The 72,089-nt window shown below is 43.3% G+C and overlaps 1 protein-coding gene across 1 annotated transcript; it reads left to right on the top strand.

Annotated features, from left to right (window-relative positions):
• Positions 1–33,211: 33,211 nt before the first annotated feature.
• Positions 33,212–68,127, top strand: apln (apelin). The gene is made up of 3 exons (XM_014211820.2): positions 33,212–33,814; positions 52,251–52,426; positions 63,716–68,127. The coding sequence occupies exons 1-2, from the start codon at positions 33,748–33,750 to the stop codon at positions 52,418–52,420; spliced, it is 237 nt and encodes a 78-aa protein (XP_014067295.1). The 5' UTR covers positions 33,212–33,747; the 3' UTR covers positions 52,421–52,426; positions 63,716–68,127.
• The last annotated feature ends 3,962 nt before the right edge of the window (positions 68,128–72,089 follow it).

Here is a 72,089-nt window from a genome sequence, read left to right as displayed (position 1 = left end):
TGTTCATTAGGGCACATGATAACAAATGTTTAAAAACATTTACAATGTCACGTCCTGACCCTAGTAAGATGTCATTTTCTATAGTAGAGTAGGACACGGCGTGACAGGGGGTGTTTTGGGTTGTTCTATGTTTTCTATTTCTATGTTTAAGTTCTAGTTTTTCTATTTCTATGTGGGGATTGTTTGGGTTGATCTCTAATTGGAGGCAGCTGATCCTCGTTGCCTCTGATTAGAGATCATATTTAAGTAGGGGTTTTTCTCTTTCTGTTTTGTGGGTTATTTTCTTTTGAGTAGTGTGTTTTCCTCTCTGCGTCACGGTTTGTTGTTTTTTGTGTATTCAACTATTTTTCGTGTATTGCATTTAGTTTCACAATAAATATAATATGTGGAACTACGAACATGCTGCATTTTGGTCCGATCCTTCAAACAGCCGTGACATACAATTTTAAATCCAGTTAGTCCCTCCTTGTTTTAGACTGATTTCTTTAGTTTGATGCCTAATGGACACAGGGCTCCTCTGGAAACACGTTCTCTCTGCTCTCTGGCAGGTGGCCAGGGCCCCCTTTTTCCACAGGCAGGCAAACTTCACATCTGGAGGCTCCGGCTGCAGCTGGGGCGGCCTGGATGGAAAGGGCAGATGGAAAGGTGCTTTGTGGCCTGGTGGAAGTCCTCATTGTCCTCTGTCCAGCCTTTACTCAAAGGTTCCTATTGGAGGTCATTAATACTCTGGCCATCTCAAGGTTTTCGTGTCACTTCTGATCAGACGTGCTCACATGTGTGCACGCACATATGAAAGCACGCACAAAGGTTATTATAGTTTTGTGTTTTTATATTTGTTTTTATTTCATTCAGTTTTAAGATTTTATTTGAAAGTAAGTTAGGTTCAGTTAGTTTTCAGAACCACTTTATTCGTTTTTATTTAGCTTAAGTTTTCTAAACACATTTCTATTTTGATTTTATATTATATACTGCTCAAAAAATAAAGGGAACACTTAAACAACACATCCTAGATCTGAATGAAAGAAATAATCTTATTAAATACTTTTTTCTTTACATAGATGAATGTGCTGACAACAAAATCACACAAAAATAATCAATGGAAATCCAATTTATCAACCCATGGAGGTCTGGATTTGGAGTCACACTCAAAATTAAAGTGGAAAACCACACTACAGGCTGATCCAACTTTGATGTAATGTCCTTAAAACAAGTCAAAATGAGGCTCAGTAGTGTGTGTGTGGCCTCCACGTGCCTGTATGACCTCCCTACAACGCCTGGGCATGCTCCTGATGAGGTGGCGGATGGTCTCCTGAGGGATCTCCTCCCAGACCTGGACTAAAGCATCCGCCAACTCCTGGACAGTCTGTGGTGCAACGTGGCGTTGGTGGATGGAGCGAGACATGATGTCCCAGATGTGCTCAATTGGATTCAGGTCTGGGGAACGGGCGGGCCAGTCCATAGCATCAATGCCTTCCTCTTGCAGGAACTGCTGACACACACCAGCCACATGAGGTCTAGCATTGTCTTGCATTAGGAGGAACCCAGGGCCAACCGCACCAGCATATGGTTTCACAAGGGGTCTGAGGATCTCATCTCGGTACCTAATGGCAGTCAGGCTACCTCTGGCGAGCACATGGAGGGCTGTGCGGCCCCCCAAAGAAATGCCACCCCACACCATGACTGACCCACCGCCAAACCGGTCATGCTGGAGGATGTTGCAGGCAGCAGAACGTTCTCCACGGCGTCTCCAGACTCTGTCACGTCTGTCACATGTGCTCAGTGTGAACCTGCTTTCATCTGTGAAGAGCACAGCCAGTGGCGAATTTGCCAATCTTGGTGTTCTCTGGCAAATCCCAAACGTCCTGCACGGTGTTGGGCTGTAAGCACAACCCCCACCTGTGGACGTCGGGCCCTCATACCACCCTCATGGAGTCTGTTTCTGACCGTTTGAGCAGACACATGCACATTTGTGGCCTGCTGTTGGTCATTTTGCAGGGCTCTGGCAGTGCTTCTCCTGCTCCTCCTTGCACAAAGGCGGAGGTAGCGGTCCTGCTGCTGGGTTGTTGCCCTCCTACGGCCTCTTCCACTACTCCTGATGTACTGGCCTGTCTCCTGGTAGTGCCTCCATGCTCTGGACACTACGCTGACAGACACAGCAAACCTTCTTGCCACAGCTCGCATTGATGTGACATCCTGGATGAGCTGCACTACCTGAGCCACTTGTGTGGGTTGTAGACTCCGTCTCATGCTACCACTAGAGTGACAGCACCACCGGCATTCAAAAGTGACCAAAACATCAGCCAGGAAGCATAGGAACTGAGAAGTGGTCTGTGGTCCCCACCTGCAGAACCACTCCTTTATTGGGGGTGTCTTGCTAATTGCCTATAATTTCCACCTGTTGTCTATTCCATTTGCATAACAGCATGTGAAATTTATTGTCAATCAGTGTTGCTTCCTAAGTGGACAGTTTGATTTCACAGAAGTGTGATTGACTTGGAGTTACATTGTGTTGTTTAAGTGTTCCCTTTATTTTTTTTAACAGTGTATATACATTGAACAAACATATAAACCCATGTAAGATCCCAGAAATGTTCCAAATGCCCAAAAAGCTTATTTCTCTAAAATGTTGTGGACAAATCTGTTGACATCACGGTTAGTGAACATTTCTCCTTTGCCAAGATAATCCATCCACCTGACAGGTGTGGCATATCAAGAAGCTGATTAAACAGCATGATCATTGCATCGGTGCACTGTGTGCCGGGGACAATAAAAGGCCACACTAAAATGTGCGGTTTTGTCACACAACACAATGCCACCGATGTCTCAAGTTTCAAGGGAGCGTACAATTTGAATGCAGGAATGTCCAACAGAGCTGTTTGAAGAGAATTGAATGTTCATTTCTCCTCCATAAGCCGCCTCCAACATCGGTTTAGAGAATTTGTCAGTACATCCAGCCGGCCTCACAACCGCAGACCACGTGTAACCACGCCAGCCCAGGACCTCCACATCCAGCTTTTTCACCTGCAGGATTGTCTGATGGGGAGGGGGTGTATTTCTGTCTGCAATAAAGCCCTTTTGTGAGGAAAAAGTCATTCTGATTGGCTGGGCCTGGCTCCTCAGTGGGTGGATCTCACTACCAAGTGGGTGGTCCTATACCCTCCCGTGGCTGCTCCCCTACCCTGTCATGTGAAATCCATAGATTAGGGCCTAATTAATTTATTTCAATTGATTGATTTCCTTATATGAACTGTAACTCAGTACAATATTGAAATTGTTGCAAGTTGCGTTTATATTTTTGATCAGTATGATTTCAGTTTTAGTGTTAGTCTTAAGGACAGAACGTTGCCGATGGGAAGATCTCAATTGAATACTCCTTGTGTCCTCATCTCCTTCTCAAAACCCATTAGATGAGAAAACCAGAGGTCCCTCCCCTTTGACCTTCTCCTCCTTTAAATTTTGAGAAGGCGACGAGGAGAGAGGACGCGAGAAGTATGCAGTTGAGATTTTCCCATAGGCTACTTTCTGTCCCTAACACAAACAATGAAACTGATGTCTGGGAGGCTAGGAGACATTTATGTTTAGTTTTGATGTTTTTGGGGATGTTATTTCTTGCCACTCTGGGACAGTAACGCATAAGGTGATGGCTCAGGTTATAGGTTAGGTTGGGTTTAAAGGTAGTGAGATGACAGGAGATGTCGTAGACGCAAGAAGTAAACCGTAGTAGTGGGTCAATTTCCGCAATAACCAGCAGTGTTGAAGCGCAAGGCTAAACTTCTCTGCTGTTTTGGTCCTGTAGCTACCACGCTGTAGCAGCATGAAGCGCACCTGTGCACATGCACAGATGCTCTGTGTGACTGTGGGCGCATTCGACATTGCAGCTGACATTAAAGGAAGGTTGAGACTGACTGATCTACAAATCACCTTGCATCATTAAAGACTACTCAATATTATTTGTAGATCAGTCAGTCAAAATTGTATCATGGTTTTGATACTATCGGACATGGCCTGTGTGAGAGCAAAATCTTGCATCGTGCTCATCTCAATGGGCACGTTCGAGTAGATCACTCGTGTCAAGTCGGTGACCATTGTTGGTCATCGCCTTTCAAAGTGTGTCGCATTCTGGGGATAAAAAATATCCTGACATGTCAACTGCATGAACTTCACACAATTCGTGATCAAAGGTCATTAAGTTTTGACTGCAAGTTTCTGCAGTTGCTCTTCACCAACTTCATCCTACAGCCATCGCCTGCATTGTGGGAGGGTCTATTGTCATCCAATCATTAGGGTGTTTTTGTTTGCGAATGTGACCAAAGACATGACTGAAACAGCAACCAATTTGCAGAGATTTATGTGTTCAATGGACATATATAAATAAATGTGACATTTGTGGCTCTCTCGCTAATTGATTGTACAATGTACATGTCATGGTTCCACCTGTCACCAGAGGGTGGCAGAGACCGTCCAAGAGACATTAATGACACTCAGGTGTGTCCTATTTACTCATTATGTTTTCCCTGTTAAAAGAGGCGTGTTTTCTGTTGTCCTTTGCAGAAGCTTGAGTTGTTTCCTGAGTTGTTTCCTGAGTTGTTTCCTGAGTTGTTTCCTGAGTTGTTTCCTGAGTTGTGAGGTGGTAGTAGTAGTTTTTACAAGTGTACTGTGATCCTGCGGCTTCTGGTTCTCAGTAAAGTATGATTCCTCATCTGGTCTCTTCTCTGCACCTGGGTCCAACCTTACCACAACACACAATATTATATTAAGATTTTAGTTTGAGTGTGTGTGATATGGGCTTCAGATACATGTTTATTTTGACATTATAAAGAACCTTTTCTAAACAATGGCAACACTAGTATGTTGATCTGAACTTCCGGCTGTCACAGATGCACATCCCCCGACTTCACTCCTCGACTTTCTGTTAGTCTGTTGCTTTAGCCTTACCACTCAAATGCGCCCAATATCTGAGGTGCTGCTCATGGCAACGTTATCTTGCTGAGTCTACCTTTAAATGATAAAGTCAATCTCAATATGACCTGACAGAATCAGAAGATTGAAAACCCATTTAAATCTCCCCAAGATAAATAGTTTCAGTCTAGTTTTTCAAACAGTTTTGCTTAATTTCAGTTTACTAAATCATTTTTTCATGTTTAGTTTTAGTTTAACCTTGGCACGCACACAAGCACACACGCAGGTACACACACACACAATCTTTCTATCTCTGCTGGTTCCATGGAAACAGAGAGGTGTTGTGTTAGGATGGAGGCAGCCATGCATAAGGGGTCCGCTGGATGTTTTCACTACTGGCACCACGAGAGTCAGTGAGTCAGTGAGTGGTAACCGCACCAGCTCAATCACACTGAATGACTAAGACTGTCTGTGTAATTAATCTGTTTTGTTTCATCATGTACATGGGATGGTCTGTAAATTCTGCAAAAACATTTTTAAAGATAAAAAAGGTAGGATAACGTGAGAAACTATTTTATTTATGAGTAGAAAAAAAACTGATCTTAGCTAGCTAACAGTACACTTCAAATGAAACCACTTTCTGTCAAAATTAGAAACATGTAATATCTGTAAATGTAGCTAGCTAGACTATCTTACCCGTGGTCTGAAATTGGAGTAGATAGCCAGAGCAAATTTATCAACTAGTACGTCTATCAACAGTTGCAGTGACATTCTATTGAAATGGATGCTTGCATGGAGTCTTTTGTTAAGACATGTAGCTAGGTAAACAATGGACCATAATCACAACTCATGACGTTACTACCCTGCATGAATCTGCTGGTAGCTAGCCAACCAGGTTCTATGGCTATAACTAGTTAAGCAAATCTGTCTGAGATACAAGGAATAAGATCATACATAGCGTTAGCTAGTGACCGAGCCAGCTAACATTAGCTAGCTAACAGTACACTTGAAATGAAACCACTTTCTGTCAAAATTAGAAACGTGTAATATCTGAAAATGTAGCTAGCTAGACTATCTTACCGGTATACATCATGGTTGGATGCGTCTCCTGTCATGCCATGCATGATTGCCCTTAGTTTGACGATGTAATCCAGGTGTTTTCTCCATCTCCTTAGCTATCACACTCTAATTCCACTGATTTCAAAACTCTGTCCTCCAGAAAGTGGAGAGCATACACATAATGTTAGCTAGCGAGCCAGCCAGCTAACGTTAGCTAGCTAACAGTACACTTTAACTTGACATTAGGTTTATGCAGTTTTACTATGTGATACATAAAAAAAAAGCAGCGTTTGACACGATTACCTACACATACTAGGTAAATAAAAGTGAAATAAATAAAATAAATAAACTTGCACATCTTTTACTACAGTGTAATGCTAAATTGTAATTATTTTGCCTCCATGGCCTATTTATTGCGTTACCTCCCAACTCTTCTACATTTGCACACTGTACATAGATTTTTCTATTGTGTTATTGACTGTACATTTGTTTGTAACTCTGTGTTGTTTGTCACACTGCTTTGCTTTATCTTGGCCAGGTCGCAGTTGTAAATGAGAACTTGTTCTCAACTGGCCTACCTGGTTAGATAAAGGTGAAATAAAATAAAATTACTGACCAGCTCCAATAGACAGACGCATGCTATATGGCAGACCAATCCAAACTCATCTATCGGCATATCCAACCAACTCATTATCTCAGCCAATCATGGATAGCGGGAAGGTTGTTTCCTGAATCGGGTCACATATTTGTATTGGCTGATATATATTGTACGGTATTTGTATTCCCTAACACCTCGTAAAAATAAGTGCTAAATAGGAACTTTCTGAGAATGCAGGTTATCATGGTTTCCCAGAGGTAGACCCAACTCTATCTAATGTAGTCAAACTAGGCTCGTAATTTAACAATTTTATTCGTATTTACAAGGCACATGAAAGTTCACATGTTCGAGAAGGCATTGCTGGCCAAAAAATTTTGATCAAAAACAAAACAGCTCTCCTGTGAATTCGTGACTTGCGACATACGCCTAGTTTCCTGAATCGGGTCAGATATTTGTATTGGCTGATATATATTGTACGGTATTCGTATTCCCTAACACCTCGTAAAAATAAGTGCTAAATAGGAACTTTCTGGGAATGCAGGTTATCATGGTTTCCCAGAGGTAGACCCAACTCTATCTAATGTACTCCTTTCCACAGTAGACAAACCAAAAATCTGTCCAAATCTATGTAGCCCTTTCCTGTAGTCAAATGATCAAATTAATAAATATTATACTTTTTTAACACCAAAAATCCATTGTTTCTATGTCAAACGATTATGTTATATTTCATTTTTCTGTGATGTATAAAGTGTAATATTGGGATGCAACCTCAAAAATTGAATACATTTCAAATCTATATATGACATGCTACAGGTGTCTTCTTTTTTTTAAGGCCATAACCATGTGTGTGAGGCGTATACTTTTGTTTCATAGTAGATTTGTTTAAGATTACCAAGAAACACTCTGTGTGACCCTGATTTAGCCCACTGCAGTAAAAGAGCATAGCATAATACAGTAAGATGACGAAAGATTAATCAAAATGTCACTGAAACTACTGTATAGCTCCCTCATTGAACAAAATGTGGATGTGAAATAATCTAAAATGAGGTACAATATTCCGAGAATCCAGTCTGAACAAGAGCAACTATGTCATGCTGCTTCCCACAAATAGCTCTCTCTGTGTTTTAGTGGAGATAGCATTAGCCTAAGTGCTCTACTAAATACCAGCAATAAGAGCCGATCAGGTGGAATGTAAATGTAAAATCTGGAACTTTTGGCTAATGGCATATTGAACACATTTGTGATAATCCAACCACTTTTTAGGACGACGCAGTTAAATAATTTAATTTTGCAATTGCGAGGCCTAATCAATATCCAACAACACAGGTGCCTGAATGGATGAACTGGCTTTTTAAATGGATTCCTCTGTAGTCCTCTAGTTCTACAGGAGATGCAGATACTCTCAAGGGAGCTTGGTCCTAGCCGTCAAAAAGTGATGATGACTCCAACAGCTGTCCTTCGTATGCTTCTAAAACTATTCTAAAACCCTCGTCCTGTATGAGTGCACACATACACGACAGCCTCTCATCCTGCCTTCCTGCTCCCCGCTTGTTTTAGGTCTGTCTGCTTCAGGAAGAACACTGTAATCTTGCCTCAATGTCAAATGTGGCACATCCACTCTCCCTTGTCCCCCAGAGAACATGCTCCTTGTCTTTGGGAATCATGTATCAAGTCAAAACAGCGGGGGAACTCGAAATAACATATGGGTTGAAAGTGCCTGGGACCCTTTGAAAACGCAGATTGACACAAAAAAAAGATGACGGCCGCCCCCTCTGGTCTACAAAAAACCATAGCTGCTCTGTGGCCCATGAACCCTGAGATAATTGGTCTGGTTTGCAGGGGCTAGAATCCTACTTTAATACCAAATGTTCATCATCACATGTGTGGGTAATGCCTCACTACCTCCTACATGTCAGTATTTAGAAGAGAAAACCTTATCTTAACTAGCCTTCTCAATTGGCTTGACACTACACCATGCAAATGACTGCACGTACTGTGTATTACTGTATTGCGTCAAAGCTTTATGGCCTGCTGACTTTACTATTACTTTTAACCAGAACTGCTGGTAGTTGATGGAAAAGTCAGTGACAGTATATTCTTGTCAGTTGTTATTCTCCCCCCCCCCCTCTTTGGTTTGGTTGTAGGAACAGATTATGTTCAGGAAGTTTAGTCAACACTTTAATGCCAGCCATAAATCAGCCACTCGGTGGATTATTGAACAGAATCCGATGGAGCAGGCTGTTGGTGCTGTTCCAACTCCTACGAACAAAGGGGTTCCTCTCTTCTAGCTTCTGCCAAATGCATCGCACTTGTTAAACTTGGCTTGAGGGTGGTCTTCTTTGGTTTTCTGTATTTAGCGCTGTAACTACACTTTTGGCTCTCTGCCTTTGAAATTATTTTCCTTCCTCAGTCTCGCCTCTATCCTCTTTTCTAATTTGTTGGTCACAGTTAGAAATCATCCAACTGAGACTTGTCAGTAATTGAAGTCTCTGCAGTGCCTCTGCTGCACTATAGTGCACAGAACAACACTTGTTGACAGCTGCCTGAAATAGACCCTGAAAAACACCTCCTCGCTCCCAAGAACAGACAAATAATGAGACGAGTGTCCTAAGCATGTTAGATTTCAGTTTTTCCAAGGACGAGGCAGACATGAGGAGAAAAACTGGGAATGGGCTACTCGCTATAGACAAATTGCATCAAGGTGAGGATGAATAAACTCAGTCAGTCAAGTTGCCGGCTGACACCAATTTAAGTCCGGAATGTGGCCATAATCCAATTTGGAGCCATCAACATACTTTTCTGATATCCTCTGCTGTACTGAAATATTGACTGAGCTGCACTTGAGTAGTAAAGGGCATTAAACGGTGATACTCCTTCCCCTTTGAGGATTATGTGCTTACTTGATAGCCTACTGGGCACCAGAGTGAGTGCAGGAAAAAAGTGTTAATTGCAAAAATGTATTCTCTGCCAACTCAGCAGTATAGCAAGTCCCCCCACTTCTCCACTAAGGTCTCGCCCCTCGGCTAACAAAAAGCGAGCAATCGGCAAGGTTTCGTGGCGAAGAAAGGATAAAAAAGAATTTCCCTCAAACAGCTTTTCCAACATATATATTGTTCTGCCTCTTAAGATTTGTCCCAATCTCTGGAAAGTTTAATGCACTGCGTCAACTAGGAAAACGAAAACCAGATCCCACTAGTGCAGTTCCGTCTCTCTAGAGTGTGAGTATACATTCTGACCTGAAGCCGAGCTTCTGGAGCCAAGAGCGTATACATTATGACATCCAGACCCACACTGCTAAAGTGGATCAGAGCCAGTTGCGATCATTTCCTGATCGGGAGCCAAAAATGCTGGCCCCCCTCTCACACCTGGCAATGCACGCTGGGAGCCTGACGGGCAGGCACATGGTGACAGTGATGAATGACTGGGTGATGGAACACAGAGGCTGGGTGACCCCCCCATCCACTCCAAACAGTACAGCCGACCCCTAGGAGGAGAGAATATATTACACTCAGAGCCTATGGCCTTGGAAAAATTTCAATATGATGAAGCAACATTTGAGAGGGAGATGTTGGGCCTCACTCAGTTTGCCACAGTGGACAGATTTCCTCTCATTATCAAGGGAGCCTGAATATGATACTGTATCCCCTCAGCAAGCCAAACAAAAATTATACTACTCGCAAAATTCAAGGTATATTAGGTCCCAGTGTGGCCCAAGCTGCAATGAGCTCACACAGTTCCTTGTCTGTAATCATTGCTGGGGAAGGAAGCTGATGACGTGAGTGTCCTGTCGAAAGGGCAAGCTCTTCCTAATTAAAACAAGAAGAGTGACGACTCGGTTCATCCTTGGTGAGTTATCGCTCTCCAGGCCTCTCTGCTCCTCGGTGACTCAGCTCTCTACATCTTCCTCCAAGATAGCAGAGCCAGGGCAGCAGACTTCGTGACAAGAGCATGCCACAGTTTCACGGTGTCACACCACCCTATATGAACCACTGTCGACTACAGCTTGTTATGAAACAACCATTATCCAATGTTCAAAACCAAGGCACTGTAATGGGCACAAACATAGGGGCTGGAACAAAAAACTCCCCTGTAGATTATAGATTTAGTCTTCAATTAAGGACTCGAAGCAGGCTGAGGGAGTGAGTGACACTGATTTTTGAGGTGCTTTGGGGAACGTGCCTTTAGAGCCCAAATGGCCATAATTCAGGGCTATTTAAGGGTTTCCCCTTGGCCTAATCTTTAATGAGTCTGTGTATATTTAAACAAGAGGTTCAGCCAAGTCACTCAAATGCAAGTCCACTGCTGCAGCACTGACATTAATCCTGAGGGTAATGTGACCCTTCCTGTGGCTATTGAAATCTAAAGCCTATTGGCACTCCCTAACAGATTTTGAATTAAGCAACCATAGCCATTGGGAGCATATTCATATTTCACCCAAAACTGTCTCCATTGACTCACTTCATACTTCACCTGATCCCTTCTCATCGCATGTTTCGGTCTGATAATTTAGATTGCTGTTGCCTCCTTTTAGCCTGCTACTATGATAAATCCATAGGTGAGGACGTTCGCTAGCAAGCTATCAATGTGAATCATATCTAAGAAGCGACCTGAGAGTAGGGAAAGAAGAAGAAACGCTAATGTGCATTCTGACTGACTGACAGCCAACTTATTTGCCCGCTGCAAGTTTTGAGGACAGGACACAGACACAGTCACACACACTTCCGTGCATTGCTCCAAATCTGGTCTATAAACCTACAGGGAGATAGGTATATTTCCAAACATCTACTTAGGCATAATGAAACAGTTACGTTTATTCTGATCACAAGTATCAACTGTCAATTTATGGATTCAATTAGAAGTATAGCCAGATTTACCTAGGTTGTCACACCCCTGATAACAACACAGTAGATTAATCTGATACTTTGGCTAAAGGGGACACCCAACAGCGTGTACTTTAGCACTTAGAGGTTCTAGTGTTAGTTGCCTAAATCTTGCACTATCCCTTTAAGGCTTCTTGTAGTCACTGACTGATGTAATGTAATAGATACCCCTAATTTAACATGAAACCAGCAAAAATGGGAATTGACAAGTTATCAACCAACGCACCACTACCAGATCCCACATAGGTCTACATTGTTTCCCACATAGGTCTTGCAATATTTCTATCCTTTTATTTGTAATGATACAGGACATGACTGATTTCTCTACACCTGAAATACATTGTCATTCAATTATTTCATCCAAATGATATATACCCAGATGTATTTATTAGTGTTACCAATTCTTAATTTTATTTAACTAAGCAAGTCGGTTCAGAACAAATTCTTATTTACAATGACGGCCTACACCGGCCAAACCTGGGCCAATTGTGCGCCGCCCTATGGGACTCCCAATCACAGCCGGTTGTGATACAGCCTGGATTCAAACCAGGATGTTTGTAGTGACGCCTATAGCACTGAGAAGCAGTGCCTTAGACCACTGCGCCACTCTGGGCTAAATATATTGGGGCTAAACCCCGATTGGACATTTCAAAGACATCCATGACATTTCCTACATCCTGAATTATGCTGAAACTATCTGTAAACTTCCTGAAATAATAGTTGGCTGCATAGAGATTAAAAATCAACTGCCCCTAAAAACAACTTCAAATTTTGAAAGAGCCATTGTGGCATCGATAACAGTCCGAAATTTTCTACAAAGTGTAAATAGGATCATTTTGGTCATAAAGTTTCATCCAAAAGGATCGCAATGCCTGTGGTAAATTTCTGTTAACTTTGGATATCCCTGTGGGGTTAGTTAGGGACCATTGGTAAATTACACAATGTACATATGACAATATGTTAAAATTCCAATAGTTCAACAATTTAATGACTTAACCTTAAACTAACTATAAATTGTAGAAATTCATATACAAATATTGAAAGCATTTAATTAGAAAACTAAAAGGTGTGCAACATGAAAATGTTGCCTCATTTACATTGTGTAATTTATTGAAGGCCCCTAACTATCCCCGGAGATAGGCTATCCAAAGTCAAATTAATTTTGCCACGATCTCACACTAGCCGGCTGAATCTAACTGGCAAAATTATTTGGCCAATTCTTCCCACATGCAAACACACACACGAGACATCCACATCAAAACACACCCCGAAACCAACTCATGTTTGAATTAATTTCTAAATTAACCAAATCTAAATCAGAAGGCAAAATCTGAAGGTGCAGTCGTCCTTTAATGTTAAATTTCCTGGCCTCACGAGTGGCACGGTGGTCCAAGGCACTACCTCACAGTGCTAGCTGTGCAACTAGAAATTCTGGGTTTGAGTCCAGGCTCTGTCGCAGCCGGCCGCAACCAGGAGACCCATGGGGTGACACACAATTGGCCCAGCGTCGTCCAGGTAAGGGGAGGGTTTGGCCGGCAGGCATGTCCTTGACCCATCGTGCACTAGCGACTCCTGTGGCGGGCCCGGCACAGTGCACATTGACACGGTCGCCAGGTGTATGGTGTTTCCTCTGACACATTTGTGCAGCTGGCTTCCAGGTTAAGTGAGCATTGTGTCAAGAAGCAGTGCGGCTTGGTTGGGTTGTGTTTTGGAGGACGCACGGCTCTCAACCTTTGCCTCTCCTGAGTCTGTATGGGAGTTGCAGCGATGAGACAAGACTGTAACTACCAATTGGATACCATGAAAAATAAATACAAAAAAGTTCAATAAAAATGACATTTCCTGTTTGCAATTTGGCACCTTTTCTTCATCAACAAGTAGATGAAGATACTACAGAATATGGGAAAGCTATGGAATACAGTTAATAATGTGCAAAACATAATCTTTATCACGTATAAATTATGGTATTTTCTTATCTGGTCCCAACTTCCATTTCACTTTACATATAACACTAAAAGGGTACAATTTACTAACTAGTATAAAATGAATATAAAGAATATATGTCACGTTCTGACCAGTAAAGGGGTCATTTGTTATTGTAGTTTGGTCAGGACGTGGCAGGGGGGTATTTGTTTTATGTGGTTCGGGGTGTGTGTTTATGTAGAGGGGTATTTGGTTAGAGTATTCCGAGGTTTTGGGTTATGTTCTATGTGTCATATTCTAGGTTCTATCTATGTTGTGTACTTCTTTGTGTTGGCCTGGTATGGCTCTCAATCAGGGACAGCTGTACATCGTTGTTGCTGATTGAGAGTCATACTAGATAGCCTGTTTTCACCTGTCCCTTTGTGGGAAGTTGTGATTGCATAGCTGTGTTTAGCCTGTAATCCTGTTCGTTCGTACGTTTTTCTTGTTTTGTTTTCTTAAGTGTTCTAAATAAATATATAATGAGCACTCAACCCGCTGCGCTTTGGTCCACTTACTACGACGACCGTTACAGAACTTCCCACCAACAACGGACCAAGCAGCGGGGAAAGGAGCAACAGAGGAATTATGTGGACTATTCGGAAGGATGGACATGGGCGGAAATGAGGAAGAGCATATCCAGGGCTATGGAGGAGTTAAGGGAGCCTGAGAGGCAGCACACGGGTAGTTTGGCTGGGCCAGGGTTACGCCCCAAGCCAACTCCCCGTGCTTATCGGAAGCAGCCTGTTATTGGTCAGGTCCGGTGCTATGGGGTGATACGCACGGCGTCGAGGCCAAGCATTCACAGGCCGGTGTGCGTGGTACCAGCGCCCCGCATTTGCCAGGGGGAAGCGGGCATCCAGCCAGTAAGGGTGGTGCCAGTACTGCGCTCGAGACCGCCAGTGCGCCTTCACGGCCCAGTGTATCCTGTTCCCGCTCCTCGCACTAGCCCTGAGGTGCGTGTATCCAGTCTGGCATCTCCAGTACCAGCCCCACGCACCAGGCTTCCAGTGCGTCAGCCCAATCCAACTCGTCCTGTTCCTGCTCCCCGCACTAGCCCTGAGGTGCGTGTATCCAGTCTGGCATCTCCAGTACCAGCCCCACGCACCAGGCTTCCAGTGCGTCAGCCCAGTCCAACTCGTCCTGTTCCTGCTCCTCGCACTAGCCTTGGGGTGTGTGTCTCCAGTCTGGTACCTCCACTACCAGCCCCACGCATCAGGCTTTCAGTGCGCAGTCCCCGTCCGGAGCTTCCGACGACAGTACCCCGTCCGGAGCTTCCGACGACAGTACCCCGTCCAGAGCTTCCGACGACAGTACCCCGTCCAGAGCTTCCGACGACAGTACCCCGTCCAGAGCTTCCGACGACAGTACCCCGTCCAGAGCTTCCGACGACAGTACCCCGTCCAGAGCTTCCGGCGACAGTACCCCATCCAGAGTGTCTGACGACAGTGCCCCGTCTAGAGATGGCCCACAGTCCGGAACCGAGTGAGACGGCCTACAGTCCGGAGCTCCCAGAAATGTCCGTCTGCCCGAGGTCTACAGCGATGCGCTTCAGCCAGAGGCATTCAGCGGGGGTGGACAGGTTAGGTGGGGGACTAAGGCCAGAGCCTGAGCCACCTCCACAGTAGGAGGATTGGGGAGGGGGGGGGTGTAGCACGGGAACCGTCGGTGACGGTAGCCACCCTCCCTTCCCTCCCTTTAGTTTGGGGGGTTTATTTTTGTGTTTATTTTTATTTTTTGTGTGAGGTGCATCGGGGTCTGCACCTTTGGGGGCGGGGTTACTGTCATGTTCTGACCAGTAAAGGGGTAATTTGTTATTGTAGTTTGGTCAGGACGTGGCAGGGGGGTATTTGTTTTATGTGGTTCGGGGGGTGTGTTTATGTAGAGGGGTATTTGGTTAGAGTATTCCGGGGGTTTTGGGTTATGTTCTATGTGTCGTATTCTAGGTTCTATCTATGTTGTGTACTTCTTTGTGTTGGCCTGGTATGGCTCTCAATCAGGAACAGCTGTACATCGTTGTTGCTGATTGAGAGTCATACTTAGATAGCCTGTTTTCACCTGTCCCTTTGTGGGAAGTTGTGATTGCATAGCTGTGTTTAGCCTGTAATCCTGTTCGTTCGTACGTTTTTCTTGTTTTGTTTTCTTAAGTGTTCTAAATAAATATATAATGAGCACTCAACCCGCTGCGCTTTGGTCCACTTACTATGACGACCGTTACAATATACCATTCTTTAAAAAACATCTTACATAAATCGCCTTGAGCATGATACAGGGGGATTATCATGTCGTTTTAGAAGTCATACTGACAGAGCTAACTTGATAAAGAACCATGGCAACAAATGATGACAGGACCAGTCATTTATGCAGGGGAGCAATCATTGTTCTCCCCACATATAACATAATTTTGACGATAACGGCGCTCTAACAGAAAGGCAGATTGCTCTGAGATTCAGGATATAAATCAGAATATTAAGATCAATGTTTAGTTTACATGTAATCCGTTATGTTACCAGCAAAAGTATTGAAATCCAATTACAGATACTTTTTAAAACTAGATGATTACTTCTAGGATTACTTTAAAATTCAGAAAGTATGTTTGAAAAAAGTATTTCTGTTTCCTCAATGACATTCAAATCAGCATTGAAAAAGGCAGAGGTTTAAAGGAAAACTACACCCAAAAACAATCTCAAGATGTATAACTTTCACAATACAGAAATACAGCTGGTATGATGCATTTTGCATCATATGATGCTGCATTTTCTTTTTTTTTACATACAACTACTTAATGCCTCATGATTTTAGTTCAACTATCACACCCCGTGAAAACCCCAAATTCTGTATAGGTTTGTTTTGTCCAATGTTTGTAAACATTGTAAATTAAGCAAACACTGTATAGCCTCAAAACATGTTTTAAACAATACTTTTAATAGATAGAGCATCCATTTTTACCAAAACAGAGGAGGGGTGGCTCTTAAGGGGAAAGTCATCTAAAAAGTAACTGAAAGTAATCCGATTATGTTACTGAGTTTAAGTAATCCAAAAGTTACGTTACTGATAACAATTTTGGACAGGTAACTGTAACAGATTATGTTTAGAAAGTAACTTACCCAACCCTGCCAGAAGCAGTGTCCACTAGAAACATTAGGATTTTATATTCAACATTTTTCATTAATTCTTGAGATTAATAATATTTTCGACCCAAAATGTCTTTCAAATAATTCTGTCACCCCTTTTTTAAAATTTTTGCCTGAAAGGACATACCCAATCTAACTGCCTGTACCTCAGGCCCAGAAGCAAGGATATACATTTTCTTGGTACCATTTTAAAGGAAACACTTTGAAGTTTGTGGAAATGTGAAAGGAATGTTGGAGAATATAACACATTAGATCTGCTAAAAGTTAATACAAAGAAAAAGCCAACTTTTTTTTTGTACCATTATCTTTGAAATGCAAGAGAAAGGCCATAATGTATTATTCCAGCCCAGGTGCAATTTAGATATTGGGCCACTAGATGGCAGCAGTGTATGTGCAAAGTTTTAGGTCTGATCCAATGAACCATTGTATTTCTGTTCAAAATGTTGTGTCAAGTCTGCCCAAATGTGCCTAATTTGTTTATTAATAACTTTTCATGTTCAAAACTGTGCACTCTTGGTATTCTTTCACTGTAATAGCTACTGTAAATTGGACAGTGCAGTTAGATTAACAAGAATTTAAGCTTTCTGCCAATATCAGATATGTTTATGTCCTGGGAAATGTTCTTGTTACTTACAACCTCATGCTAATCACATTAGCCTATGTTAACTCAACCGTCCCACAGGGGACCCACCAATTCTGAAGAAGTTCAAGAAAATTAAACCTTTAAGACAGTTAAACCTCTATTTGATATGCATCTACAGCCAGGTGCGTAACTTGCAGGAGACAGGGGGGACAATTTTACCTCCTCAATAATATACCATGATGAATTTGATAGATTGGAAATTATTTTCCAACTGTACCTTCTGGCACTCTGCGGCTTTACAGTACACAATACTACTCAATTCCTTATTTTACGATTGGATCTCCCGACCGCAAATTATGCTTTGGTTTGACCCGATCCTCAAAGGCCTGCACAAGGCTTGTAAGGAGAACAATGCAATAGCTCCTAAAGAAGTACAGTCACACTTGACATGGTAAATTCATAAGCAAGAATAATAATTATATATGATATTTTTCAAATGGAGTAAGTTTCTATTGCCAAGTGATGCGATCTTGCATGTGAGCGCTTCCACTAGGCAAAAACTGGTTGAATCAGCATTGTTTCCACGTCATTTTAATTTAACCTAAATCAAATGACATGGTGACATTTGTTGTTGATTTCACGTTGAATTCCCGTTAGTTGACAACTCAACCAAATGTAAATCAAAACTATACTGAACAAAATTATAAACGCAACATGTAAAGTGTTGGTCTCATGTTTCATGAGCTGAAATAAAAGATCCAGAAATTTTCCATACGCACAAAAAGTTTATTTCTCAAAAATTGTGTGCACGAATGTGTTTACATCCCTAAAAGTGAGCGTTTCTTCTTTGCCAAAATAATCCATCCACCTGACAGGTGTAGCATATCAAGAAGCTGATTAAACAGCATGGTCATTACACAGGTGCATCTTGTGCTGGGGACAATCAAAAGCCACTCTAAAATCTGCTGTTTCGTTGCACAACACAATGTCACAGATGTCAAAAATGTTGAGGGAGCATGCAATTAGCATGCTGACTGCGGGAATGTCCACCAGAGCTGTTGCCAGAGAATTGAATGTTCATTTCTCTACCATAAGCCAACTCCAACGTGTTTTTAGAGAATTTGGCAGTACGTCCTACTGGCCTCACAACCACAGACCATGTGTAACCACGCCAACTCAGGACCTCGACATCTGCGTTCTTCACCTGCAGGATCATCTGAGGGTGGGTGCTGAGGTTTATTTCTGCCTGTAATAAAGCCCCTTTGTGGGGAAAAACTAATTCTGATTGACTGGTATGGCTCCCCAGTGGGTGAGCCTGGCTCCCCAGTGGATGAGCCTATGCCCTCCCTGGCCCACCCATGGCTGCGCCCCGGCCTAGTCATGTGATATCCATAAATTAGGGCCTATTGAATTTATTTCAATTGACTGATTTCCTTAAATGAACTGCAACTCAGTAAAATCTTAGAAATTGCTGAATCTTGCATTTATATTTTTGTTCACTCTATATGAACTGACGTCTGTGCCCAGCGGGCTATTTCTCAAAACAAGTGATAATTGGTAATGGTTATATTGGGCTAGATATACATAGAATGTTCCCCCATGATGAAAGGGGGTCATGGCTGAAAAGGTTGGGCAAGTACTGATTTATGCAAAAATACAGATGGGCAACCCCGTGCTTCAACCTATTTATTTATAGCCACTATGCTATCTGTTGGGCTACAGGTAATAATATACAGGTAATAATGCTTATCGCTAAATAACACACCATCCTGATAATATGGACCAGTATGTTGTTAGGCTAGGGGACATAATATTTTAATGATGTCACCTTCATTATATTTTCATACATTTTGGAGTAGAAAAGTCACCAGGGCTGCATTCAGTATGAAAAAAACATAATGCAACGTTCAATTAAACGGAAACGGTGCTGTTCTGAGCGACCAGTTGAAAAGCGGGCAGGGATTGGGTTGTGGGTTGAAAACGCACCATTGCCCTTCAAATATGTCACTCATTGCTTCAAGCCACACCCACCAAATGGAGAAAAGGTAGACTACCTCAAAGTCTGTTCAAGAACATTGAAGAACGTTTTGGGGAAACGTGTCGTTCAGTACAAGCCATTACACAAACGTAGCAAACGTTAATTTGAACTGAACCTTCACCAGAACTGACTTTCTCACATTTGATCGACAAAACAATTGCCAAGCATGGTTACTTTCTGAACTGTTAGAGTTAGACCAACAGTTTAAAGTAATACAGAAATGATTGGTATTTCAGTTGTGGTTGGGATATATTGACCAAACTATCAGGAAAGTGTGGGATGTATTTTCCCTTTAGAATTCAACAGAAACAACCACATCTATTTCTTTTTTTTTAATTGCCCACCTAGAAGAGTATTGACCCCTCCAATATGCAACATTATGCTGCATCCATTTAGTCACATTTTGCTACCTTTGAAAAAAAATATTGGTTGCACTGTGGCGAGCTGCACATTCTACCCGGGCACCTCAATCAAAACATCCTATTTGTTAGGCGGATAAAATCATGAAACAGGAAAGTGCATTATCCTCATGATCGCCGCTGTGCCTGCCTGTTTTGCTGAGGCCAGCTGCTGTAATGATGAGAAGAGCCTCAGACGATCTCTCTCCACCCTCGTGCATCCAAATGATTGTATAACATTTCAAAATGTAATTGTGCGTAACAAACACAACTAGTTGTCCATATTTAAGAGAAGACGTTCTCAGCTTTCTGCAGGTATCATTCTTTTCCTCAACTGTCATTATTGAGCTTTTACAGTTTTACAATCAAGATATCTGATATGGCTTTAAAATACGAAGAGAGCAAAATACGCATCGGCCAATCTCGAGGGCTCTAGGCTTCATTGCAAAGTTTTTTTTAGGACATTACATTTACTGTTGGATGAATACATGGCTACTAGCAGTGGGTATTATATTTAGAGTTAGCAATCTAGTTAATATGTTTTGAGTTTCCACTTCCTCAGGTGGTGAATGTGTACGAACTGAATTAGGCCTTTATATGTTATTAACGCACATGAAGATGAAGGCAAATTCATCTCTGTTGAACCAAAAAAAAACAGACAATTCTGGAGCTCTATTTTCACGGGAAAATTGAACAAAAATATCTTAATTGTCAACCCAAAATTCATAACAATCACATTTGGAATAATGCATTCCTGCTTGGACATGTTAGATGTAACAACATATTTATTGAATGCCATCTCAGTAGCCTATTACACTTCTTAGTTAAGCATTGTGAAAGACTTTATAAGGACTTTATCAGATGATTACTCAAAATGTTTCTATTGTGTGACGCTGCAAATGGTTTTCGGGGAGGTGCCGTGCCACCAAATCATGGGCTGGTGCCATCAACTGAAAAGGTTAGTGGCACCAGTGCTACCAGGGCAATATTTTAGTCTGAAGCCCTGATCTGCAGTATGAATCTGTAGCCCTATACCTGTATCCTACATCACTGTAGTGTTGTACAGTACATGCATTGGATTGTTGTCCAGTTGTCCAATTTTGCTGCCTTAACTCTGGGGTTTGAAGACATACTCAATGAAGACATCGTGGTTTTTTATTTTATATTAATTTAGAAAAAGGTCAATTGCTGTAATTGAATCCCTTTTAGGCACTGTAAATAGTCATACAACACAATAGCTGTTCAAAGTTTGACTTGTGTAATATCTAACTATTGGCAAATTCTATAGAGATCCTCTTTTGTGTGTCACAAACAAGAAAGACATTCTCTGTCACGATTGGGTTGTCTGAGCTCGGCATTATCAGTGGCAAATGTAACATTGCTAATTTGTCATGTTACTACAAATGCCCAGGATTCAGAGAGCTAATAGTGACAGAGAATTTTGACTTGCACACCTGATGGTTAAGATGTCTGACAGCCCCCTCTTTGCTGTTAGCTATCGCGGTAATAAAGACACGTTGACTCATCAATTCTCAAACGATAATAAGGATATATGCCAAAGGAGACGTGTGGGGAGATTGATCTTATTGTAATATAAACATACAGTACATGCCTGTAATTCAATACATAAGAAATTACAACTACAGCTATGTTGTTGACATATTCTACATTGACACCTCCATGCTCTTCCCATGTGTATACATTCTTTCCTCTGGTTAGAGGCCTCCAGAAAAAAGGAGTAAAACATATTTTCCCCTCAAATTGCCAAAGATGTCATATTCCACAACAAGAGATTATGGTGAGAATACCAGAGACCAATAAATGAACAACCTGCTGAAATTTACACCCAAAAGCATCACCAAATGCATACAGAAGCACATTCATAGCAGATTTTTGTTTTCTTTACAGTATAAATATCTTGTATTGTCTTGCCTGTTGTCAAGCATACAGCTATTTACAACTGTGGTGAAACCAGCCAAACTTCTCCTGAAGATAGTCAAGCTTGTCATAGCTGGGTATAAACATGACATTTGAACCCACATAATTTCAGATATACAGTAGTTTATCCAAGTATGTAATGTTGTGTGCAATCTTCCACAGCCAAATAAATCAGTCCATTTACCAACAGCAAACCACAGGGAGGTTTCTCTTGGAGATTTCCTACACTGTGCCATGGTGAACAAACATCTGTCGAGGAGCACTCAAGCCTATTTCTTTCATGTACAACAAACAAACCATTCCAGAAAACCACCGAGGCACAGGCTGCAGCTGGCAGCCAAGGGAGATTAAGTGTGAAAATGGACAAGACAAGCAAAGCAACAGCATCAGAAAAAAAGAGAAAGAAGATAAAACAGTTTTTCACATACACTCCGGGAAAGAAATTCTGAAGGGAGAGTTTTCGAGAAAACTGTCAAGTGATGCTTGAGGAAGAGAGCCTCCCTTTTGATGGGAGAGGGTACTTCTCAATACGAACAAAATCTATGCGTATTTTAAAGTAACACTTATAGAAAGCATTCCAGGCTCATCTGAACTACACCCTCCCACAGTACGAAGTAGTGTCCTGACAGTGAACAAGCACTAAGGGGTCTGCCTGTTCATTTGATCACAGACACATCCAGCCTCGCAGGGCCAGATACTTCACTACCTATACCTGCTCACTCAACTATGTTGGCAGTAGCCAGAGTGATGACCCACTACCTAAACCTGCTCACTCAACTATGTTGGCAGTAGCCAGAGTGATGACCCACTTCCTATACCTGCTCACTCAACTATGTTGGCAGTAGCCAGAATTATGGGAAAGGAATGTGCCTCCATGCTGGAGCCCTTGCCAGGCACACACGGGGCTGCTTTGCCAGCAAATACAGCTGTTTCCCTGGATAGACTTCAACACAGTTTGCAGCCCGGGGGATAACGTCATCCTCCCACACTATTCGACACCCTTCTGGAACTGGCTGGGGCTGTCAGAGGGCTGTGGGGGCGAGACAGACCTGGAACACCTTTCTCAGTGAAAGACCCCGGGGCCAACGAAACCGCACCCAATGACACAGAGTACAGTATGAGCCACATGACCATGGAGGAACATGTCCACCAATGACCCAATCATGCACTGTTCTACAGCCCCAGCCCTTAAGTTACAGTCAAGAGTCAGTTACAGTGTTCTTGACCTAGGCTACGTAATGACTGTCCATTTATTTTCTCAATTCATCAGTTGTAAACTGTAATTCAAGGTATAGTGAATTTGGGGGACTCCACACCCTAGGCACTCCAGCCATGTTCCTCTTCCATGGTTTGTAACCAGCGGGTTATGCCACATGGGCAGGGTAGGGTTCTGAGCCATGTTTCCTATTGGGTGGTGAGAGGTTGTGTGTTGTGTTGGCACGAGTGAAATTAAACATGAACCCGATGGCTGTAACATGAGGCAGTGGCATTCGGGATGTGCTGTGAGCCCAGATCCAAAACACCCTGGGCTTTAAGTAACAGCCTTGTCATCGGTTTCACTCTCACAACAACTGATTAGTCCTCTAACGTCAGTGGTTACAGAGATAGGCTGCCATCTCATGTGTGTCAACATGGTTTTGGATTGTAAGTGTCTTTGAATATCGCCCTCTCAAGGAATTGACTTAACAACAATAGTTTTCATTTCCCCATAGTTTTCCTGATCGGCCTCATACTCTGATGAAATTGCTGAAATCGAAATTGCTAGCCTCCAGTTTGTGCTCATTCGATTTTAGATCCTTGTGCTTTTTCTCCTCCAAGGATGAGTTTTTGGCTTTCTGTCTCAAAAACGTAGCAAATTTAGCGAGCAGGCATTTCGGCATACCTCACAGCAAAACGACTCCACACAGAGTCTCTCAAGCTGGAAGTCGGTGATTGCGTAATCTATTGGGAGGCTGGAATTCCCAGTACAGTAACCATAAATGTTTTTCTCATAATTGCTTTGGATGGTGGCCTGGAGCCTTTGAATGAAAGTATATTTTATAATAAATTGTCTGATTCATCTGGTAATATTTATGCACTTCAAATCAGATTTTTGGCAGTTGATTTCACTAAACAACAACAAATATTTGAATAATTGACCACTGGTCAATGTCCCAAATGTGTTAATTGTCCACTTTTATCATGAGATTAGAACAGTCAGGTCTGAGGGTTTGGTGGGAAACGTTGTGCTATTAGATATTGCTCCTTGTGCTGACATGGGGTTCAAGAAAATGTGTACTTATGCCCACTTAGATTTATGATTTGTGTTCGCTAATAGACAAAAAGTATGTGAAATACAATTCCTGCCGTCGAAAGTCTAGTTGCTACGTAACTGAGAAGGGTCATACACGCTGTTCTTTCACCAGAGAAGTCCATTTATCAAGTGCCGCCAACGTGCCAAACACACAAAGGACAACACATCCTTCGCTGGCTACATTTCCCTTTTCTGTCTCTTTCTCTGCTATTTTATTATTTTGAACTCCATTGCAAAGGTTTCTTTAAAACCTTAACAACTACTCACAAAACCAAGAAACAACCCTATTTCTTCTTTGTGAAAAGGACATGGACTTTATTAGAGAACTGATATGTATCTTTAACTGTGAAGAAGTTATTTAGGTCTAGTGTTTTCCTTTCTCTAGGGGCCCTATCCTACCTTTTCTACCAAACCAAACACGCTTTCAACTATTAGACTAAAGTTCTTAAACAAATGTAGCTGCTTTACATATTCTATTGAATTTAACTGCCATGTGGAAAATGTTCAGGTTTTTCCATCTGTATTTCGTTGAGGTACAAAGTAAACTTTTCTTAATGGGTCCCTGAGCCCATGTTGAGAAATGCCTTGAAACTATACTGCCGGAGGCAGGTGAAGACCAGAGTGGCACAACACAAAAATAAATGATTCATGATTGGGATATCTGAAGTTCCAAGTTGGCCATGAAACATAGGTCATCACTGGAGTTGCCTTATCATGCCCGTTTCTCTTTCAGTTGATAACAATACACAGCTGGGGGGAAAAGTGTCACAAGACCTATTGGCTTTGACTTTATATGTGACAGAATATAAATTATTTTTTATTACACGCCATATAGCAGAGAAAATGGTAAATTGTGAATTGTGATATTATTCTTCCCAAACGTGAGCAAAGATAATTATTTCAAGAAAAAGTGACAGAACATCAAAGACAAATTTCACAAAGGCATAAGAGACAAAAAACATTGGGTTCAAAACACTGCCGGTCTGCTGTGGCTTTATTTTCCACTAACTCAAGTCGAAAAGGAAAAGTTTCCCATTTCATCCTACTGCTCCTTCTACCTCACGCCAAACTCAGACGAGAATCTCTGACCATGACACAGGGGGCACTCAAAGAAGCACAATGGCAAACCATCAACGAGCGTCCAAGAGGAGGGCAGTTTCAGCAGAAAGGAGGTAGTGAAAAAAAGAGACCTCTTCTTAAGTCGGCATACCCCGTAACAGCACTCGCTAAACCCTTCTCTTTATTGACCCTTCTCCCTCTCTCTGCTTTTGTTCACCTTGGCCTGATTGCATCAGCACCAGAATAACCTCTGAGAGAATGGTTGCAATTTTCCTGTGAAAGTCTCTCTGCATTTGCAAAACATAGAAAAGAGAACGTTGGCTAATGATGAAATTTACAACACGACTCATTACAGCGGTAATGAGGACAGGAAAAGGATAATTTAAAAAAGGGCCAAATCACCTCACAATAACATGCTGGTTTTTATAATTACTTTTTGAGTGATTTTAAGGCTGCCCACTGAGCATAAACTGGTTGAATCCACGTTGTTTCCATGCCATTTCAACAAAAAAAATGTATTGTGATGACGAATCAACATGGTAATGGATTGGATTTACAAAAAGTCATAAACTTAAAGGAAATCGGGAATTGTTGTCTTTTTTCACCCAACTTTTACTCTAAATCCAATGAGATGGTTACATTTTTCGCTGATTTCCCTTTGAATTGACGTTAGTTGACAACTCAATCACATGTAAATCAAAACTAGAGGTTGAACTGACGTCTGTGCCCAGTGGGTGCTGTTCAACAGGTAATTCTGCCAGCCTTAGATTACCATCTTTTGGGACATGTTAGCCGAGTTTCATGCTCAGAACTGCGTTTATCCTTGAACTTTTCCGAACTAATATCAGAAAGGAAGAAAAAAAATGTAAACAGGAAAAACTTCCAGTGAAAGGTTGAGTGTGTAGAGAGCGTCGAGAGACAGCAATCTTCAAGCTCTTATTAACTGATGGAGGCTCGGGCTTTGTGCACTTTCAAAAACCCATTCAGCAACACCTTACGCCTGTCTGCCTAGTCTTTCCTCCCCCATTCCTCTTATCTCTCATCTGTCACGTCGCATCTCTTCGTCTCTCAATGTGTCAGAGAGACCAAGCCAGAACACGCTTGGTCCAAACCCCCAGCACTTTAAATCCCAGGATCCACAAGAAACAAGCAGTCCGTTTCCAAACTGCGTGCCACTGCGCTCAACTGATAGAAATCCCGATAAGCACAACAATATTGGAGGGGAAGAGAGCACGATCCGCTTTGGCTACTTCACACCAACCGTTTAATTTGTTTTGACTCCATTTGATCTCCTGCTACAATAAAGGAACTGTGGATGATCAACATATCTTCTCTCCAGAAAGAGAAAATATTCTAAGCATGAAGTGCACTTGAAGTGCATGGAGGCAGGTGAAAAGCTGGCAGCCTTTCACACTCCACGAGGACATACAGCCATACCCACAAGTACAGCAAAGTCAGGAGTGAGGATCAAACTCTAAGCTTTAGATGATTTCTCCGGCACCCTGATCACTTCCACAGGGCATTCAACACTGCCACTGAGACGCACAGTACCGTAGGTGACGTCAGGGGCAGCGCTCATCTTACCTGTCACCCGGAGAGAGAAAAAACTCAGAAGATCTAAGGTTTGATTAGAGGCAATGTGAAATCATTCAAAAGCCAGCCTTTGTTTGTTGTTTTAAGATATCTATAGAGAATCTCAATCTGACAGGCTTATGAGGGCGTGGAGCGGTTTTAAATACATTCCCTTAGGGTTTGATCATGTCCCAGCTGCAGGATAGAGCAACACATGCACAGTACACGCGTGCTCGTCGACCAATGCTTACAGTAGGCTTCTATGATGTAAGTGCATAGGTAAAAGAGACGATTCCTGCAGGTGCAACATCACAGGAGACGAACTCTCGTCCCTTTACCACAAATCAGCAGAGGCGGAAGTCACCTAACATAAATATTATGATTTATTAAACTACCTGAAAGGCTCATAGCGGTGCATAGTGGTGCACAGTTTCCCAGTGATCATTTCCATTCCCTCTGTCGACGCGGCCCTAAACTGTCAATTCCCATATCGGAGACTCAATTACTGCTCTGGGACTGGATAGCCTGGATTATGGAGACAGCAGCTGTGGAGTCACACAACACTGGAGCAAATGGTCATAGGGGATAATTGTCCCAGGGCGGCTGAAAGTGTGTGTTAGAAATTGGGTAGTGAGGGGATATGTGAAACAAGCCCCATGTTATACCTTATACGTGATGGGATGAATGGCAAATATTCCCATCAGTCAGTAGAAAAGCAAGAGTGATCATTCATTATTTGGATGTTGGAAAAGAAGGCCATTATCTTGTGACATTTGCACCCGTCTGCTTCCTACGTCAACACTACTGAGGATGTTGTATGAATTTGTTACAATGGGAAGGGGAAGAGGAGGAACAGGAAGAAGAAAAAGATTAGGATGGAGAGTTGATATGTATTGTTGGGATTGGGGAATTGGTGGGAATACAGAAAGGTTTGGGGACACGTTGAGTAACTGTGTACGTGAAGTCTGTGATTACTCGTAAGGGCTTTGTGTGTATTTGTTCATGACCCCCCCAGACTTACAAGATAAAACCCAGACATCTTGCCAGATAGAGACAAAAAGAGAGCATCTCACCCATTTTTCATTCCGTTAGCACAGCAGACTAAACAATTTCAAGACACCTCTGCCTGTTGCCTGTTGTTCCAAGAAACCCTTCATACTACTGCAGCAGTGCTACTGTATACTGAAGAGTGACCTTATGGAAGAAATGGTACTGTGATTGTTCAGAGGCGAGATGACTGAGTGAGAATCAAAGACAGGGCAGCAATTTTCTGCCAATCTTCCATCCAGGGCCTCGGGGAGCAGAGCACATTTCTCAGTTGAATTTCAGAGCCACCAATAATGTTACAATTAAAGCCAGAGAAGTTAATCCACAGGCCCTGTGATTCTTGACATTTGTGATATGAAGCACTGGGCCGCCTGAGGGGAGTATTGTGTTTGTTTAAAGCATCTGTGAAGAAGTGGAGAGCTCTGGCTCGGCTCCCTCAGATCCCTTTCATAAGACACAGACTTAAACAAGTCTTAATGAAGATGTCACAGTTCCCCCTTCTCATTACTTAACACAAGAGAACCACATCTTACTTACTGTCTTACTAACAACTTGCATACAGTAGCAGGCTTTGTGCCTATGGTTGGTGAATGAGACTCCACCTTACTCAGTCTCGATATGTTCTCCATTTTACAGTTGGCCGATTATGACGGAGGCCTGGGGAATAGTGCCGGATGGTCAGGTATTCTCACCTCTGCACAACAACAATAACAAAAACAACAACAGCCCTCCGCTTCTGCTCATTCAATCATCGGGACAATTAAAACAAACATCCGCCCACTTAAGGTCAGACATCTTTTCGAGACAGGAGGTCGGCCGTTGGCATATTCAGACTTTCAGATTCTTAATTTAGAGTCAGATAGTAAACAGGAAACACAATCTTGAATCAAGAAAATAATGCCGGAATTATTCCACATAGATTGGGGACCTAGTTGTATCTGTACATTAAAGGGAACCTGTTGATTTTTTTCACAGTAATGATGGATAGGAATGGAAAAACATGCTTTAGGAGAGAAGCACCTAATTCCTCCACTCCTTCCGATTACACACGTCACTGGAATTATGGAATACAAGTTTAACTATTAATAATACAATCAGGAAAGCCTAGTCATTTACAGACCACAAGGGCATCACCAGTGTCGTCATTGCTGACCAAATCCAGGCATAGATGGAATTCTTTTTATCAGACGGGTTTCCTGTTAACTTCCGAGTGCTTCCTGTGTCAGGGCAGATGTGGTTGTATTGCGGTTCTGTGACTCACTCCACTCCCGGGAGGTGCCCATCTGGCAGATCCCCACTGGTCCATCAGGAAGACCTCCATTGGCCCATCAGGAAGACCTCCACTGGCCCATCAGGAAGACCGTTACTGGCCTACACTCACGTCACCACAACAGACCGCATCCTGAGACTGCATTTTGGGGAAATCTCCAAGCTTTACTTCAACTTTACTTCCCACCAATTCCCCAATCCCAACAATACATATCAACTCTCCATCATAAGCTTTACTTCAACATTATAACCTTTTCTTCCCACAAAGATAATTAAAGATAATACGATGCAAATGTTTTTATCTTTATTGCCAAGTTTGTGTCAACTCATACATTCTTATCTTAATAACTCGGGACGTTTTAACGATTTGTAAATCCACAAGCAGTCAATTTCCGCAGCCAGATGCACCTGGATCCCAGCAAGTATGCACAAGCTCACTCAATATGAACAGACAAATCCCTACTGATATTCGGCAGTAAAAAAAATGCATCTTAATACAGTCATCCCAAAATGCATAGAAATGAGTCCTAAAACACGGAACATGTAAAAATTGGAGTATGATGGAATGTGGGAATTAAACGCCCAAACCCAGACTGAGCAGGGAATATGCTATTTCTCAAAATGTCAGTCATTGTGCAACTTCAGGAAAAAACATGTTTTCTGGTAAAGTGGTAATGAGAGCACCTGTATGGGATAATGCATGCCTTGGACTGATTCTTCAAATTAATTAACTCAAAAACAAAACCATTTTTTAAATTAATTAAGGCAACAACAACAAACAAAAAAAGGCTGATGGGCAAATATCTTTAGGCTTGGCCTCAGTCATCAGCCAGCCCCGAGGCGAGAGGGTTACTTCACATAAAGTGAAGGTTTCAAGTGCTGTATGTAAAAATGGAAGGTGCTCCTGTTATTGGCTCTCAAGTGGGTGGCGCGGACATGCTGGCCCCTGGGACACAGGGGCTTCAAGAGACAAAGGCTGGGCTATGTGAGGTTTAGGGTGGGGCCTTGGGGGCCGTTCTCAGGTCTCTACAGCAGTAAAGTCCGTTTTTTGTGACAGCACATAGAAAAGGTATCGTGGTTGTGACCAAGGGCACACCATCCATCATGTGTCACTGTTCCCCTTTAGTGACTCTCTAGCCCTGTAGGCCAGCCTCAGTTAGCTTATGAGAACCACCATATATCAACTTACATATTATAGCAAACATGGTTTGTGTTTGAATGATTAAAAGGTAAAATAATGAGTTACGGTTTCCAATTTATGAAATATTTTCTATGTAGTGTTAACCATTTCCCTGTTTGATCACTAACATTTATTGTTCAGTCATATTTTGACTGCAGCTTCTGTATTCTGCTGAAAAGGGTGGACCTAAGCAAATCTGCAAAACCAATGTGAAGGGTTGGGTAAGGGGGACATTTTGTAGATATTTCTGATCAGAACAAATATGTTTTTTCCCCCAAAAATATACATACCCTTTTTGGAAATCAACCAGCTGTATTTGTATTTATTATGGATCCTCATTAACTGGTGCCAAGGCAGCAGGTACTGTTCCTGGGGTCCAGCAAAATTTTAAAAGCATTACAATAAATTCACAACAGATTTCACAACACATTATGTGTGTGCCCTCAGGCCCCTAATTTACTACCACATACTGTATCTATAACACAAATCCATGTGTACGTGTGTGTATAGTGCATATGTTATCGTGTGTGTGTGTGTGTATGTCAAGGGTGGCAGGCAAGCCTGGAGGAGTGGGCCCACTCCAGGACCGAGGAGTGGACAGTGTCAGGAACAAACATCCAGTTATCTGGGCCCCCCTGGGTTCGGCTGGGAACGCTGCTCCTCGCGGACCTACTTCCCTATTCCCCAGCTGAGTGCCATTGCCAGGCACGAGGTGGGAAGGATGGTCTCGGGGCCCGAGGGTGTAGCCACAGGGCTATAGCGGTGTGACAGAGCATCCGGCTTGATATTCTTGGATCCCGGTCGGTAGGAGAGGGAGAAGTTAAGCTGGGTGAAAAGCAGGGCCCACCTAGCTTGCCTGGAATTGAGACACTTGGCGGTGCGGAGATATTCCAGGTTCTTGTGATCCGTCCACACAATGAACGAATGTTCCGCCCCCTCGAACCAGTGTCTCCACTCCTCCAACTCCATCTTCACCATGAGAAGATCACGATTCCCCACATTGTAATTCCTCTCCGTGGCATTGAGGCGATGAGAGAAGAAGGCGCAGGGATGTAACTTGAGGTCCAGGGCAAAACAGGACAGGACAGCCCCCACTGACATCCGAATCATCGGCCCCCTCCACGAACTGACGGGACGGGTCAGGATGAACCAATATGGGAGCTGTGGTGAAGTGGTGCTTGAGGTCCCGGAACACCCGGTCAGCAGCTGGGGACCACGTGAACAGAACCTTGGGAGAGGTGAGTGCAGACAGGGAGGAAGCCAGGGTGCTGTGGCCCCAGATAAAGCGGCGATAAAAGTTGGCAAATCCCAGGAAACATTGCATTGCACTCTGGACATAGGCTAGGGCCAATCCACCACTGCTCTCACCTTCCCGGGATCCATCTGTACTTTCCCTGCAGCGATGATGTAACCAAGGAATGGGATGGAATTCTCCGCTTACAAGAAAATCTGGTTCTCCAGGAGGTGCTGGAGGACCTGTCGGATGTGGAGCACGTGTTCTTGGGCTGAGTGAGAGAAAACGAGGATGTCGTCAAGGTAGACGAAGACGAACCGGTTCAACATGTCGCGGAGAATGTCATTGAACAGGGCCTGTAACACTGCTGATGCTTTGGTAAGGCCAAATGGCATGACCAGATATTTGTAGTGACAGCTGGCCGTGTTGAAGTCTTCCACACATACCTCTTCTGTATCTGCACCAGGTGGTAGGCGTATCTGCACCAAGAACCGCTACCCGGTACCACGTATCTGCACCAGGTGGTAGGCGTTCCACAGGTCCAACTTCGAGAAAACGGTAGCCCCCTGGAGCGGCTCGAGGGCCGAGGCGATGAGTGGTACCGGGTAGCGGTTCTTCACTGTGATGTCATTGAGGCCCGGAGTTTTGTCCTTCTTCTCCACAAAGAAGAACCCTGCGCCGGCAGGGGAGGCAGAAGGACAGATACACCCTGCAGTCAAGGCTCAGGAGAAGACCCAGATGCAGACAGTTTTGAAGTAACAAATGTTTATTTCCAAAACAAAGAACAGGTCAAGGGCAGGCAGAGGTCAGTAGTCCAGAGCAGAGTCCGAAAGGTACAGAACGGCAGGCAGGGTCAGGGTCAAGGCAGGCAGAGGTCACTAATCCAGGGTGGTGTGACAAGGGACAGAACGACAGGCAGGGTCAAGGCAGGCAGAATGGTGAAAAAACGGGAAAGCTCGAAAACAGGAACTAGAGACAGAAAGGAGCACGGGAAAAAACGCTGGTAGGCTTGACAAAACAAAATGAACTGGCAACAAACAAACAGAGAACACAGGTATAAAATCACTGGGGATAATGAGGAAGATGGGTGACACCTGGAGGGGGGTGGAGACAAGCACAAAGACAGGTGAATACAGATCAGGGTGTGACAGTGTATGCATGTGTCTGTGCCTATGTTTGTGTTGCTTCACAGTCCCCATTGTTCCTTAAAGTGCATTGTTATCAGTTTTTTAAATCTCATTTTACTGCTTGCATGAGTTACTTAATGTGGGAAACAGTTACATGTAGTCATGGCTCCATGTAGTACTGTGTGCCTCCCATAGTCTGTTCTGGACTTGGGGAGTGTGAAGAGACCTCTGGTGGCATGTCTTGTGAGGTACTTATTGCTCCAATGGCGATAGTGAAACAGGTTGCATTCAACATGATGTGACACACTATTCCTCCTATCTATGGACAAAGCTGATAAGAGTACTTGTTACAGTTGTAGTGGTCGCACGGATAGTTCTCACAATTCAGTACCAGAAATGCAACCTTTCCTGTTTACTGTCTAATAAACAAATGAAAAAACAAGTGCATTTATTTCAGAGCCTTACAGGGAGGGTCGCTTTCTGGTTGCTTTGTTCACCAAAGAATAAAACACTGGAAACGAAACCAAACAAATTACTCAGAGTCAGTGAAACAAACAACTCAAGAGATTGGATCAAGCCAATGAGTCTGCTAAGTTTTTCCTAAGGGTGCTCCCAATGTCGCGGACACTGACTTGAAATACCGCAAAACATTTAACGCCATGACCTAAGTCTCTAAGGACTGGAGTTTTAGACAGAGAATAATGGAAGGGAGCTACATTTAAAGACTACTTTATCAACAAGAGCATGTGGTTGGTTATTATGATAAACCTGGACACCCCCCACGCTCCTACTTCCCTACCCCCGCCTGCCTTTCCTTCCCTCTCTTTCTTTAGTGGGAGGGTCGATGTGTGTGTGTGGGGGGGGGGGGCAACATTGTGGGTGGGGTGGCCCCCTTTTCCAGGACCCACAGAGTCAATGATACATAAGCCACATGACCGACTGGGCTCCTGTTATCCAAGGCAAACAGAGGACTTGCACACACACACACACACACACAGCCAGACAGACCTGCTTCAAACTGCACGCTGACTCCCAGCACATTCACAGCTCTACTGAACTTGGCATTGGCTGCTGTGTTCTCTGAGAAGGAAAGAAAAGCTGCGCACCTCCGTGGGAGAGCTCATAAAAAGACGTGCCTTCAGTCTTGGAGTGGCGTTGTCACACACTGATATACAAATACGCATTTAGACACACACGCATACAGAAATACACACACGCACCAGGCAGGCAGGCAGCCAGACACACACTCCCAGGCACACAAACACACGCACACACCAGGGTGCGTACAGAGGCACGAGCACACTCACTCTTACACACACACAGAGAGAGAAGCAAACAGTCTTGCTCTCTCCCTCTCTCTCTCTCCCTTGCTCGCTCAGTCGCGCTCTCTGCCTCTCTCCCTCCCTCCCATCCACGCACACACACCACTACAGTATATCAGCTAGCGACTACGGGAGAGCCAGAGGGGAGTGCAGAAATGAATGTGAAGATCCTGACGCTGGTGATTGTGCTCTTGGTGTCTCTGCTGTGTTCTGCCAGTGCTGGTGAGTACAGGGCTCGCTCGGGCTTCTGCCTGTAGCCTCCCTATGCTTTATATTTTCTCCCTCGTTATCGGCCCTAAGGCTCGGCTAAGGCAGCTGTAGTTGATCAGTTACCCAGTGTGATTAGCCTTGTGTGCTACTAAAAGGGATGGAATATCAGTTCAGCACCTGACTGTGTACAGTACTGCAGTGCAGTGGTTTCCATGTTATTGTTGCTGGGGCTGTATTTTGTATTGAAGTTTATACGGTGCTATAGGTCATATGCTTTCACTTGATTCAGCTTGAGGGACAGCAGAGATTGTGGCTCATATGAAATATTTAGGGGCTTTTATTGATGGTCATTGCTGTCTATGCTGAGTGCTGTGGCTGAGTGTTGTCAAGGCTGTATCGCTATATGACTGTTGTGACTGTTATGAAATGGACAGTGGACATGGCATGGCACATGTAGTGCGGGGAAATAAATCAACCATAGCTGGTAGAGGCATAAATGGTTGTACAATCCTAATTCCACCCGACTAAATGCATTTATAATGTGTTAGTGTATTGTTAGAACTACATTATAGCAACAGCATGCCTGTTCTCATGGTAATCCAATGCTCTGATTCATTTGGTGTGCTGTTGATGAGGATTGTATTTAGAATGTCTATGGGGGAGGCACATAATCCTAGATGCATGGTTGGGTGGTCTCTTGAGGAGCTCAATTTGTGCTCCTTTGTCACGGTACATTTCCGTAAAGTGTTGCCGCAGTTCTGGACCCATTGTGTTGGACTCGAGTGTGAAATGAGAATCTCCGTGCGTACAAATTACAACAAGCCACAACGAACGTGGAGAATAGTATCGAGAGGTATTTCTCAGTGGTGGGTCATGGGAGTAGGAGCCTTTAGTGATGTGGGAGGGGTGGGTGGGGGGTCAGTTAGCTGACCATTGGCCAGCCTGCAGATGTGGTGCAGGTAACAGTGGAGTGTGAAAACACAACAGTGGGTCTTGTGTCAATGCTTCTAGTTACCTCTCTGAGGATCGGCATCTATCTATTAATCACTGCTGGTCGGCATGTGCGTGTACATAATTGTGTATCTGTGTATATCTACTTGTATTATGTGCCTGACTGTATATGCATCTGTGAGGTGTACTGGCCACACTTGGCGTATAAAACTGCAAGGTGCAGCAGTGAGAGCTCATGTCTCCCATCCTTCCGAGCGTTGCATTCATTACGGTGTGACATGCTATTTTTGTCTCGGCCACACGAGTAAATGGGAAGCAATTATCCTGCATTACGGTCAGTGTCGTTTTTCACAGCCCCTGCGTGTGTCCGACCATGTTCCACGCCCGAGAGCTCACCACCGCGCTACGCTTCCCCTTCCCTGTGCTCTGATTACGGAGGAAAAAAAATGCTTATTCAAATTATTCTACGTCTTTCAGGACACGCTGCCTATATCTGCTCTTTCTCCTTGCCTGTTTCCCTGGCTGGTACTGTAGTATTGTCTACATTGAGAGGGAGAAAGGGAGGCTACTGTATAGCAGCGTTAGTGGGTGTGGGGAGAGATGGATGCTGCTAGTTCGAGCTGGAGTCTGTGTCTGTGCCTGTGCAGCACCAGCCTCTGCTATATGCGCTGTGCTGTCGCGGGAAGGTGTCGGGAGAAGGCTCTGCGTGTAGGAAGTGGGTGTGAAGCCTTTCATCTTGAGACATGCTTTTCCAGTTCACTAGGAGTTCTCCCGGGTTATCTGTTTTCAGGCGTGTGTGTGTAGGCTTGGCGTGGTCAGGCAGAGAAAGGGTGGGGAGCTGTGTGTGTGTATGTGCCTGTTTGTGTGTGTGTGTGTGTTTGGCAGTCAGAGCTCATGGTGCAACAGGCGACAGAACCTCAATCTAACACTCCCCTCCAGCAGTCCTTCAGTGTCACTGAGTAGATTCAGTAGCGCTACAGTGGCCTTGCTGGTTTTATATCACCATCCCTGAACAGCATACCGTACCTCAATTACCCATCTTCAAAAAGGTACACACTACCTTGAGAGCAAGAGAGAGCAGGCAAAGCCTCAGATGTGGTATTCATAATTCATTCTGAAGGCGATCACTTGTCTTCCTCCCCCTCTAACTCTTAAGGGCTGGTATGTAAACAATCCGTATTGTGGAAACAGTCTGGCCTCTCAGGCCTGTCAGCCGAGATATCAAAACCCCATCTTTCACAGGCACGGAAACACCTCCGCCCAAATCCCTAAACACAGAGAGTTGCACAGGAGGAAAACAACAGATGCTGACACACACACACACACACACACACACACACACACACACACACACACACACACACACACACACACACACACACACAAAAGGCACAATGCTGGTGTGTGTTGTTAGAGGCCTGGTTGACTCCCGTTTGACACCCAGGCACATTTGAACAGGTGAGGTGGTTGGTGGTTTTGTGAGGTGGGCATGATAGGGGGGTTCCTCTTACTGGAATTATACAGTGAGGGAAAAAAGTATTTGATCCCCTGCTGATTTTGTACGTTTGCCCACTGACAAAGAAATGACCAGTCTATTATTTTAATGGTAGGTTTATTTGAACAGTGAGAGACAGAATAACAACAAACAAAAGACAGAAAAACGCATGTCAAAAATGTTATAAATTGATTTGCATTTTAATGAGGGAAATAAGTATTTGACCCCCTCTCAATCAGAAAGATTTCTGGCTCCCAGGTGTCTTTTATACAGGTAACGAGCTGTGATTAGGAGCACACTCTTAAAGGGAGTGCTCCTAATCTCAGTTTGTTACCTGTATAAAAGACACCTGTCCACAGAAGCAATCAATCAATCAGATTCCAAACTCTCCACCATGGCCAAGACCAAGGAGCTCTCCAAGGATGTCAGGGACAAGATTATAGACCTACACAAGGCTGGAATGGGCTACAAGACCATCGCCAAGCAGCTTGGTAAGAAGGTGACAACAGTTGGTGCGATTATTCGCAAATGGAAGAAACACAAAAGAACTGTCAATCTCCCTCGGCCTGGGGCTCCATGCAAGATCTCACCTCGTGGAGTTGCAATGATCATGAGAACAGTGAGGAATCAGCCCAGAACTACACGGGAGGATCTTGTCAATGATCTCAAGGCAGCTGGGACCATAGTCACCAAGAAAACAATTGGTAACACACTACGCCGTGAAGGACTGACATCCTGCAGCGCCCGCAAGGTCCCCCTGCTCAAGAAAGCACATATAGATGCCCGTCTGAAGTTTGCCAATGAACATCTGAATGATTCAGAGGACAACTGGGTGAAAGTGTTGTGGTCAGATGAGACCAAAATGAAGCTCTTTGGCATCAACTCAACTCGCCGTGTTTGGAGGAGGAGGAATGCTGCCTATCACCCCAAGAATACCATCCCCACCGTCAAACATGGAGGTGGAAACATTATGCTTTGGGGGTGTTTTTCTGTTAAGGTGACAGGACAACTTCACCGCATCAAAGGGACCATGGACGGGGCCATGTACCGTCAAATCTTGGGTGAGAACCTCCTTCCCTCAGCCAGGGCATTGAAAATGGATTGTGGATGGGTATTCCAGCATGACAATGACCCAAAACACACGGCCAAGGCAACAAAGGAGTGGCTCAAGAAGAAGCACATTAAGGTCCTGGAGTGGCCTAGCCAGTCTCCAGACCTTAATCCCATAGAAAATCTGTGGAGGGAGCTGAAGGTTCGAGTTGCCAAACGTCAGCCTTGAAACCTTAATGACTTGGAGAAGATCTGCAAAGAGGAGTGGGACAAAATCCCTCCTGAGATGTGTGCAAACCTGGTGGCCAACTACAAGAAACGTCTGATCTCTGTGATTGCCAACAAGGGTTTTGCCACCAAGTACTAAGTCATGTTTTGCAGAGGGGTCAAATACTTATTTCCCTCATTAAAATGCAAATCATTTTATAACATTTTTGACATGCGTTTTTCAGGATTTTTTTGTTGTTATTCTGTCTCTCACTGTTCAAATAAACCTACCATTAAAATTATAAACTGATCATTTCTTTGTCAGTGGGCAAACGTCCAAAATCAGCAGGGGATCAAATACTTTTTTCCTTCACTGTATATGGGAGAAATCATCTGCCTTAGGGTAGGGTGGCAATTTCACGTGAGCTGTCAGCAATGCTATTATTCCGTATTAAACTTTGATGTATTGTCGGTTCTCGGGATTCGGCACCAGCATAGTCCCAACTCAGCTGCACCTGTGGTGCGTTCTGGGTCAGGGAGAGCCACAGAGAGGCTGGAGAAAATAAATACAGGCCCTCATTAAGGCACCTACATCCACACAATGTTTCTTTTCAACAATAAAAAAAGGGAAAAGGGAGGCGGCGAGGAAAAGCCAGGATATTTGGTGAAACAACATCAATGGGACCTATGCTAACAGTACCCAGGAAGCCTTAAATCATAATCCCAGCTCCTTCACACTGGCTCTGGTAATGTAAAGAGTATTTTTGTGTCCGCTGTTGCTGCAGTGATTATATGGGCCGTAGAGAGAACAAAAACAGGCACACTTTTCCAGATGTCCTGCAATAACATAATAATGGTGGGCAAACATTTGCGACAGAGTGGACGCAGTAGTTAGGTTATTAGGGGATTATGGGAAATCATTCAGAGGGTCTTTGAGGCACGGGGGCTAGCTTAGTTGGGCGAGTGAGTGGCATCTGGGTTTGTCTTGTTCTCTCCCACACACACAGATACACATGCAGACACACACACACGGTCAGCGGTTCTGATCTATTTTGTGAATAACCTGGATTTCCTCTCTACGCAACGCTGGCAGAGAATCAGAGCCAAACCATCAGTTTCAAGATAGGACAGCTAGTCTGAGAGACACGACACAGACACTCACGGCTCTGTCTCTTTACAGAGGCAACCAGACATGCTCAATAGACAGCAAGAAGGTTTGACCATTGGCTATAGTAGGATAGTACATGCATGGTGGCAATCCTGAATGGACACATCATGTAGGCCTAGTTTCATTATTTTACCCCCAAATCAGGAAGAGCAAATTATTTTATCAGCAACCTCTACTAACTGCTAACTACTTGTTGCACTCGCCACTTGCCTGCCATGTAAATGAATGACAAACATGGAGAAACCGAAATCAAGTCCTAAATCCCTAGTAAAAATCCATAGCCTGCGATTTACTGTATTGAAAAAAACAGTCTGGTCTTGTTGACTTCAATAATAAAGTCTTGGGACTTTATTCATGTTTTTTGTGATAAGCCACTTTATACTGTACATTGGTATTACTCCCACTCACCGTGGACTTCATATAAACCATCCACAATTGCTTTAGAGGAGAGGGAAGAGATTTGGGGGGAAATCATAAGTCATTTGGTAGGCTCCAAGACGTTTGCATATGCGACTGCTGAGGCGCTGTAATGTAATTCAGAAGTCCTTTGAATGACTAAATCACCTCACTTAGAACTTCGGTCAGAAGTCTAAAAATAGAAAAAAAGAAAGGAAAGACAGAGAGAGAGCGGCCATCTTGGAGCACAAGGGTCGTTTAAGCTTTCAGTGGCGAGGGGAGCACCATGCACAACACTGAAATATTAAAAAGCCTCTAAAAACTTCACAGCTGGTGGTCTCACTTGCCTTCCCAAATTTCTGCAGGTAGACGAACAAGAGCAATAAAAGGTGGCATGCAACGGTAGTAAAACAATTAGTCTTGAAACGCTCTCTGCCTCTGCCTGACCCTGAATCCATTATGTGGCCCTAGCTGTTCCGGAGTCGGGACTTAGTCTGTCTCCCTCATATGAGAGCTATGAGAATGCTGCCCTGGGGCAGATGGTTAGGGTTACCCACCATGCTAGCCAGGCCTCTTCTGAGCACCACCAGATCCCTATCCCCAGGCCCAGGTTACTCCCATTCTCGCACCCAATAGCTTAATCAAAACCAGATATTTTCAAAAGCTGAGCTAGTTCCACCAGGGGCTCAATATTAACGTGATTTATGACTCCCTGTTCAAACATTAAGTGTTACATTTAAAGTGGGTGTCAATTGTGATACGCTCAGAGTGGACATTTTTATTAACAGCACACCAAAAACCACTGAATAAATATTCTGGAGTCGTTGGAATGAATGAATGGAGCTTTAATTACTTACACGGTCAATTTACGCAAAACATGGAATGGGAAAATTTGACTCTTGAACAGTGGTGGTCACAGATATCATTTCCCATCATTTCTTGTGGCCAAACATTGTTTTGTTTCATCTCGTTCTTTCATGACAGATATCCATAATTCAATGCTTGGAAATATAGGAGCAGCTGGACATCACTTTAGAATGAGGTAAAACAGAAAGAGAGTGGAATGAAAATATAACCAAAGGCAACTTTGCATCCCTATTAATGCTAAAACCACGTACAGTACATTCAGTATGGACACAGTCCATTTACCTGGTCCAAAGCAAGACACAGCTGGCACTTGTTAGGGACTGTTATATATAAGGAGGACTGGGGAGATTCATGCGAACTCTGAAGTAGTGGATCATGCGTTGGGACGATGGGCCGTGCAAAGGGGGCTTGGCAGAGTTTGGGAACACTTACCAGTGCCCCCACCGGATTGAGTCTTACCTCCAAGGCCCTAGGCCACAGGATGTCCTTATTTCGGCTATACCGCTTTATTTTCTCAAAGACACACATACAAAGTCAAGGTGGGTGAGGTGCACCTCATTTCTCTCCCCACCCCTCCCGATTGAAATTAAATGCATGAAACTAGAAACCATTAGATCACTTTTCCTTCTTATACCCAAGTGGGCTACATGTGGAATCATTCATTTATGAAACAATACATTATTCATGGTGGGAGGAAGTTGCCATTGTGCGTTGTTTGTTTATTAATGATATTTGACTATTTCACGCATGCAGCAGAGAGAGAGAGAGCTCCGTGGGTCAATCAGCCTGTGACTGATAAGTGGAATCTTTCAATACGTTTCCTAATAACTATATTTGGTGTAGGGCTGGACCTCCCACAGTGCACTCTTTCTCTATCTCATTTACTGATGAGGAGAGAGAAAGGTTCCCTCCTTTCTTTGCTGGCCCCTGACCATGAACAGATGTTTGTAAAAGAGGAAAACAAGAAGTGGGATACGTAACCATATATCTCGATCAGGCAAGAAGTTTAGTCAAGTAGTGGCGGAACATCTCTCGGATGCTTCAGGACATACACGCACAGGTTAGCATGTGCAGTACATTTGTCAACAAAACGCCTTAAGAAGCTTATATATTTAAGTTTTATATTACACAATGTGACCCAAGGGACAGGTATCTATACCACAGTTTGTATATAAAACCCTTTTAGAAAAGCCTTACCCCTTGACTCGAACGTTTATATTAATGTTGTTATAAATGCAGGTGGCATAAATCCTGCTACTGCTAGGAGGTCTGCCAGTCAGGAAAGAATAGCTGACTTGGCTATTCACCTATGTGTGCGTTTGCTGTTTACCTAACCATGTCTGACGTCAAAATGCCCTCATTAGCTGAGAAACAGTCTTATGCAATGTTGATGCTATTTTCCTTTCAATCCTACCCTATGGGAGAAGCACTGATCCCTAAAGTAGCAGAGCGTGTGCGGTGAAACTTTGGCGTCTCACATACACACACACACACACACACACACACGCACACACACACACACACACACACACATGGGAGAGGGCACGTCAGTTCACAGCAAGGGGGCAGTGATGATACAAGAGAGGGGAGGGGCTAGAGCTGGTGCTTCACATTTGATTAGCGTGCCCATGGAAACAGGCGGATGGAGGATCCCTCTGCCCTTGCCATGCTGTTTCTGGAGATTAAGGCAACACCCACCTCACCTCCTCGCTGATTAGTCTACCTACCAACCGACGTGCTGGGCCTCAGCCCACTACTGCTTACTGGAATATCCAGGTCTAAAACACCATTCGCCTATTGCTACCTCCAGCCTCCTACTTGGGGTGTTAAATCCTCTTTCAGACAGCAGGCTGCTGCCGTCCTGGAAGCCAGTTCAGGGAGAAATCTCTCTTCAAATGCTTTGCATGATCGGCTCTCTGATTTTGCCTGTGTTTAAAGGCCCTAAAATGCAGTAAACTCCTAGCCATAGATTCACATCAATCCATTGAGTTGGATGGTGGATGAATGAAAGCAGGCAGGCGGTCCAGTGGTGGACTCCATTGCTTCATTAGTTGACCCTTCAGCGTCGCTGCCGCCGCCCGAGGCCCTTTGAACACGCAGAGCTCTGATCATAGGTACCAGAGCAGGCTGCCCCGTCTCACACCTCATCACGAAACACTCTCACTAATTTGGGAGCATGTGTAGTTCACTCAAAGGGCTGCAACTTCACAGCCGATATAGGGGGTAAGGTGGGGCTCAAAGGGACATCTGCAGAAACAGAGCGGTCTGCGAAATGTGTTAAAATTTTTCTGAGCCCTCAACTTAAGTGAGTGATAGTTAGCGGAGTTTAGAAAGGGGGTTAAGTTAGAGCTGGGAACATGCAGCGGGCGCTATGTTTAATGCACTTTCGTTTCCTCTAGGGAGTGGTTAGGGGCAAAGCCAGCCTTCATTTCACCCCCCGCAAACTCATTATTATCACAGACAAGCACCACAATGCTACATATCAAATAGGGCCGAGCAGCAGTGGAACACACTGCTTGGAACACTCTGCTCGGCATGAAAGCAAAGGGCTGACACACACATACAGGGCCCAAGCCCTCTCGCCAAGGGGAAAGGGTTGGAAAGAATAAGCTGCCCAGTCAGGTTAATTATGCGCTGAAATTTGTAAACTGGGAAACCTGATCCATTCCAACTGACAATGTCATTATTTTTGCTCCCTGAGTGCCTTTCACAGTGGCTGCCATGGTAACGTGGGTCTGAAAGTCCGCTAGGGAATGGCACCAGTTTCTGCCAAGGCCCAGAGTTACCGGTAGGCATGCGATTAGCAGCACACTGACAGACTCCGGCTTCAACAGGCAGAACATTTCCAAATGGAGGTTCTGAATGCTGAACAGGGCAGAGGTGTCTGCTTCTTCCACTGAATTTCCATATCTGAGGTAGTGGTAGATGTAAAGGCGAAAGCTAGACTAGCAGACGGCTAGCAAAGCCACCACCCTGCCTTAGCAGCATCAGCAGAAGCTTTGCTCATGCTAGGGCTAAAATAGCGAAGCTAGGGAAAATGGGTTGGCTTGTACTGTATGTACTGGCATGATTAACATGTCTCATTTCTGTCTAAACATTCTTGATCCCCCTCATATACTCCTGGAGGGTGCATCCCTGGGCACAGTATGTGGGGTGTGTCTGTGTGTGTCTGGGTCTGTGGGTTAGTGTGTCTGTGGGAGTACTAAACACACAGGGAATCACTGGGTGCAGGTCCATGCCTTATTTTAGTGAATGAAGGAAGCATGTGATGGAAACAGTGTGGGCTCACTCCTCTTACCGTACGTCACACTAATAACCATAGCTACACTCACTGGGGTATTTATTCTTACTCTCACGCAAACACATCCCTAGCAGTGTTACCCATAAGGATCGCCCAGGCAAATGCACGGAATTAGGTACAAAGCAAACTGTTTCAATGTTCTGTATATACAGCTACAGACTATGTATATACAATGATATGTATAAAACGCTGCAGATAACGCTGCAGATAACATCATAAACTGCTATCGCACATTCACCGAAGAAGGCCCTCAGCTAACTGGACTACCATGAAACAGAGTGTCGGTTCTGCAGGGGTTATTATTTCCACGGAAAAGGGACATGCTGTACTGTAAGCTGCACTGAACCATGGTCCTCTGCCTCAGTAGGTTTTGAACAGATAATGAATCTCTGGCTGAATCAATGGAGCTCATTATCACGTCCCCGTCACCTGTGACATGAGGCACTTAGCCGTTGACAGCATCAAATATGAGCCTGATGATGCCCCATGGTAGATGTGGCATCAAGCAGCGAGGCACTGGTGCCAGTGTTTTACCAAGCAAGGCTGCTGGTTCTCTTCTCTCCTGTTCTCTCCTCTACCTTCTGGTCCCTCCCCTTCTCATCTCTTCTGTTCTCCTCTCCTCTTTCTTCCACTCTCTTCTCTCCTGTTCTCTCATGTCCTCTACCCTCATCTCTCGCCATGGTTACTGCAGAGCAGAGCCAGTTCCAGTCCGATGCTCTCGTTTCCTCTCTATGGCAGCTGCTTGTTTACACATCAAGGGCCTCTCAGGCTGCCTCAATCCTCTGCTTCATGGAAGGAGAGAACGGAGAGCAAGATGTAGGGTGTGGAGGAGCAGGAGGAAGGGGGGATGGAGGGACAGATGAAGAAAGAGAGAAAACAGAGCAAGAGGGATTGTTTTCCGATCGCTCTGTGAACCGTGAAAGATAATCGATAAGACAGTGCACTGATTCATAATCAGTTTAGCTGAGCAATGAGCAAAGACTATTCCAGTTAAGAAACAGATAAGATTAGTTGAAACGGTGTATTAATTTGCTTTTACGCACAGAAAATGAAACACTGCAAGGATTCAATTTCAGTGCGACACGCTTGAGGAACCTTGTTGATTCTGTATCAATCCATAAATAACCAGTTCAGCCTTCTCACCTGTTGCTGGTTTACTCATGGACCTGGAAAGAGAAAAAAAATCTCCTATTTCCTGGCGACCGAGTTAAGTCTAAAGCCATTGGTAAATGTACAAGACCAGAGATGTGTTATGTGGGCCTCTTGGCATCCTACACAACCAGCTTTTCTCTACAAAAGAAACAGTGCTCCTGATTCTCCATTCCCTGTGTGCTTCCTCCATCGGCGTGCCACGTCTCTGCAATGTGATATCCAATTTACCCATGCGGCTATCGATCGATAGACTTGGCACCAGTCAGCAGGCATCCATTTCTCCCTACTACTCCCCTCTCTCTCTGACAGAACGACGAGCGCTGGTAGACGTACAACTCTGCCCGGTTGATGGGGCTGCAGGGGCATTGACAGGGAAGGGCTGTCAGAAACACTGTGTATCGGCCAGTTCTGAAATGAGATAGAGAAAGTGAAAAAGGCAAAGTAATGGATGGCATCTGAGGAGTGTGGTGAAACAAAGGAAGGGGAATTAGATAGCAGCCGACTGGCGATGTATCATTGAGCCTGGAAGCAGGCCAGTTTGTGACACAGCTCTGCTTCTCTCAGTCTTCCTCTCGCTCTCTTTCTCCCTCTCTCTCACCACTTCCCTCTCAGATAGGTCTGGAGAGGCAGCAGCGGTAGCTACAATTTTTCCGGCATTCCAGAAATTCCCTCTTAATTCGAGTTTACTTAGGGAATTACCAGAAGGGGAAGAAATGCCTGAGTTTGGTTGTGATGAGGGCCTGGGCTCTGGGGTCAGATGTTGAGATAAGGAGGGGTGGTATTGTGAGAAATATCTCATCTCTGCCATATTGCTTCCTTACCCGCTTATCATGTTTGTGGGAATCCCACAGTTGGATAATATCAAATTGGATGCTACATATGCTGGATCCAATTTCACAGCAATACGATAGTATAGTGGTTTTTGTTTATGGAGATGAAATGTGCATTAACAAATTATTACTTTGAGTTGGGCCTCAATTACAAGGTCTTATGTGATTTGGATGGCTGCCTTCTCATCCCATCTATCCAGATATGGCTAAAGATACATGCCTGGAACTGGAAGTTGCTATATCATGTCTGGCCCAGCTTGATACCTTCTCTCCTGGTGGGAAGAGTCAATCCATAACTGCCAGTCTTATCACTGGGCCCTGGCTTATTTTTAGCAGCTTTCATTACACCTTTCTTTCCTGTGGCCAGACGGGCAGTAGGGCTGAGATCTGTCAGGAGATGTGCTCCCCTCAGAGCCCAGCGTTGAGCAGCGACTGACAGTGGCAGGAAACATCTAAATTGTCTCATTACAGATCCGGGTTATGACAGACTGAGCGACCCAGAGAGGAGAGGGAAGCGGGTGATGAGTTGTGTTCAGCACAGCCGGCCCAGGTGTAATTACTGTGTGTGTGTGTGTGTGTGTGTGTGTGTGTGTGTGTGTGTGTGTGTGTGTGTGTGTGTGTGTGTGTGTGTGTGTGTGTGTGTGTGTGTGTGTGTGTGTGTGTGTGTGTGTGTGTGTGTGTGTGTGTGTGTGCATATGGGGGGGGGGGGGGCTGTTTTAGATGCTGAAATATGCAACAGAGCCTTTTCCCCGGTGCAAATGAACTAGCCCACTGTTTCCTGCAAATATGTTATATGTGCCCAGAAGAAGATTAGCCCAGGAAATGAAACTTGAGATGTCTGGCATTTCATGGGGAATTACATCGAAAACATTTTTAAAAAATTAACATTTGCCTTCTGGTACAATAACAGTAATTCACCATTGTGTAAAAACCTTCAAATCGTGGCGCTGTCTCCATTTCCTGATTCTAATGCTATTCTAAACTGTTTAGAACATGATCAATGAATATCAAGTGTCAAAATATGGTGGGGGTTCAACCACTGTACATGATATGTGTGCTGATACGTGTGCGTTCACTGTAATGGCATGTGGATAATGAATTCAATTCAGGTAAAAGCTGTTACCCATTCAAATGAGTTTACCTTGTCAGCTGGAGAAGGGGTCCGCATGTGTGCAGCGAAGAGATGTTAATTAAACCCTAGTCTGAAAGCTCCTTAACAGAAGAGGATCCACCATCCACCACCCCATTGACAGCCCTTGCTAGTTCATTCATCAGCCTCAGTTTCTCCAGTTGTGTTTTGATGCGCTGGATACAGGAAGCAGACATGGGGAGACAGGAATGGTCTCCAGACACTTTCCATAAACCTAGTCAATTAGGAGAATCACTAGAGGCTAACGTAATCATGACTTTGACAACTGCTCTATTGCAGCCCTTAAGTATCTCCGCTCCTTTTCCCACCTGTACGGGAGGATGTGGATGATTGTCCAGTCTAGGAGAAGACATAAAACCTAAGGAAGGTTCTTCCCAGGAGAATTCTAAAAATGGGGCCAGTCTCTCCCATGGGAGGAGCCTGGAATGTCATGACACCATGTGAGTGATGTCACTTTGGTTTTTGACAGGAAAAGCCTAATGGGAATTGTTGTTTATTTTTCAGGAAAGGTATTTATGTGTCTCTCCGCAAAAGATGCCTCTTTTAGGAACGCACACGCATCTTTGGTTTCGGACGGACGTGAAGTTGAGAACGGAAATGTGTGACGAATTCTGATAGACGAAGTATAGCTTAGATTTAAAATGCTAAAATATTCACTGGGTCGGAAATAACCCAGCTAGCACATTTGGTCCCTTGGAAGTTTTGGGAACATACTATGTTTTTGGTTTCACATTGGTTGTGGGAATGAAGCCAGATGTTTCTTGACCGGTAAAACAGAATGATTTTAAAACGTTCTGAAAACAGAAGTGAACATTTTTAACTGTTCTGGGAACGTTCATTAGGTTGCAGAGGAGGTTCTATAAAGGTTTTATTAACGCTCTGAGAATGGAAATTATAGGTTATTTGGAGGTGTTTGAATAAGTTCCTTAAAACTTTCACTGAATGTTTCAATAAGACTTTTCATAACAACTGCTAGGTTATTTTGGGTTGACTTTTTTGAACTCCAAGCACAGATAGGACACATGGAAATGAATTTCCTTATGCGTTAATAATGCAAACACATTTATGTTTTATTGTGACATGGCATCCTTGACATTGTTCTCTATCCACTGCGCCATACAAAGCTGTTCATTTTAGTATATTCAAACAGACCACATTTCAAAGGAAACAAGCACTCATTAACCCTTTACACTCGTACCTGTATACGGGTTGAAAATGGCAGATTTGAACACTGACAAGTGCCTAAACTGAAACGCAATGGCTGTACGGTAGGTAACATGCTATACATGACGTCAGAGCTCAGGTTCTCCGCTTCACAGCTCTTTTGACTGACAGCCATTCAGAACATGCCCCCATCCCTCCCACTAATTTGGCAACTTTGGCAAATATTTTTGTCTGACTGAGGGAAATGCTGTAAATTAAGAGGACTGAATGTATTTTGAAAGCAAGCCAAGCACAAGCCAAATGAGCACTTCAAATTTCCATATCTCAAAATCAATGTAATATACAGTGTCAACGTTTATGATCACTATGTTTGATGTACAGTTACAAGATGACATGCCATTATACCCTGGGTTATTCTTAACAGAATGAGCCTATGTTTGTTGTATTGCGAAGAAAAGCTGCTACGGACCACGCATCTGAATGCACTCATGACTCCATTCTATGCGCACCAAAATTACCATCTGCTTCTCTGAATTGCCTTGTGAAAGCCTAAGATCGTATTTTATAATTTAGCTAGGCATGTTGGCAATAGAACAAGCTTTCAAATGAGCCCCACCTGACCCAGATTGCAATTTATAATGGACCGTTTTTGGATTGCGTAAACAACAACAGTAATTGTGTGATAGTGGGGATGCAGTGATTGCTCTAGTTCCTCAACGGCACAGCCAGGAGAGCTCAAAAACACACTTTATAGTTGAAGACTCTTCTTTGAGTCATAAAAGTGCATTGAAATGACTTAGGAGAAACTTGGAGACACTAGTTTGACCTCTCACTCAAACCTTTGTCATTTTTTGTGTCTCAAGTTGCTCCTACCCCAAATGTTTAAAGAATATTTTTGTTACTTAACTTACATCTAGACGTTCCGCTAGCGGAACACCTGCTCCAATATCCAATGATAGGCGTGGCGCGAATTACAAATTCCTCAAAAATACAAAAACTTCAATTTTTCAAACATATGACTATTTCACAGCATTTTAAAGACAAGACTCTCCTTTATCTAACCACACTGTCCAATTTCAAAAAGGCTTTACAGCGAAAGCAAAACATTAGATTATGTCAGCAGAGTACCAAGCCAGAAATAATCAGACACCCATTTTTCAAGCTAGCATATAATGTCACAAAAACCCAGAAGACAGCTAAATGCAGCACTAACCTTTGATGATCTTCATCAGATGACACACGTAGGACATTATGTTATACAATACATGCATGTTTTGTTCAATCAAGTTCATATTTATATCAAAAAACAGCTTTTTACATTAGCATGTGACGTTCAGAACTAGCATACCCCCCGCAAACTTCCGGGGAATTTGCTAACAATTTACTAAATTACTCACGATAAACGTTCACAAAAAGCATAACAATTATTTTAAGAATTATAGATACAGAACTCCTCTATGCACTCCTCTATGCACTGTGCTATGTATTCTAAGTACATAGCCCAGCCATCACGGGCTAGCTATTTAGACACCCGGCAAGTTTAGCACTCACCAATATCAGATTTACTATTATAAAAGTTTGATTACCTTTTGTTGTCTTCGTCAGAATGCACTCCCAGGACTGCTACTTCAATAACAAATGTTGGTTTGGTCCAAAATAATCCATCGTTATATCCGAATAGCGGCGTTTTGTTCGTCGTCCCAGACACTATCCGAAATGGTAAATCAGGGTCGTGCGCATGGCGCAATTCGTGACAAAAAAAATCTAAATATTCCATTACCGTACTTCGAAGCATGTCAACCGCTGTTTAAAATCCATTTTTATGCCATTTTTCTCGTAAAAAAGCGATAATATTCCGACCGGGAATGTCCATTTAGCTAAACAGAGGAAAGAAAACAAAGCTTTCGGTCGACGCAGGCACGAGCCTGAGTCTCACAGTACTGTAACCAGCCACTACCCAAACGCGCTACTTTTTTTCAGCCAGAGCCTGCAAAGCCACGATACAGCATTTTGCCGCCTTCTGAGAGCCTATGGCAGCCGTAGGAAGTGTCACGGGACAGCTAAGAACGACACCTTGTCAGACAGGCCACTTCCTGCATGAAATCTTCTCAGGTTTTTGCCTGCCATATGAGTTCTGTTATACTCACAGACACCATTCAAACAGTTTTAGAAACTTTAGGGTGTTTTCTATCCAAAGCCAATAATTATATGCATATTCTAGTTACTGGGCAGGAGTAGTAACCAGATTAAATCGGGTACGTTTTTTATCCAGCCGTGAAAATACTGCCCCCTAGCCATAACAGGTTAATGTATCCAGAGTATTTTCACATAGGAAATTTATAACGCACATAAAATAAACAATGTAATGTTTGGATTCAGTCTTGTATCCATATAGACCAATTCCTACAAGTTAATATTTATTTTATTTTTTATTTCACCTTTATTTAAACTAGGTAGGCCAATTGAGAACAAGTTCTAATTTACAACTGCGACCTGGCCAAGATAAAGCAAAGCAGTGCGACAAAAACAACAACACAGAGGTACACATGGAATAAACAAACATACAGTCAATAACACAATAGAAAAATCTATATACAGTGTGTGCAAATGAAGTAAGGAGGTAAGGCAATAAATAGGCCAATAGTCGTGAAGTAATTACAATTTAGCAATTAACACTGGAGTGATATATGTGCAGATGAGGATGTGCAAGTAGAAATACTGGTGTGCAAAAGAGAAGAAAAACAGAAACAAATATGGGGATGAGGTAGGTAGTTGGTTGGATGGGCTATTTACAAATGGGCTGTGTACAGCTGCAGCGATCAGTAAGCTGCTCTGACAGCTGACGCTTAAAGTTAGTGAGGAAGATATGTCTCCAACTTCAGTGTTGAGTTAAGATCAGTTGTGGCCAATCAGTGGGTGTGGCCAACACAGTTGAACACACTTAACAAGATAGAGGATAGACAGTTTTGTTAATGCTAAGAACGGAATGTATATGTTTTAAAATAACAGTCTCAGAACGTTCTCTGAATGTTATTAAAGTTTTCTTGTAGTTTTTATAGAACGTTTTTTTCACGTTCTAAGAACGGAATGTAGGTTTTTAAATAACATTCGTTACAAAAGTTTTCTTGTGTTTTTTTATGGAAAGGTTTCTTAACGTTCTCGGAACAATTTGAGAACATGACTTTAAATAGAACCATGAGGAAACCTGTGTAGGCAATGTTATCCTCAAGTACTGAAATTCCCACAGAAGAATGTTGTTTCTTAACATTCTCTGAACTATTTGAGAAAATTCCCAATGTCCAACCAGTTGGAGAACGTTCCTAGAACATTACCACAATTGAAATAAAATGTAACCATGTTTGAACTTTTAGGAAAAGTTCTGTAAAAGTCATGAAATACTAAGAAAATAACATGTATTTGTCAAGTTCCTTAAATGTGCTGAGAATGTTCCAAAGCCAAGCAACTATCATGCACCATTCCCAGAACGTTGTGGGAAAGTTGTATGCAAAATAACATAGGACAACCACGCTTTCACCAAGCTCTAAGAACATTATACGCTAGCTAGGAAGGGTTGTGATTGATGGATGACATCATGTTTCACGAGGTTGTCAACTTGTTCAGTTAATTAGGTTAGCAAATTGTAAATGAATTGCATACAAGAGTTGATTTCATCCATCTATTAGTTACTATAATTTTTTCCTTTTATTTCTTTTTTAACAAAGCCTTACTAGAATTTTCCACTGTGAGACATTCAATCTTTTTGACAAGCTCACACAAAAATTCCAACTAAACTAAGTACTGACATTTTATGCGACTAAAGCAATGAATGGGGGTTGTGTGAAAGATCACCCACATTAAATATCATATAATGGTATCAAGATACTCAACAAAAAACCCTTGGAAGTCTGTACTCTCTCAAGAACGTCTTTGAGTTTGCAAAAAAGGTCGAAGAGGTTACGGAGACACTGAAGTGGATCAAACCATTTGGAGTAGAGGCTTAAAAGATCAAGCCACACTTATTGAGAAATGACTAGAAACATCTGGGTTCACTCTCTGACACACACACACACACACACACACACTGTGGGACGCATACTACTATTTAGCCTGTCCCTAATCTTGGGTCAAGCACAGGGTGCTGTGGTATGTACCTTCACCAAACCTGGTGTGTGAGACATCTGCAATCTTGAAGTGAGTCACAAGGGACATGAGACACCACGGTTTAGGTTTCTCACAGAGGTCGAGCTACATCTGCTGTGTTTTGGTTCCACCACATTGACTTGATGAACTTCAATGCATGGGTGGGCTAAGAGAGGCCCACACACATGCTATCTTTGCATATCTTCGATTGGCTCATCCGCTATAGCTCTTATCCATATTTGTGTCTTACGTACACATGGCTGAGAGTGAGATCACGGAAGTCACAATCAAAATGAGGATCAATCTAGCTGAGGATAGAAGTAGCGAAACTCATTGATAGGCTACATACAGTACATGTGCACAGGGAGGCCATTTTAGGGTGCTGACATGCATCACCTCTGGTCCTACAGAAGTAGTAAAACTCATTGATAAGTACATGTGTGTAGTGGTGGCCCTTTTGGGGTGCTAACATGCATGACCTCTGGTCCTACAGAAGTAGCAAAACTCATTGATAAAGTACATGTGTGTAGTGGTGGCCATTTTGGGGTGCTAACAAGAGTTTATTATTATTCTACAGGTCCCATCATGGCCTCCACGGAGCATGGCAAAGCACTAGAAGAGGCGGGCGCCGTGAGAAGGCTGGTCCAGCAGAACCCCGGCAGGGGTGGCCAGAGCCACAGACCGGCCGGCTGGAAGAGGAGACGCCCACGACCCCGTCTCTCCCATAAGGGGCCCATGCCATTCTAGAGCAAGGTGAGTTCCATACCGCACCACACATCTCGATGCATAGGCCCCTGTTGCCAAAGTTCATTCCCTTTAAAGGGAGTATCTTACCCTTTATCTGGTCATCAGGGCTGATGATGAAAACTGAGGTCTAGTGTGAGATCCAGCCTTTGTGACTGATCCCTCTCCAGGACGTATCACTCAGCATGTTTAGTCAGTGTGTGGAAAAGTCAAACTGTAACAGGAAGAAAAGGACATCTGTAAATGGCTATCACGTCCTCCCCTCTCAACTTAATCACAACACAGGGACGTTATTGTTGGCACAGGCAAAGCCTACCGGTTTAATGTATTCATCTTACTCCAGAAGTGTTGTTTACACAGTGAAAGCTAATATACTGCTTTTTGAGGGAGGACGATTATACTCAGAAACATAATCTGGGTGAGTCAACTCTAGAGGAACAAACGTTTTCCTTCAATCTGATAATGTCAATTAAAATAATTAACCAAAGATAATACTTAGCGGGGTTGAGTTCGTAGCATTGCCACAGTAGTGTATCTTTCACATTAAAGAATATTTTACTTTCCGTCTCGAAAAACAAGACTTTGTGTGTGGAAAAGTAAGACACGTCTTTCATCCCAAAATGTGTGAAAATATTGTCTTTTCACCTTCTACCGGCACTGTCTGCACACACTTTTCAACGCTATTGTAAAACATACCCTGTGTCATTCAATTATCTCCAAGCAGGTTTTACGGGAAAAATAGCACTCATGAAAATCACACAACACCACAGCTAGCATCTTAGCAGACAATCAGTGCCCTTGCTTAACTTCTCAGGGCTATGGGGGACGCTACCATCCCACCTGCGGGACACACTATTCAACAGCCAGTAAAATAGCAAGGCGCGAAATACAAAACAGCAAATATCTCATAATTTCATTTTCTCAAACAATCAACTATTTTACACCATTTTAAAGATAAACTTCTTGTTAATCTAACCACATTGTCCGATTTCAAAAAGGCTTTACGGCGAAAGCATACAATTAGATTATGTTAGGACATAAACCACACAGCCATTTTCCAAGCAAGGACATGCATCACAAAAACCAAAAATACAGCTAAAATATTCACTAACCTTTGATGATCTTCATCAGATGGCACTCATAGGACTTCATGTTACACAATACATGTATGTTTTGCTCGATAAAGTTCATATTTATATAAAAAAAAAACATTTTACATTGGCGCGTGATGTTCAGAAAATATATTCCCACCAAAACCACCGGTGAATGTCCACATCAATTTACAAGAATACTCATCATAAACGTTAATAAAATTTACAACAGTTATTGAAAGAATTATAGATATACTTCTCTTTAATGCAACCGCTGTGTCAGATTTTAAAATACCTTTACGGAGAAAGCACATTTTTCAATATTCTGAGTACATAGCTCGCCATCAAAGCAAGCTATACAGATACCCGCCAAGTTCTGGGGTCAACTAAACTCAGAATTAGTATTATAAATATTCTCTTACCTTTGCTGATCTTCATCAGAATGCACTCCCAGGACTGCTACTTCCACAAGAAATGTTCTTTTTGTTCGTAATACTCCATATTTATGTTCAAATACTTCAGTTTTGTTCGTGCGTTCAGATCACTATCCAAAGGCATAACGCGCGAGCGTAAATCCAGACATGAAAAGTCAAATAGTTCCATTACCGTTCGTAGAAACATGTCAAACGTTGTTTACAATCAATCCTTGGGGTCTTTTTAACCTAAAACGTTGATAATATTCCAACCGGACAATAGCGTATTCATTCAAGAAGAAAAAGAAGGAACGGTGTGCTGGCGAGCTCGCACACATCACCAAGTCCTTTGTCCATAGGCAGTCCACTCATTGACTGAGCTCCTATTTTCTGCCCAGTAACAGGAGAAGGAGGAAACACGTTTCTAAAGGCTGTTGACAGCCAATGGTAGCCTTAGGAAGTGCAACGTGACCCCACAGACACTGTAGTTTCGATAGGGATTCAAAAGAAGAACTACAATCCTCAGATTTCCCACATCCTGGTTGGATTTTTCTCAGGTTTTTGCCTGCCATATGAGTTCTGTTATACTCACAGACATCATTCAAACAGTTTTAGAAACTTCCGAGTGTTTTCTATCCAAATATACTAATAATATGCAAATATTGGACTCTGGGCACGCTTTTCATCCGAAAATGAAAATACTGCCCCCTATACCTTAAATATACGTAATCAGAACTGTAATTCTAAAGCCTCAGTGTACTCTTGTTGACCTATAGTACTGGTGAAGGTACACTACTGTTCAAAAGTTTGGGGTCACTTAGAAAAGTCCTTGTTTTTGAAAGAAAAGCACATTTTTTGTCCATTAAAATAACATCTATTTGATCAGAAATACAGTGTAGAAATTGTTAATGTTGTAAATGACTATTGTAGCTGGAAATGGCTGATTTTGAATGGAATATCTACATAGGTGTACAAAGGGCCATTATCAGCAAACATCACTCCTGTGTTCCAATGGCAAGTTCTGTTAGCTAATCCAAGTTTATCATTTTAAAAGGCTAATTGATCATTAGAAAACCCTTTTGCAATTATGTTAGCACAGCTGAAAACTGTTGTGCCATTAAATAATCAATAAAACTGGCCTTATTTAGACTAGTTGAGTATCTGGAGCAACAGCATTTGTGGGTTCGATTACAGGCTCAAAATGGCCAGAAACAAAGAACTTTCTTCTGAAATTCATCAGTCTATTCTTGTTCTGAGAAGGAAAGGCTATTTCATGCGAGAAATTGCCAAGAAACTGAAGATCTCGTACAAAGCTGTGTACTGCTCCCTTCACAAAACAGAGCAAACTGTCTCTAACCAGAATAGAAAGAGGAGTGGGAGGCCCCGGTGCACAACTGAGCAAGAGGACAAGTACATTCGAATGTCTAGTTTGAGAAACAGACACCTCACAAGTCTTCAACTGGCAGCTTCATTAAATAGTACCCGCAAAACACCAGTCTCAACATTAACAGTGAAGAGGCGACTCCGGGATGCTGGCCTTCGAGGCAGAGTTCCTCTGTCCAGTGTCTGTGTTCTTTTGCCCGTCTTTATTCTTTTTTTGTATTGGCCAGTCTGAGATATGGCTTTTTCTTTGCAATTCTTCCTAGAATGCCAGCATCCCGGAGTCGCCTCTTCACTGTTGACGTTTCGTGCCAATTTCTCGCATGGAATAGCCTTCATTTCTCAGAACAAGAATAGACTGACGAGTTTCAGAAGAAAATTCTTTGTTTCTGGCCATTTTGAGCCTGTAATCAAACCCACAAATGCTGATGCTCCAGATACTCAACTAGTCTAAAGAAGGCCAGTTTTATTGATTATTTAATCAGCACAACAGTTTTCAGCTTTGCTAACATAATTGCAAAAGGGTTTTCTAATGATCAATTAGCCTTTTAAAATGATAAACTTGGATTAGCTAACACAACGTGCCATTGGAACACAGGAGTGATGGTTGGTGATAATGGGCCACTGTACACCTATGTAGATATTCCATACAAAATCAGCCGTTTCCTGCTAAAATAGTCAAATACAACATTAACAATTTCTACACTGTATTTCCTATCAATTTGATGTTATTTTAATGGTCAAAAAATGTGCTTTTCTTTTAAAAACAAGGACTTTTCTAAGTGACCCCAAACTTTTGAACAGTAGTGTATGTTCTACAATGATGGTCTTGAATGGAGGGCCATTCGCCCAGGCATGTGCAAGAACTGCCATGAATTGAGGAACCCAAGACCCATTCACATGTCTCTCCCAGTCCACATGAGATACATGGAGAGCTTGGCAGGATACAACACCCCTTGCAGGAGGTGCCAGCCACACAACGCCAGCCTGCCATAAATTAATCCCAGTAATAGACGAGGCTGCTTGGGATGAGGCAGATGTGTCATTCCCCTTAAGGCATGCTTAATCCGTTTAAAAGGGAAGTGGATAAAAGCCCTAGAAGGTGAGAAGCTCCACTTTCTTTTGTCCCCACCTGGGTTTTACAATCTATGGAAAATGATGGAATGTTATTGTTTTTGTAGCATTTTTGGAGAGAGAATTATTTAGACTTTCCTCTCCAAGCCCAAGGGAACTTCAGATGCAGTGGCACAAAGGTGCAAGCAAGGAACAAGCCCCAAGCTAGGGCACACGTGCTCGTGGGACAACACAGGACCTAAAAGGTTCAATGCTTTGCACAGCCCAAAAAATGTGGCTTTGCTCAGTCAATGGCTTATTTTCAGTGTCAGAATGGCGCCCGCACAATGAGGGAAACTTCAGGAAGTTGGTGGAGCTCTATAAAAGAGAATGGCTCACTGACAATGCTTTCACCGCTAACAGCACTTCAATCACAACAAGACAAAGATTTCTATCTTCTCTGGCTCCTCTCGCCTTGCTAAGTTCATAGTTCACCTCATTTAGAGCTTTTTCCCTGCAAATCAATCACATTTATTTATAAAGCCCTTCTTACATCAGCTGATGTCATAAAGTGCTGTACAGAAACCCAGCCTAAAACCCAAACAGCAAGCAATGCAGGTGTAGAAACACGGTGGCTAGGAAAAACTAGCAGAACCTAGGAAAAAACCTAGAGAGGAACCAGGCTATGAGGGATGGCCAGTCTTCTTCTGGCTGTGCCGAGTGGAAAGTATAACAGAACATGGCCAAGATGTTCAAATGTTCATAGATGACCAGCAGGGTCAAATAATAATAATCACAGCGGTTGTCGAGGGTGCAACAGGTCAGCAGCTCAGGAGTAAATGTCAGTAGGCTTTTCATAGTCGATCATTCACAGGTTCTCTACTGCTCCTGCTGTCTCTAGAGAGCTGAAAACAGCAGGTCTGGGACAGGTAGCACGTCCAGTGAACAGGTCAGGGTTCCATAGCCGCAGGCAGAACAGATGAAACTGGAGCAGCAGCATGGCCAGGTGCACTGGGGACAGCAAGGAGTCATCAGGCCAGGTAGTCCTGAGGCATGGTCCTAGGGCTCAGGTCCTCCGAGAGAGAGAAGGAAAAAAATAAAGAGAGAAAGAGAGAAAGATAGAGAGAGAGAATTAGAGAGAGCATACTTAAATTCACACAGGACAGGAGAAATACTCCAGATATAACAGACTGACCCTAGCCCCCCGACACATAAACTACTGCAGCATAAATACTGGAGGCTGAGACAGGAGGGGGTCGGGAGACACCGTGGCCCCAACCGATGATACCCCCGGACAGGGCCAAACAGGCAGGATATAACTCCACCCACTCTGCCAAAGCACAGCCCCCACACCACTTGAGGGATCACTTCAACCACCAACATACCATCCTGAGACAAGGCCGAGTATAGCCCACAAAGATCTCCGCCACGGCACAACCCAAGGGGGGGCGCCAACCCAGACAGGAAGATCATGTCAGTGACTCAACCCACTCAAATGACGCACCCCTCCTAGGGATGGCATGGAAGAGCACCAGTAAGCCAGTGACTCAGCCCCTGTAATAGGGTTAGAGGCAGAGAATCCCAGTGGAGAGAGGAGAACCAGCCAGGCAGAGACAGCAAGGGCGGTTCGTTGCTCCAGTGCCTTTCCGTTCACCTTCACTCCTGGGCCAGACTACACTCAATCATAGGACCTACTGAAGAGATGTGTCTTCAATAAAGACTTAAAGGTTGAGACCGAGTCTGCGTCTCTCACATGGGTAGGCAGACCATTCCATAAAAATGGAGCTCTATAGGAGAAAGCCCTGCCTCCAGCTGTTTGCTTAGAAATGCTAGGGACAGTAAGGAGCCCTGCGTCTTGTGACCGTAGCGTACGTGTAGGTATGTACGGCAGGACCAAATCGTAAAGATAGGTAGGAACAAGCCCATGTAATTCTTTGTAGGTTAGCAGTAAAACCTTGAAATCAGCCCTTGCGTCAACAGGAAGCCAGTGTAGAGAGGCTAGCACTAGAGTAATATGATCCAATTTTTGGGTTCTAGTCAAGATTCTAGCAGCCTTGTTTAGCACTAACTGAAGTTTATTTAGTGCTTTATCCGGGTAGCCGGAAAGTAGAGCATTGCAGTAGTCTAACCTAGAAGTGACAAAAGCATGGATTCATTTTTCTGCATCATTTGTGGACAGAAAGTTTCTGCTTTTTGCAATGTTATGTAGATGAAAAAAGCTGTTCTTGAAACAGTCTTGATATGTTGGTCAAAAGAGAGATCAGGGTCCAGAGTAACGCCGAGGTCCTTCACAGTTTTATTTGAGACGACTGTACAACCATCAAGATTAATTGTCAGATTCAACAGAAGATCTCTTTGTTTCTTGGGACCTAGAACAAGCATCTCTGTTTTGTCCAAGTTTAAAAGTAGACAATTTGCAGCCATCCACTTCCTTCTGTCTGAAACACAGGCTTCCAGGGAGGGCAATTTTGGGTCATCCAAAATGTGTGTCATCCACATAGCAGTGAAAGTTAATATTATGTTTCCGAATGTAAAGTCCTGCATTCTCATAACAAGGCATTCCAGTTAGCTCAACCTGACCAGCATGCCAATCAAGCCGTTAGTTTGCCTTGGTTGGAATGTTGAGAAAGTTAGGAGACCCTATAGGAGGATGCCATTGTCTACTGTCCCCAATTGACTCCATGATAAAACCATCAAAACCCTTCATAAAGAAGAATCTTCTTTAATCAACATGTTCAACTGAACCAGAGAATATATGAAACATTCTCCCCCAGCTGAGCGCAGTCTGGGAATTATCTCTTCACGAGGCCTGATAACCAGCAGGGATATAGCCGGCAGGCATCATTGAAACCACTCTGTCTTTGTTCATGTCTCCTCCTTTCTTTTCCTTTTTTTTCTGATGGTAGGATGCATGTCTTGAGAAAAAGCTGTTGCAACACATTGTTTCACCCCGGAGGAAAGATCTAAGCTCGACCGAGTTCAATGGAGGCACGAGTTGGAGAAAAAAATCGATTTCTCAATATGCCAGAATATGGATCCAAGTCATAATTGGCCCTAATTAGTGTACGTTATGACTAGGGAAGGTGCTTCACTTGACAATATCCATCACACTACTTAAACCACACCCGATCCAGAACCACAACCTCCCTCCGTTTCATTGTCAAAGGCAGCTCATCCATTATATTCTGACACCTCAGGCAAAATGGAGGTGAATTTGAACGTGTAGCGAAATGCTTGTGCTTCTAGTTCCGACCATGCAGTAATATCTAACAAGTAATCTAACCATTTCACAACAACTACCTTATACACACGAGTGTAAAGGAATGAATAAGAATATGTACATAAAAATATATATGGATGAGCGATGGCCGAACGGCATAGGCAAGATGCAGTAGAAGGTATGGAGTACAGTATATACATATGAGATGAGTAGTGTAGTTTAAAGTGACTAGTGATACATTTATTACATCCAATTTTTAATTATTAAAGTGTCTAGTGATTGAGTCAGTATGTTGGCAGCAGCCACTCAATGTTACTGATGGCTGTTTAACAGTCTGATGGCCTTGAGATAGAAGCTGTTTTTCAGTCTCTCGGTCCCAGCTTTGATGCATCTGTACTGACCTCGCCTTCTGGATGATAGCGGGGTGAACAGGCAGTGGCTTGGGTGGTTGTTGTCCTTGATGATCGTTTTGGCCTTCCTGTGACATCGGGTGGTGTAGGTGTCCTGGAGAGCAGGTAGTTTGCCCCCGGTGATCGTTGTGCAGACCTCACTACCCTCTGGAGAGCCTTACGGTTGTGGGCGGAGCAGTTGCCCTACCAGGTGGTGATACAGCCCTACAGGATGTTCTCGATTGTGCATCTGTAAAAGTTTGTGAGTGTTTTTGGTGACAAGCCAAATTTCTTCAGCCTCCTGAGGTTGAAGAGGCGCTGTTGCACCTTCTTCACCATGCTGTCTATGTGGATGGACCATTTCAGTTTGTCTGTGATGTGTACGCCGAGGATAACATCTGGCGCCGAAAGAGATGGCCGCCTCGCTTCGCGTTCTCAGGAAACTATGCAGTATTTAGTTTTTTATGTATTATTTCTTACATTGTTACCCCAGGAAATCTTAAGTTTTATTACATACAGCCGGGAGGAACTATTGGATATAAGAGCAACGTCAACTTACCAACATTACGACCAGGAATATGACTTTCCCGAAGCGGATCCTCTATTTGGTCCACCACCCAGGACAATGGATCGGATCGCAGCCGGCGACCCAAAACAATGGCGCCTCAGGAGGGGCAGAAGAAGCGGTTTTCTGGTCAGGCGCCGTAGACGGGCACATCGCACACCGCTCCCGAGTTTACTACTCGCCAACGTCCAGTGTCTTGACAACAAGGTAGACGAAATCCAAGCAAGGGTTGCCTTCCAGAGAAACATCAGAGATTGTAACGTTCTTTGTTTCATGGAAACATGGCTCACTCAAGACACGCTATCGGAGTTGGTACAGCCACCTGGTTTCTTCACGCATTGCGACGACAGAAACAAACATCTCTCTGGTAAGAAGAAGGGCGGGGGGGTATGCCTTATGATTAACGAGACGTGGTGTGATCATAACAACATGCAGGAACTCAAGTCCTTTTGCTCATCTGACCTAGAATTCCTTACAATCAAATGTCGACCGCATTATCTTCCAAGAGAATACTCTTCGATTATAATCACAGCCGTATATATCCCCCCTAAGCAGACACATCGATGACCTGAATGAACTTCAGTGGACTCTATGTAAACTGGAAACCACATATCCTGAGGCTGCATTCTTTGTAGCTGGGGATTTTAATAAGGCTAATCTGAAAACAATGGTCCAGGAAAAAATCATGGATCATTGTTACTCTAACTTCCGTAACACATACAAAGCCCTGCCCCGCCCTCCTTTTGGAAAATCTGACCACGACTCCATTTTGTTGCTCCCAGCCTATAGACAGAAACTAAAACAGGAAACGCCCGTGCTCAGGTCTGTTCAACTCTGGTCCGACCAATCTGATTCCATGCTTCAAGATTGCTTCGATCACATGGACTGGGATATGTTCCGCATAGCATCGGACAGTAACATTGATGAGTACGCTGATTCGGTGAGTGAGTTTATTAGCAAGTGCATCGGTGATGTTGTACCCACAGCAACTATTAAAACCTTCCCCAACCAGAAACCGTGGATTGATGGCAAAACTGAAAGCGCGAACCATTGCTTTTAATCAGGGCAAGGCGACCGGAAACATGACCGAATACAAACAGTGCAGCTATTCCCTCCGCAAGGCAATCAAACAAGCTAAGCGTCAGTATAGAGACAAAGTAGAGTCGCAATTCAACGGCTCAGACATGAGAGGTATGTGGCAGGGTCTACAGTGAATAACGGACTACAAAAAGAAAACCAGCCCCGTCGCGGACCACGATGTCCTGCTCCCAGACAAACTAAACAACTTCTTTGCTCGCTTTGAGGACAATACAGTGCCAATGACACAGTCCGCTACCAAAACCTGCGGGCTCTCCTTCACCGCAGCCAACATGAGTAAAGCATTTAAACGTGTTAACCCTCGCAAGGCTGCCGGTCCAGACGGCATCCCTAGCTGTAAGCATAGTACAATAGAAACAAGTAGTGTACTTTTCCACAATGTTTTTTTAGTTCTTTTTTTTTATCCCTTCAGACAGTAAACTGCAATTTCTGTGTTTTAATCAGCTGGTTATATCTTTGTGTTTGAGGGCGATTTGATTCGTCATTACCATTTCCAATCAAACATTGCATTATTTAACTTCTCTAGGGCCGGCGGGACGAAATCGTCCCACCTACGTAACAGCCAGTGGAATCCTGTGGCGCGTTATTCAAATACCTTAGAAATGCTATTACTTCAATTTCTCAAACATATGACTATTTTACAGCATTTTAAAGACAAGACTCTCGTTAATCTAACCACACTGTCCGATTTCAAAAAGGCTTTACAACGAAATCAAAACATTAGATTATGTCAGCAGAGTACCATGCCAGAAATAATCAGACACACATTTTTCAAGCTAGCATATAATGTCACAAAAACCCAGAAGACAGCTAAATGCAGCACTAACCTTTGATGATCTTCATCAGATGCCACACCTAGGACATTATGTTATACAATACATGCATGTTTTGTTCAATCAAGTTCATATTTATATCAAAAACCAGCTTTTTACATTAGCATGTGACGTTCAGAACTAGCATACCCCCCGCAAACCTCCGGTGAATTTACTAAATTACTCACGATAAACGTTCACAAAAAGCATAACAATTATTTTAAGAATTATAGATACAGAACTCCTCTATGCACTCGATATGTCCGATTTTAAAATAGCTTTTCGGTGAAAGCACATTTTGCAATATTCTAAGTAGATAGCCCGGCATCACAGGGCTAGCTATTTAGACACCCAGCAAGTTTAGCACTCACCAAAGTCAGATTTACTATAAGAACAATGTTATTACCTTTGGTGTTCTTCGTCAGAATGCACTCCCAGGACTTCTACTTCAATAACAAATGTTGGTTTGGTCCCAAATAATCCATTGTTATATCCAAATAGCGGCGTTTTGTTCGTGTGTTCAAGACACTATCCGAAAGGGTAAAGAAGGGTGACGAGCATGGCGCATTTCGTGACAAAAAATGTCTAAATATTCCATTACCGTACTTCGAAGCATGTCAACCGCTGTTTAAAATCCATTTTTATGCCATTTTTCTCGTAAAAAAGCGATAATATTCCGACCGGGAATCTGCATTTAGGTAAACAGACGAAAGAAAATAAAGCATGGGGTCGACTCGGGTACGCGCCTAAGCCTATTGTCCTCTGATCGGCCACTTGCCAAAAGCGATAATGTGTTTCAGCCTGGAGCTGCCTCGATATCATTCAGCTTTTTCCCGGGCTCTGAGAGCCTATGGGAGCCGTAGGAAGTGTCACGTTACAGCAAAGATCCTCAGTCTTCAATAAAAAGAGCCAAGATGAACAACAACTTGTCAGACAGGCCACTCCCTGTTCAGAATCCTCTCAGGTTTTTGCCTGCCATATGAGTTCTGTTATACTCACAGACACCATTCAAACAGTTTTAGAAACTTTAGGGTGTTTTCTATCCAAAGCCATTAATTATATGCATATTATAGTTACTGGGCAGGAGTAGTAACCAGATTAAATCGGGTACGTTTTTTATCCGGCCGTGTCAACAGGTTAACTCAAGAACAACACTGAATCCTAGAGGGCTTTCTATTGTAAGGGGGAAATAAAATGGCTGCATGACTCACATAAATGTTCATGAAAATTTCACTGGACTTATGGCACATTTGTCGTCTTCTGTTTTTGTTTTGCAGGCACTGCTTCGAGCGCCCACCCCCAAGTTCTGATTTCTATGCTCTTCCTTTGCCTTGGGGGGCCTTGCAACGATGGGCCTACGCTTGCCCAGCCTGAAGAGTGATGTCCCATAGCACCTGCTGGTTCTTCAAGCAACTCTTCTCTGTCCACAAAACAATCAGGACAAGCCACTCACCCTCAGCTCTAAGAAGAATTGGGGGCAGGGAAAGGGGGGGTGGGGGGTACTGAGCCCAAGCTATCAGATTCTATTTCGCTCTCTCTCTCTCACTCCCTTGCTCCCTATCTCTGTCTCCTCCCCCAAGTGTTTTCTATAATTTGCTTTCTAGAGCCCTGTCATAGCTGGTCTCGTCGGTGTTGCACACTTTGCATGATGTGTGGTTGACAGGGAGCCTGGTTCCAAACAGTCTTAGTCTTAAAGCGTCAGTCACTTCTCCATGGTGTGGTATTCCCATCCTCTCAGATCCAAGGTGACCACAGCCATTAGTTCCATTGCCGTGTAACTACTTCTGGCTTTACTAGTAAACGGGTGGTGATAGTGAGGAAAGGCAGTGGCAGAGTTCAACAAGTTGACTGTATTTATTCTACAACATGTTTCGCAGATCCATTAAAGCCAGGTTCGCAAATTCACCCAAGACATTTTCACCTGTCTGCAGCAAAACTCAATCTGAGGTTTTCCTTTCAGAAAGTAGAGAAAGGATAAAATAATTATCCTTTTTATTTCATGATAATTTCAGCAAAAGATGTGAAGTAAACAAAAATTGGACCCGAGTGAGGATTCCATTTTACAGCACATTACAGCACATGTAGTCAAAACAATCATGATAATTACTTCACCTGAAAGATTCTTTAAACCAAACTCTTTACATGTTACTAACCCCATTAACACCTCGGGGGGGGGGGGGGTTAAGCAATCTTCCCAACGTTGCAGACACGTTGTCCCACCTGAGATAAGAGTCCTCTGATCCCAATTCCCAATCCTCAGCCTCCTCGCCACTCTGAAGCCCCCAGTAGCTTCTCTACACGACTGTTAACTGGCAGGGGTGGTCTGGTCTGCTCTCTGAACGACAGACTCCCTTGCCTTTTAATGAAGTGCCAAATAATAAACTACTCCACAATGCTGCCAGGAACGAAGGAACGAAAGGAAGAGAGAAATGAGAAACACATTACCTCTTGTTTGAAGTCTCGATAACACTGACACATATGCATTATGATACATTTCTAGACAACAAGAAAAATCCCATTTACAGGCAGTGGTAGCAAGGAGTCCAGTTAAATTAGACCAAAAACACATTTCAAGCAGACATGCTGTCAGCTCAGTAATTATACCACCATGTTCAGCCTACCAATAGTGCTCTCTTCTCTGACTGTTTAGCGTGAGGCTGTTTCGACCCTTTGACCGAGATCTTTGATTGATGGAATGTGCTATGCCTTTCCATCATACTGGAATATATTACTGTTTTGTTCAGATTTTTTGTTTCTATTTTCATTTCTTTTTTTCTCAGGGTGCTGTGATAGAAGCTTGTGCCAGAGCAGTCTCTATTTTGCACATTTATTTAAGAAACACAAACATTTATATATGATAAGCATATTGACGTATACTGTATCTTTACTCTCCCTGCCTATGTATAACACCACTATAGCCATGTATCCAGATTCAGTCCTTGCTAAGTCATTATGGTTCTTTATGCCTCTGTTGGGTACAGTTGCCTTTTTAGCTTGCGCTTCCACAGCACAGGTGGTCATAGCTTTGATCATGATGTTCATCAAATCCCATGGTTAATTTCTCTCAGATGGGCCTCCCCATAGGCTGGCTGAGGCCACTCACAGGCTGAGCTTATTGTCAAATTGGCTTAGATTGGAACCACACCCTTCCCCCCCTCTACAACCTTAAACCCCCTGTTGATTTATGTAACATGCTGCAATTGGGACATGTAGAGCAGATGCCATCCAATCAGCATCCAGTTTGCTATTAGATGTGGAGGGATGGGGGAAATCTGTTTTTCTGTTGGTCTCTTTATCCAAATCTGGTTTCAACTACAGTAAGAATGGCTTTCACTACTAGACTGTTACCAATCACCCCCCCCCCCCAATTTGTTTTACATGTGGCCAAGAGAGGAAATTGTAAGGTTGTTTTTTAACCTGCTTGGTTTCAACCAAGATTTCCAATATGTTATCTTTCCCCCATTACTGTTTCTCACCCAGAGATTAGAATTAAAAAACAGTTTCCCGACACCTCTGCCTCCCAGCATGAGACGCTCTTAATAAGAGAGCATCTCAAATCACAGTGGTAACTCACCCAGCCAAGCTCACCTTGATTAAAAATGTATTCAATCTTAAGGGCACTGTGAAATCATAATTTCAGTCGCACCATGATTATTTCATACCCTCTCAGACAGAGCATTTATTAATGCTCCTTCTAAATAAGACAGCTTTTGCTCAGTATCTTTGCTCACGTATTATTATGGGGGGAGGTAGCTAGTAGGGAGATAGGGGCTGGGGATGGGCATTCTAAGCCACAAGAGTTGGGCTGGATTGGCTCAAAATAATAGGTTTAAAATCACTATTTTCCAGTCTGAGAAGCTAGTGTTAAGGAAGCAGAGCAATGTCTGTATCCGCACTGTTCTTCATGAATGTATCCCCACCATCTGCACCAGCCGAGCCGCCCCTCCAAATGCAGACCCAATGTTTATGTATAGAGTACAATTTGAGTCTTGGTCTCCCCAAATCACTGCTAGTCCACCCTAGTTGGTTATCAGTTGGATCCAAACTTCCAAAGCCAAATATCAATCACCTGGCTTTGCTCCAAGACTTCTTTGTACGGGCAAGCCAGGCTGCACTTTTGCAATTCCATTATGCTGCTGGTTAAAAAAAAACTGAAAACCCTTGGTATAAAATGGCTCTCCAGTGTTTTGTGACAATTTTTGGTCGTCTGATTCTTGTCTAGCTGGTTGTCCAAAGCGTACTTTTTTTAAATACAGTGTGGAATACAGCTGTATATTTTGTGGTCGTAAACAATAATAGAACATTTTGTCTGCAGTACAATATGTTGTAGACAGGTGAGAGCTTCACGCATTCTTCTCCTATAAAACATACCCTACAGGCCTCCATTTTAGGTTAATGGAGCTTGTGGTGTAGAAGGACAAGCACATCCAGGCTCAAACTGAAATGGGAAACCAATACATTTTCCTTAATGGTCTTTTCCAGCAAAGCTTACGCAAGAGAAACGATTGCCATCCTCTCATCTTGTTTCCTCACAATCCTCTTATTTGTTACATCACAAGGCCTGAGTAATGTTCCTATGCACATGTTAGCATGTTTTCACTGGTTTGTTTGTTCCGAGAAGAACGTACCATGTTTGTGCTCAGCTCATTTTCCACTTTTAGAAATGTGCACTTGGCTGGGAGTGTGTATGGAGTAGGAAGCAGTGGAGGGATAAATGTGTATGACTGGTGGAGAAAGGAGTCTAGCAGCTAGCAAGCTAGTGATGAAAACTGCAGCTTAGCCATGGGTCACTGTCTCGCTCTAGCTGTAGGCAGTCCCCACAAAGAGTCAATCAAAACCACTAGGTTTTTAATCTTTGATGTCGCTGTCACTTTCTCTCAGCTCTTGACAAGCTACAGTAAAACCCCTTTCCAAACGTAACACGACCCACCAAGAAAAACGACTTAGCTAGCATGCAATACATTCCATGGTTTTACCTTATGCATCTAAACCCGTCATACATCACACACACAGAGTGGGGGTATCTGCAGGATCAAGTGGCTAAGATTCAATCCCGATGCAGTCCCACAATTCCACAGGCGGGACAATCCAAAGGATAACTAGATTTGATCTCCCGCGGGAGATGAAAATGATCTGTCATTATCTCGCTGCCTCAAATGAGACATTCATACCCCAGAATAGAGAAGGCCCCTCCTCCCATTGATTATGACAATGTTCTCCATCTACATGGCAAACTGGGTCCACCATCAATACCATTCAGAGTAGTTGAGGGAGCTCCAGAGTGCTTAGGCTGAAATGCCATTGCAACAGTGTTACTTACTAGGTCACAAGCAAACTGCAGTTAAAAAGACAATGTATTACACCTGAACCTCTTTACTACTGTCGAAGGTATGTGCTCATATTACTCACCAGGCCAACTGTACAGTCCCTGTCTCTGTTTTGATGTTGAACTGGGCAAAAATTAAATAAATAAATGACGAAACAAGTGTATCAGAAATGGTTGAAATACTGTGTACATATTTGAACTTTTGGTTTCTAATTTATAAAATATAAGCTTTAGCTCTTGGAGTACTTATTTTATTTTTTCCTTTCATGCGTAGCTTTGTGTTTTTATTTTCTATTTCTGTAAAGTGTGTAAATATATCTTTATGATAATAAGTCATATTAAAAAAATCTTATTTTAAGAATCCATTGTGTTTTGTCCTCTTTGCGATGGTCCCTCCGAAACAAGGCATGTTAATGAGTGTTTCTACTGAAAGCAATTGATAATATTGCAGCATTATTGCAGAGGAAACTGGGTGTGATAATTAAAGTATGTACACTACTGGTCAAAGGTTTTAGAACACCTACTCATTCAAAGGTTTTTCTTTATTTTTACTATTTTCTACATTTTAGAATAATAGTGAAGACATCAAAACTATGAAATAACACGTATGGAATTATGTAGTAACCGAAAAAGTGTTAAAGAAATCAAAATATATTTTAGATTTGAGATTCTTCAAATAGCCACCCTTTGCCTTGATGACAGCTTTGCACCCTCTTGTCATTCACTCAACCAGCTTCATGAGGTAGTCACCTGGAATGCATTTCAATTAACAGGTGTGCCTTCTTAAAAGTTAATTTGTGGAATGTATTTCCTTCTTAATGCGTTTGAGACAATTAGTTGTGTTGTGACAAGGTAGCGGGAATGTACAGAAGATAGCCCTATTTGGTAAAAGACCAAGTTCATATTATGGCAAGAACAGCTCAAATAAGCAGAGAAATGACAGTGCATCATTACTTGAAGGAAGACATGAAGGTCAGCCAATACGCAAAAAACGTGAAGCTTTATGATGAAACCGTCTCTCATGAGGACCGCCACAGGAATGAAAGACCCTCTGCTGCTGAGGATAAGTTACCAGCCTCAGAAATTGCAGCCCAAATAAATGCTTTACAGAGATCAAGTAACAGACACATCTCAACATCAACTGTTCAGAGGAGACTGTGTGAATCAGGCCTTCATGGTTGAATTGCTGCAAAGAAACCACTACTACAGGACACCAATAAGAAGAAGAGACTTGCTTGGGCCAAGAACCATGAGCAATGGACATTAGACATGGAGGAAACTTGTCCAAATTGGAGATTTTTGGTTCCAACCGCCGTGTCTTTGTGAGACGCGGTGTGGGTGAACGGATGATCTCCGCATGTGTATTTCCCACCATAAAGCATGGAGGAGGGGGTGTTATAGTGTGGGGGTGCTTTGCTGGTGACACTGTCTGTGATTTATTTAGAATTCAAGGCACACTTAAACAGCATGGCTACCACAGCATTCTGCAGCGATATGCCATCCCATCTGGTTTGGGCTTAGTGGGACTATCATTTGTTTTTCAACAGGACAATGACCCAACACACCTCCAGGCTGAGTAAGGGCTATTTTACCAAGAAGGAGAGTGATGGAGTGCTGCATCCACAATCCCCCGACCTCAACCAAATTGAGATGGTTTGGGATGAGTCGGACCGTAGAGTGAAGGAAAAGCAGCCAACAAAATGCTCAGCTTATGGCAAGACTGTTGGGAAAGCTTTCCAGTTGAAGCTGGTTGAGAGAATGCCAAGAGTGTGCAAAGCTGTCATCAAGGCAAAGGGTGGCTATTTGAAGAATCTCAAATATAAAATATATTTTGATTTGTATAACACTTTTTTCATTACTACATGATTCCACATGTGTTATTTCATAGTTTTGATGTTTTCACTATTATTCTACAATGTAGAAAATAGTAAAAATAAAGAAAAACCCTTGAATGAGTAGGTGTTCTAAAACTTTTGACCAGTAGTGTACATGAAATTATAACACAATTATAATATGTATATTTGCATTTGACATTCAACAGCTATTCAAGTCAGCCCTGTCATCAGCTCTTGTGCCAGTGTTTACCAGTCTTGTAACTCTTCTATAGAATATAACTAACTTTGGTCCCAAGAGAAGGCTGTCAGAAGCCCTGTTTATACCTGCCACTAACATGTGTCGTTATCTTGTCCCGATCTTGCCCGTTTACACTTATAAGATCTGATCAAAATCAGTTCACAATGCATATTTTAATCATCTACACCTGTCTAAAAATTTGAGCACAATCAATATAAGGACAAGATCATGACAAAGGACGCATGTTAGAACCAGGTATAAAACGTGGCTATAGCCAATTCCAAGTAATAGGACACATGCAATGAACTCCAACCACATCTCTGTTGCAATGCTATATCAAACCCATGACCATCAAGTAACACCTTGCCTGTGACAGGTTCCTATAGCTTCAACTCCTTATTAAGCATAATGCATATTAATACGGCATAATTGCTGAGTATGAATATCATGGAGAAGTCCAGCTGTATTAGCATTTAGCAATCATGCACCGTATTGCGACACAGGACCCTCTGGTTCTAAGATTACACTCAGCTGCTGGATAATCTTAAAGGAATCCAGCTAAAGCAATTACAGTTGACATATTGAGTCATAACATTTCTCTTTCTCCGTGAAATATCCGCATATTATTCAACAGTCGCCTCAGGCTTCAAGCTGCTCTCGACTAGCTTATAAAAACAATAACGTCTTGAGATTGGTTTATATCACCACCTACATCGCTAACCCCTACTTTGGCACTGTCCTTTAATTGACCCACATGAACACATAGACCTATTAATATTGTCTATTATCACAAGAATAAAGGGTTTACTTTAAGTATTTTCTTTGGTCTTAAAAAATATCTAAACTAAAGTGACATCACTGACTCCAGTGTAGTTCTATCAACTGACTTGGAATGTAGGTGACTACTTTAACCCTCAAAGTGAAGTGTCCTACCAAAAGAGGAACATAATGTCAAATTGAATTTACGAAGTACCCTCTTTAAGTGTCTATTATGGTCTCACCTATCATGAAAGGAATCTTTGAAAAGCCCTCTGAAGGGAGTGTGTGAGTGAATAAGTTAAGGTAGATGTCTAAGGTTCTGCGTGGGAGCCACTCTCCTTCCACTACGTCCAGTGGGACCACTCTGGGAAGTGCCTTGTTAGCATGCAGAGTTGACACGGCATGACAGACAGGAGGTACCCCCTCTGTGCTGCGGCACCCCCAAAAAGCCGCCCAAGGTTATGTCATCAACCCCGGGTCAGCTGTATAATTGGGCCGGGGGTCACTGGGGCGATACGGAGCGTGACAACGAGACTATAGAGTTACGAGGCAGAGAGCGTCGCCAACGGGGCGTTACGGCCACCAGACGGGCCCCTTTGAATGGTTAAAAGTTCAGTATAAAGAGCTGCTCCAGTCTGTTCACTGTCATTGCTGGAATGCATGTCCCTGCCACTGCTTTCCAATCCCAGAAATTGTGAGGGGGAGGAAAGGTCCATCCGCTTCAGTTGGGAGAGAAAAAGGTTTGAGGCGTAGAATATGATGAGCAAGGCACCATGGGAAATAAGTGTCAGACACTGAGTCCCTTGTGGCTCTCTTAATTATTGACGATATCCCCACGGCAAGCGAGGGAGAGCAGGGGAATCGACTGTGGAGGAGAGGCACACAGTGTGCTGTGCCTAGCTAGCTATGGAACACAGAGGAGACAGGCTGCAGGAGGCAAAACATCTGTACTGCTTTTGGCACTGAGTCCCAGGATCACTTCTTCTGCCACAGTATAAAAACCCCTTTACTGCAGTTGGCTGGCCCATTATACCACCAACAAAGCCCTCAGAACCACTGACAAATCAAATACTGGTGGATTCTATCGATTCCAAATCTCTATTTTGCTCACCTGGACTGGATCGAAGATCTCACTAAATTGTGATCAAGTGGATCTGACCACACTGCTCACTGCTGGATAGGCACCGGTTCAAAGGTAAAAAATTCAAGGGGAACTAAAGAGAACACAACACCACGGGCAATTAACTACACAACAGCCTGTGAGAGATGCCACTTGGATGTGGTGAGGGGTGGTGTTGTATCTGCAACTGCTCTGAGATGAAAGGAAAACGCTCTACTCTGCAAGCAGAGAGCCTGGAGCCAGGTAAGAGGCAGGAACAACAGTCTGTCTAATTCCCCTCAGCTGTGGTAACACCAGCAGCCTCTGCAGCGGGCCATGGATCACTGGAGTGGTCATAAAAACAAGGCCAGTGCAAACACAAGACAGCCAAGGG

Source organism: Salmo salar, chromosome ssa09, assembly GCF_905237065.1.
Source record: "Salmo salar chromosome ssa09, Ssal_v3.1, whole genome shotgun sequence".
Taxonomy (NCBI): domain Eukaryota; kingdom Metazoa; phylum Chordata; class Actinopteri; order Salmoniformes; family Salmonidae; genus Salmo; species Salmo salar.
This window is presented reverse-complemented; position numbering and strand designations above follow the sequence as displayed.

What these genes read in the sequence shown, in the direction of transcription:
- apln (XM_014211820.2), top strand. Translation starts at nt 33,748, where the DNA reads ATGAATGTGAAGATCCTGACGCTGGTGATTGTGCTCTTGGTGTCTCTG. An exon ending in GCTGTGTTCTGCCAGTGCTG is followed by an intron (nt 33,815 to 52,250) that starts GTGAGTACAGGG and finishes ATTATTCTACAG; the next exon opens with GTCCCATCATGGCCTCCACG.